Below are 69,135 nucleotides of genomic sequence, written 5' to 3'. Positions count from 1 at the left end.
GTGGGCACCCCGTGGGCAGCAGCTCCCGCAGATGCCCTGGTCCTGCGTGGGCTCCTCTCCATGGGCTGCAGCGTGGAGATCTGCTCCATGTGGGACCCATGGGCCTCTCCTCAGGCTGCAGGGGATCTGCTGCTGTGTGCCTGGAGCCCCTCCTGCCCTCCTGCTGCACTGACATTGGGGGCTGCAGGGCTGTTTCTGTCTGTTCCTCCTTCCTCTTCTCAGCTGCTGTTTTCAGCAGTTGTTCACAGTAGGTTTTTTTTAATTTTCTTTCTTTTCTGAAGTCTGTTCTCCCCCAGGCACAATCAGCATTGATGTTGTATAAACTCACTTTAGGATAGAATAAATCTTGTAGTTGAAAATGTAATGAGAACAAAATATTCGACATCTTGTTATGTGTCGAACTTCAGTTATGCTGAAACTTGAGCTAACTTGAGCCAACTTGGCATTCCTGCAGCTTGGAAAACAACTGATTCAGCCAACTTGGCATTCTTTAGTAAAAGATGAAAAGTACATCATGAGGAAGACCTACAGTCTAACTCCCAAATACCACTGCCCACGTCCCGAAGATCCCTGCCCACAATTCTTGGGAGGCTTTGTGTAAGCGCAAGGACTGATAAGCTAATTAGCATACGAAGTGAGAGTAGGCGGGTTTTGGTAATTAATATGTGTAGGCGTTAATTGAATATTCATTGTTTTGCTGTATAAATATGAGATAGTTTGTTACTTCGAACACGCACGTTAGGTGGAAGGATCCCCCATGCATCCAGCGCTGACAATAAAGGATACTTCGTCACTTAGAAATTTCGGCTTCGATCTTTGAATCAGCATCACTCAATTGGCAGCCACATACCAAACCTTGGCACATAAAGCCAACACACCAGCGTTACCCAAAGCCAGCTCCATGGTGGCAAGAGGTCCTGAAAGCTGCCGTGTGCAGGTTTCAGCTCAGCCCCGGCTTCCCCCAGGCTCCCCCCCTTGCTAAGCAATGGGAAGCAGCAGCTTCTCTGCCACGCACCGAGATGCTCGCTCTGACCGACGTGCCCACCCCGTGTGGACCGGGACCTTTGGCTTCCTGCCCGACGAGAGAAGTTCTGGCTCTAGGAAATATCTCCAGCCCAACCCGTTCCCAGGGACCTCACTAGGTACACTCTGCCTGTCCTCATGGCGCTGGGCAAGATGCGTTAAGGACATCGTCTCTCCTAGCATCCTCACAGACAAGCTGGCAAAGCAGGGGCTGGGAAGGGGGCAGTGGGGTGGGCGGAAAGCCAGCTGAGCAGCTGGGTTAGGAGCAGCAGCACAAAGTCCATCTGGAGGCCAGTCACTACCGGTGCTTCCCAGGGGTCGATACAGGGGCCAGTATTGTCCAACACTTACCTAAATGGAATTGCAGAGAAACAAAAGACTGCTAACAAAAGCTAAGCAAACACAAAGTGAATAAATAATTCAGACACTCAGTGGTACCGGGGCAACTGGGATCTGTGACAGAAGGCTGGAGATAAGCACACATGGCGCATGCCCCCTGGAGAAGCTACTGCCATCCGTGACCAACCAGATCTTGTTACCTTGGTTTTCACGTGGAGTACATCACCCTCACAAAGGGCAGCAAGGCCTCATCACCTGTCTGATTTGTGTTTGCCTCCCCTTGGCCAGCCCGGAGGTTTCCCACGTGCAGAACTACAAGGGCCCAGTTGCCTTTGCGGGAATACTTGGGGGTCGGGGGCACTGAAAGGCAAACTTTAGAAAGCCATAAAAGTGGGTGAATTATTAACCCTTACCCCGAAACAGCTGCAGTCTGGTAGAGCAGATGCTGCTCTCAAGTACCAGCAAAAAGATGAATATTGCACCGGCATCCTGATGGGATAGGAGCGTCTGGCCTAAAAAGCCTTTCAACATTTGCTAAGTCCATGAGTTACCTTGCTTTGTGCAACTGGCTGAGGCCATAGTGACCTCTGTGACCTCTCAGTTTAACGCTCCTTAAACGTGTTGAGATCTGAAGACTCAACCTGAGAGTATCTCACACTGTAGTTTCTTTTTCCTAGCAGGTAAAACCAGCCCCTCATCACTTCTGAGCTGAGGGGGGAACCCATGATGCTCAGAATCCAACCTCCACTTTTGATTTGAGCATGTATTTTTCTCATGCCTCCATCTTATTCAATTGCTTATGTTCAGTTGCTTTCTCGTGCCAGGTTAGATTGCGTTTGGAGGAAGGAAATATGGTTCTTGCTCTAGTTGATACAATAACCGGATGGGAGGAGCAGGAAAAACAACAAGGCATGGTTGAGGACCCTGATTCCTGCTGACTGCATGGAGTGAGCCCTTACCTTCCCCAGCCCTGTAGCATGGCAACACCCAAAGCCTGGCCTCCATGATGCCCCCTCAAAATAATACCTCATATTTTCCCTCCGGGCAGAAAAACCCATAAGAGAACAGAGCAGCTACTGTCAACACCCAGTGACAGCGGGAATTCTGCAGAGGGATTTGCATTTAAGCAAATAGCTTCAGAAGCACGCCAAGGTCGCTGCAGGTGTGGGTGCTGCTGCTGGTGGGGACAGTGGTCCTTGGAGATGCTGTCCCATCTGCAAAGGGCATCAGGGGTGGGCAGGGAGGACACAGAGCTGTGGATGTGGGGGAAAGCAGCCTGACCTCCCCTTCCAAAGCACGTTGAAATCATCTGCACACGGGGAGCGAGCAGTGGAGTGTGGCCTCACACACCAGAAGGAAGGGGTGGGTTAACGGCACACACAGCTGCATCCGCATTGAAACAATGAACTACTGAGAGAGACACTTGCAACTACTCTTAAAAGCCCTTCTCTCCCCCATGTCCTGGTTTTAAAGAGGAAAATAAAAGAGGAAGTTTGCATTTGGACCCTCTGGTTCTGCATTGTATAAAAAATAAAAATATAAAAAACAGGCAGAATTAATTAATTTATTTGCTGTTTATCACCAACACATTGGAGACTCAGACCTACTGAAGCTCAATGTTGGGGAGAAATTGGGTTGAGTCAGCCAAGTGTGAAACACCCCCAGTGTCTAGCAGGTGGGAACAGGATCCTTGATGTTGGGCAGGGACATTTCAAAGGACCTGGAGGACCTGCAGGGAAGAAATTTTTCACAGTCAGGGTGGTGAGGCACTGGAACAGGCTGCCCAGAGGAGCTGTGGGTGCCCCATCATTGGAGGAGTTCAAAGTTGGGTTGGACGGGGCTTTGAGCAACCTGATCTAGGGAGAGATGTCCGTGCCCATGGCAGGGGGATGGACGGGATGGTCTCTAATTGTCCCTTCCAACCCAAACCGTGCTGTAATCCCACATGCTGAACATCAGTGGAGCCAAAGGTCTGGTCCACCAGTCCAGACCTGCTCCACACCAGGCAGAGGTGTGAGCTGTGGGGGCCTCTCTTCTCACCCACCCCTGCATGGCCCCAAAACCCTACAAGACCCTACACATGGGTCTAACACTTGTTCCTCCAGCCCCAGATGATTTTCGCTGGGGCACGGAGATGCTGACTGAGGCTGTGATGAGCAGGACGGGCACTGGGGGCTTTACCCCAGGGCTAAGCCCCCATGCACCCACAGCACCACCAAAATCCAAAGGGCGTGGATGAAACCAGCAGGAATTAAGGCTTAAATCTTCAAGTTGAGGTCACGAGTGATGAATTTGTGGAGAGATTTGAGCAGGTGCTCAGGCACGGACCCCATTGGAGCATCCCACTCCAAATCCTGCGTAAAATCAGGGGCTGGGAGGGCAGAGCTGGGCTGCACCTTTCATGGGGTCTAGGACTTAAAACAAGGCATGGGATAATTTCCATATCTCGCTCTTTGCACTCCAGGACGGTGTGAATTTATACAGAAAAAGGCAAAGAAGGCTCTACCTTTCCTTTTCGGCACAGCTGGAGTCACATTCGTTCTGCCACCCCTGTGTGGTGTGATCTGCGAAAAGACAAGTCCGCTTGCGGGCACTGGGCAAAGCGCCTGCGGGGCACAGCGTTTTGGGGGACGGCACCTGGGGCTCAAACGGGGAAGGGAAACAGTCACCAGAGAGGCTGTGGGCTCTTCTCTAAAGCAGAAAGCTGAGTTGTGTGTAGTTCACACTGCTGCTAGACCGCAGAGGTAGAGAGGGAAGCGGAAGAGGGGGCACTTACAGCAGAGGAAGATGGCGAGGAGCGGAAGGGCTGACACTGCTGCCGTGCTCACCGCGAGGGCGGTCACGTCCACAAACGCCGTGCAGCCGTCCTCTGAGGTCAGACAGGTGAAAAAGCAGAAGAAAACTCGGTCAGAAGGAAAAGAGAAAGGCGGATTGACACTGTGAGAACGTGCGTATATATAAAAAAGTGAAATTGTCCTGAAAAATAAAAGCAATCTTTTGCATTTTCTTTGAGCGGCTCCAGCTCCAGATGGCCACGTGGAAGGGCTATTGCAGAGAAGCTTCTCACCGTGGCGATGGTGGATGTTCTTTATGTGGAAGCTGCTCGTCAGCACCACCAAGAGCACCCCGCCGGGAGCTGCGTAGCCCATCGTGCGCTGTGCTGGCCGTGAAAAAGAGGACACAGAGACGTCAGCGTGTGCTGCCAGAGGTGGACGAGGGCTCCGTTAGACCACAGTCTGCTGGGGACCCACCGGCATGAATTGGCACACGAAGGATGAGATTTTGCACAAAAGAACACCTCCCCACACCTGTTTTTTATTGATCTCCATCCCTGCCATGCTTGAACAGCTCACCTGTTGTGCTTTTGAGCTGGATGAGCTTGGTAGGCTGGAAGATCACGTTGGCGGCCACCAGGAAGGTGACCACAATCACGTACAGAAGGACAATCTCTGGCAATATGACGGCAATGGATGGGCCTGAAAGAAAACGTTTCAGGGCTGAGCATCACTTCTCCTGCAAGCAGCTCCTTGTCTGGCACAGCAAGGATTGCTCTTGCATGCTGCACCCTGCATGGGGGAAAGCAGAGGGGTCCGCGCCGCACCGCCCCCCAAAACGCCCCGTACCTTCTTCTCGCATCCAGAGGAGCCCGGCAGTGCCAGCCAGGATGGAGGAGACGCACACCAGCCCGCAGGTGTAGGCGCTGAGCCACCGCCACAGCTCCCCCCCTAGACACCCAGAGCAGTGCGAGGTGACATCCGTGTCCCCACGGGGGATCCCACGCCAGCCCCCAGCCCTCCCCTGGGTGGGACGCAGCATTGGGGGGTCCCTGCCGGGGGCATGGAGGGGTTGACCTGCTCCGGAGGCAGGGGTGCTGGGAGGGGCTCTGTGCCCACGGCACAGCGTGTGCTAAACACTATTAAAATGGAGCCTTCTCGTAAAAATAATGCTTTGAGATGCTTCATTTCTATGAGTGTCACTCAGTCGTTTCAATCCTCTGAGCAAAGATGCGTAGGAAATGCCAGGGTTTAACCTAGCCTGAAAACAGAGCAAAACAAGTTTTCTCCCTTAAAAACAAAATCCACCAAGGAAGGTTTCTCTCTTTACTCTTAAAAGACCTGCCAGACGAGGAGAAGGTGAGAAGTTCGGGCAGCTGGAAGGGGAATGAGCCAGTTACCGGCTCCTCTGGCAGCATCGCTCCTGGCTCTGCCCCGCTGGGTACGGGGACTGGGGGTTCGGCTGCCCCTCGCTGCAGACTCACTTATTCGCAGCTTTTCGGACTGGCAGACGGGAAAAACTAATCCCCATCCCGAGACAGCTGCAAAGACCACGGCGACCACTGCAATCCTCAGCACATCCTTCAGGGGAGGAGAGAGACCTGGAAACAAACAACCCACGGCTCTGGGAATGAGGCCACCGACAGGACCAGCACGGATGGCACTGCTGGGCCGTGGAGCTCCACCGTGGCTGCCATAGGTTTGCTTTGCCAGCTGGTGGATCAGAGCCTCTGCTAGAGGCCCTGCTCCATGAAACATCCGCGCCGGGCTGTGTGCTGCCCACAGGCACCCTGCCCACCGCCCTCTGCCCACATCCTGCCCACCATCGCCTTGGCCAAGGGCCTTGGGACCTCCTCCAAGAGGGAATGGCCAACCTCCTGCTGCCCGCCAAGAACTGGGACTTGGGGGCAGGCAGAGGTGTGAAGGGAGACGGGGAGTTGCTGCTGAGCATCGTACGATGGGGAGCTCCACTCAATGGCACGTGTCGGCCACCGCCTCACGGGATGGGGGCCAGGCCTTGGGGAATGGGGGAAGAAGAAGGGGCTGGGAGCACTCCGGGGTGCTGGGGATGGGTGGAGAGCAGGACGAGTGCTGGGAGCTGGGGAGCAGCATCTCCCCATTTCCCTGTGCCCATGGAAAGTGCCACTTGAGCCGCCGTTTTGGTGAGCACCTGCAACAGTGACGTTCAGGGAGGTCTCCTGCCAGCTTATCCCGTTGCTGGCGTTGCAGGAGTAGGAGCCGCAGTCCGACTTCTTCACCGCCCTCAGGTGCAAAATGCTGAGGCTGCCGGAGACGTGGAAACCTCTGCCCCGGGGAAGCGCCTGCCCGTCCTTCTTCCAGGTGATGGTGTCCACCCTGCCCTCCACCACCTCGCAGAGCACCTCACCGGTGGCCTTGGCCACCAGGCCACTGCTCCAGAGCTGAGGGCGAGACACGGGCTCTGGGAAGAGGACAGAAACACCAGCACTTCTCTCAGATATGAGCTGGAGCAGGTTTCCCCACTGCATCCTTCAGTCTGCAAGGATGCAATCACAGTTGCCCTTCTCCAGAAGGTCCTGCGCTGCTGGGAGCTGCTGTGCTTTCTGGTATTTATTAATTTTTCCTAGCTGAGTCATTGTAAGACAGTCCCCAGGCAGACTTCTGTGTAACAGAAAGGGAAAATGAATGGTGGGGAGCTGCGGTAGCATCATGACCACAGCCTTATTAGGAAGGAAATTGAGCACACGAGCAAATTAAGGGAATTGGCAGGAGCAGGACGAGCTTCTGTGTTGTTTACAATGTGCTCATCGCTCTGCAACGGCGGCTGGCGCCTGCAAATGGCAGACATCTGCTCAGCCAGTGTGGTTTGAGGGGGAGGTTTTTGGTGACTCCTCCGTAAAGAGCACCCTGCTGGGCTTCGCTCCATCAGTCCCACCAGAACCTTGCTAAAGATGCTGCAGAGCTAGCAATGGACACAATCCCACCGGTCCCTTCGTCCTTCCACTGAGAGCAGAGAACAGGGGATGGAAGGGACCTTCCAGGATGGGGGCCAGCCCTTTGTCACAGCTCCAGGAGGTCTCTCAGGGCAGCACCACCAGACCCGGTGGTCGCCCAGAGGTCTCCAGGAGGCTCTGCCCCAAGTTCCCCTTGCGATGTCTCCATCCGTGGCTGGTCCAAGCTCCTCATGATCAGCCAAGAAACATTCCTCCGCTTGTATCCATCACCCCGCTCCTCCCTCCCGTGCCCACCACTTACTGAGGACATCCAGCAAGACCTTCAGGCTCTCCCTTTCTGCCAGGTTGATGGTCACTTTGTAGATGCCGCTGTCGCTTTCCTGTAGGTCCTCCAGGAGGAGAGATCCATTGGGTGGATGGAAAAGGGCTCGTCCCACGTAGGGTGGGTGGATGGCCACGGAGTGCGACCCCTCATCGTACTGCACGACGGCGCGGGAGACGGAGCCATTGAGGAACTCCCAGCGCGCGGAGTGGATGTGCACAGCATCAGCTGGCCCAGCAAGCAGCACGGAGGATCCCACCACGACCACTCTTCTCTGCAGGGCTCCCTCTGCTTCCGCGGCCTGCTGCAAAGGCACCAGCAGCCCTGGATGGCAGAGGATGGAGAGAAGACAGGGCTGGGAGCTGGAGCAAGTCTTGGGAGAAGCTGTGCCAAGGGCACACAGGTGGCACCTGGACAGCTTGGTGATCACGTCTCACAAAGCACTGCCAGCGACCATCACGTCAGCAGGCAGTGAGGCATCCCAGCCTGAGCTGCTAGGGGTGGCTGAAGAAGCCTGGCTGCAGGGCTGAGACCTTTTCTGCTCGAGTTGTGTGGGGGTGGGGGTGGCCTCCCCTCCCCGTCTGTGCCTAGAAGGGGCTTCCCAAGCATCTCATCCCCAGCACCTGGTCTTGTTTGGAGCTGAAAACATCTACCTGTTAACACCTGAGCAGGATGGAGCTGCTTCCCCCAGGTGCCTGGCAGTTTATGGCTTTGTCATGGCTTGGGCTCTAAGTGATGCTCCAAGGACTGCAAGCGGTCACAGCGCCCAGCCCCGAGTGGAGAAAAAGAGTTTTTGGGAAAAGCCAGGCAAAAATCACTGCTAAAATCCCAGCCTAAACAGCGGATGCTTTAAAAACAAGCAAACAAAATTGATGATTGCAAAGAGCTTAGGAGGAACGATCTGGCTTAGGCAGAGGAAATGAAAGGAAGGGTAATTGTTTACTTAGAAATAAAAATAGCCATGAAATACGTAGCAGTTATCCACCCAGGCACGGATCCAATGAATTACAGTATCACAGAATCACAGAATCACAGAATTTCTAGGTTGGAAGAGACCTCAAGATCATCGAGTCCAACCTCTGACCTAACACTAACACGTCCTCCACTAAACCATATCCCTAAGCTCTACATCTAAACGTCTTTTAAAGACCTCCAGGGATGGTGACTCCACCACTTCCCTGGGCAGCCCATTCCAATGCCTCACAACCCTTTCGGTAAAGAATTTCTTCCTAACATCCACCCTAAAACTCCCCTGGCGCAACTTCAGCCCATTCCCCCTCGTCCTGTCACCAGGCACGTGGGAGAACAGACCAACCCCCACCTTGCTACAGCCTCCCTTGAGGTACCTGTAGAGAGCGATAAGGTCGCCCCTGAGCCTCCTCTTCTCCAGGCTGAACAAGCCCAGCTCCCTCAGCCGCTCCTCGTAGGACTTGTTCTCCAGGCCCCTCACCAGCTTCGTCGCCCTTCTCTGCACCCGCTCAAGCACCTCCATGTCCTTCTTGTAGCGAGGGGCCCAAAACTGAACACAGTACTCGAGGTGCGGCCTCACCAGAGCCGAGTACAGGGGGACGATCACGTCCCTAGCCCTGCTGGTCACACTGTTCCTGATACAAGCCAGGATGCCGTTGGCCTTCTTGGCCACCTGAGCACACTGCTGGCTCATATTCAGCCGACTATCCACCATCACTCCCAGGTCCTTCTCTGCCTGGCAGCTCTCCAAACACTCCTCTCCCAGCCTGTAGCTCTGCTTGGGGTTATTGCGCCCCAGGTGCAGGACCCGGCACTTGGCCTTGTTGAACTTCATGCAGTTGACCTCAGCCCATCGGTGCAGCCTATCCAGATCCTCCTGCAGAGCTTTCCTACCCTCAAGCAGATCGACACGCGCACCTAACTTGGTGTCATCTGCAAACTTACTGAGGGTGCACTCGATGCCCTCGTCCAGATCATCGATGAAGATATTAAAGAGGACCGGCCCCAGCACCGAGCCCTGGGGGACGCCACTAGTGACTGGCCTCCAACTGGACTTGGCTCCATTCACCACGACTCTTTGGGCCCGGCTATCCAGCCAGTTTCTAACCCAGCGAAGCGTGCGCCAGTCCAAGCCAAGAGCAGCCAGTTTCTTGAGGAGAATGCTGTGGGAGACGGTGTCAAAAGCCTTGCTGAAGTCAAGGTAGACCACATCCACAGCCTTTCCCTCGTCCACCCAGTGCGTCACTTTGTCATAGAAGGAGATCAGGTTCGTCAAGCAGGACCTGCCTTTCATAAACCCATGCTGACTGGGCCTGATCGCCTGCTTGCCCTGCAAGTGCTGCGTGATGACTCTCCGGAGGATCTGCTCCATGAGCTTCCCTGGCACTGAGGTCAAACTGACAGGCCTGTAGTTTCCCGGGTCTGCCCTCCGGCCCTTCTTGTAGATGGGCGTCACGTTTGCTAGCCGCCAGTCAACTGGGACCTCCCCCGATAGCCAGGACTGCTGATAAATGACAGTAAGCAGCTTGGCCAGCTCCTCTGCCAGTTCTCTCAGTACCCTTGGGTGGATCCCATCCGGCCCCATCGACTTGTGCACATCCAAGTGCCGTACCAAGTCACCAACCATTTCCTCCTGGATAGTGAGGGCCACATCCTGCTCCCCATCCCCTTCCACCAGCTCAGGGTACTGGGTATCCAGAGAACAACCGGTATTGCCGCTAAAGACTGAGGCAAAGAAGGCATTAAGCACCTCCACCTTTTCCTCATCTCTTGTAACGAAGTTTTCCCCCGCATCCAGTAAAGGATGGAGATTCTCCTTAGTCCCCCTTTTTGTGTTGATGTATTTATAAAAACATTTTTTGTTATCCTTAATGGCAGTAGCCAGATTGAGCTCCAGATGAGCTTTGGCCTTTCTAATTTTGTCCCTGCACTGCCTCACAACATCCTTATAGTCCTCCTCGGTGGCCTGCCCTTTTTTCCAAAGCTTATAAATCCTCTTTTTTCTCCTAAGCTCAAGCCACAACTCTTTGTTCAGCCAGTCTGGTCTTCTTCCCCGCCAGGTCATCTTTGGGCACATGGGGACAGACCGTTCCTGCGCCATTAAGATTTCCCTCTTGAAGAGCGCCCAGCCTTCCTGGACCCCTCTGCCCTTCAGAACCGCCTCCCAAGGGACTCTGCCAACCAGTGTCCTGAGCAGCTCAAAGTCAGCCCTCTGGAAGTCCAATATAGCAGTTTTACTGGTCCCCTTCCTGGCCTCCCCAAGAATAGAGAACTCCACCATTACGTGGTCACTCTGCCCAAGACAGCTCCCGACCACCACATCTCCCACCAGTCCTTCTCTGTTTGTGAAGAGAAGGTCTAGCGGGGCGCCACCCCTGGTAGGCTCACTAACCAGCTGCGAAATTGCCAGTGGCAATCCCAGCACCACAAGAGCTCCTGTCCTGTGCCTCTCCTGATGGAGACGCTGGGATTTCTGCCCGAGCTCCTCTCCCCTCGGGGCTGCCAGGCTGCCCCTGAGTATCCGGGCGAGATGCTCGGAGCAGGGCCAGCAGCAGGAGCCCCAGCCGGCAGCGCAGGCTCAGCATCCTCCCTTCTCGCAGCTGCTGGCGTGCCTCACACTGCCGCCTGCTGTCTGCAAAGCCCCTGGGAACTGGCCCCGGCCGGTAATCTCTCCCGGTGCTTTTGCAGCGCAAGGACAGGCATTAGGCGTAAGAATGCCAACAAACCAAGCCCTGCTGACGGCTCTGCACTTCTCAGGCTCGTGACCTCTAGGAACAGCCATCGGTTTTTATTTTTGTGCCCCCCAAACTGTGAGAGATGTGTGCGAGGAGAAGAAACAAGCTTATAATTGAAAATGCCTGTGCTCTAGAAGAGCACTCTTTACACGCTATTGTCAGCACAAAATAAGAGAAAATATTTCATTACAAGCATCTCTGTATGCCTGCAATACACAAAGCTCATCCTGTAGATGCTCAGCACTCCCTGACACCATGGCATCTGGCAAACAGTGCATATACCTGAATAGGTTTGGTTTCCATTTCAGCTGTTCACCCTGAAAAGCTTTGTACATTTGTGCTTCAAGCCGGCCGGTGCTTTGATAAAGACTGCAGTGAGATTATTTCCATATCTGCAATAAATTCTGTGTTGTTACATATCCTGGTCTCAGACAAACCTACCCGCAGAGGATGTTTATTCCCGGTTCCATGCTTCTGAGTTGCTTCTACCTCCTCTGCCTTTGGACAGTGGAGCAAAGATGCCCGTCCTTGCAGGACAAGCAATTTGTCCCATTTAAAAAGCCTAATCCACATGGACCAGTGCTACCCACGCACAATTGCAAAGCTCTGCTGAAACCTCTGCTGGTTTGCAGCAGGTGAGAATCCAGCCCCGGGCCTGCTGGGTGGCATCATCCCCTACTTTACCTGCCAGGAGCATCCAGCTGGTCCCCAGCAGCTCTATGGGACGGTGCAGCTGCATCTGCCAAGGAGAAAAGGCTCAAAAAATCCTGTGTTTTGAAAGTAATGATGATTGCAAGTCAGGTAGTTGCTTGCAGGGGGCTGGATTGCTGATGCTCAGGAGGGCAGTGCCGAGGGTGGGCTGGCGCCAGGCTCACCGTTTCCCTGCTGATGGCTCCTCTCCGTTCCTGCTGCCTCTTCTCCTCTTTCCTGGGAGGTTTTCTGCTGCCAGCAGCCGCTCCCGCCCCGGCGTGCCGCGAAGCCGCTGCTGTTCCTGTGGGGAGGAGTGGCACTGCGTTCCGAGGAGCCAGGCTGTAGCTGGGCAGAGCAGCGCTGCACCCCAGAAGCGGCCCCACCACAAGAAATGCAGTGCCTGCTGGCCAGGACAACCCAGGGAGAAGAACCCATCTGACTTCTTTCCTAGGAGGGGTTTCTTATGTCCATGCCGACAGTAATATAAATTGCAGGTGATGCTCAAGGTTGTTTCCATGCCCCGAGGCCAAAGATCCATCATCCCCATCCCTTTCTTGCAGCTGAAGCATCTTCCATCCTGCCCCTGGGAGAGGTCCTCAGCTGCCTAAGCCTGTTTCTGGTCCTCTAACCTGCTTCTAGCATTGGCGGGGGCTCGAAGACACTTATTCCACTGCCAGGGGCTTTCTCCTCCACCAAGACAGATGCAGAACGGGATTACCCATGTGCCACAAGCTTTCCACAAAGGGAATTTCATTGTAAGGGGGTTTGCACTGGAGGAGCACCTAAGGACCAAGTTTCATGCTCTAGGCTGAGGAGCAGAGAGATGAGAGGCTCGGGAAGGTTGGAGCTCTGCCCCAGAGCAGCAGGGAAAGCTTTCCTGCCCTGCTGAGTGTGACCACCAAAACTGGAGCAAGATGGAGCAAGACAGCTGTCTGTGCAGCCAGTCATTTCACAATTCTGTATTTTCATTTTTAAATGAACTTCTCTTTCTCCCTGTGGCTATCAAAGTGCAGGCTCTCTGTTCCCATCTTGGTTCCTCCACGTAAGGTCACAGCACAGGCCATGTGCATTCTGTCATAGTGAAGCACTGCTGCATCCTGTGAGCTTGGAGAGCTGCAAAACTAAAAGCAACTGATAGAAGTGTAAGGGTGCTGGTGCAAAACAGCAGCAGAAAAATGTGATTTGTCACAGAGAGCAGCAGCTCTGTCCCCCCCCGAAAGCAGCATATTGCTTGGATAGCCCCTTGCAGCTGCAACGGATGCATCAATGTGCGACAACAGCCATCAGGGTGACAATTCAGCTGAAGTTGCCTTCAAGAATATGTGACAGGATGAAGCTTTCTATCTCTGGGCAGATGTGTTACTTGTTTGCCGGAAGGATGAACTGTCGCAGATGAAGGTAGTCCACCCACCTGTCCCACCATGCCCCCATCATCCAGACCCACCGCTCCAAAGAGACATTTTTCTATATCAGGCTACTCTAGCATCATTCCTTCCACAACTTTTTGGAAGAAAACTTTAAAATCATGTTTTCCACTTAATCTTGGATGAACTGCAGGAAAAACGAGGCAAGCTAACTCATTTCACATGAACTTTTAAAAGCTTTTCTGGCACTTACTTTCTGGCATTTGTTGCACCTTGCACCTTTCAAGGGGATGGAAGAGATTAAACACCAAACACAGCAGCACAACCCTATAAATATTGTCTGTGAGGAAGACTTTCCACACATGCTGCTTTGGGGCAGTGCAGCTTATTGCGGTTGGAGAAAGATGAGCAGAGTGTCTGACCACCAGCAGATGTGAATCTCATGCCACAGCCTATCAAAAAGCACAGCACCAGGCCTCTCTCTCCCACTCACACGCTGCCGCAACCCAAATAGTTGTGAAGGGATGGTCATTGTTTTCTGCTAGAAAACAGAAATGCCTGAGTGAAAAAGATAATTACATTTGCTGGTCGATCTCAGCGTCTCTGCAGCAGTGTTTTGAGGACCTTGGCCTTTGCCAAGGAGGTGCTTAGCTGAGTGTTCACACAGAACACTCCTAAATTCTCCATCTAGGGTTAAATGAGAGGGGAAAACAAACAAACAAACAAACAAACAAACAAAAACAGTAAAGAGACTCCTCTACCTGATCAGTCCTGGTGAAGCCCTGGGACACCCTTTCCCTCTGAGCAAACAGCACCAGAGTCCAAGAAAGGCAGAAGAGTGTGGGTCTGCAGGCACCTCTGGAGGTCATCTAGTCTACACCTTGCTCATGCAGGGTCTCCTAGAGCTGGTTGCCCACCTCCATGTCCTGTTGGGTTTTGAACGTCTGGGCCTGGCTGTTTACCCAGTTTCCAGCCCCACCAGACTGATAAATTCACTTATCAAACCCATACTTTGTCAGCTTCTCTGTGAGGATGCTGTGGTGCCATCTCTATGGGAGATGGTGTCAAAAGCATTACTGACATCGAGGTAGGTGACATCCCCTGCTCTCCCTTCGTCCATCAATCAGCCCCTTCATTGCAGAAGGCTATTGGGTTGGTTACACGGGATTTCTCATTCCTAAATCCACACTACCTCCTTCCAATCACCTTCTTGCCCATCATGTGCTGGGAAACGCTGCCCAGGAATTGAGGTGAATCTGTCCGTCCTGTATTTCCCTCATGTCCTCCTTGCCCCTTTCTGAAGGTAGGGGTGACATTTGCTTTCCACCAGCCTTCAGAAACCTCTCCACAGCCTCCCAGAGATGATCAGCAGTGGCCTGTCACTGCCATCAGCCAGCTCCCTCAGAGTTTGTGGGTGCATCCTTTCAGGCCCCATGGGCTTATATATGCCCAGTTGGCTTCAGTGCTCGCTGATCTGGTCCCCTCCCACCAAGAACACACCTTCCTTGCTCCAGACCTTCTCCAGGCCCTTGGATTGCTGAACACAAGTACTGGTGAAGACCGAGGTGAAGAAGGCACTGGGTACCTTGGCATTTTCCACCCCTCTTGTTACCAGGCCCCCTGCCCCACTCATTGTCAGCCCCAGAAGATGGCTTTCAGACACATGGGATGGACTTCCGATCCCTAATATTGTGATTCTGTGACTAAACCATGGAAGAATAAACTAGGATGAGCGGCAAGGCCACGGAGAGGACCGGTGCACTACCTGAATCGTTAATTCAAAGGTCGCGTGTATCCAGCAGAGGAAGCTGCTCTGAGGTGTAGCTAGCGACTGTCTGAGAAGCACCTGCAAGACCTGCAAGCACCGAGCCGTCTGCAGCCACAAAGAAACCCACACTGACCTTTAAGAGCTGCAAAGAGCAAGCAAAGGAGGGGCCTGGGAGATAGAGGCCTGCGAGGAAGCCGCTCAGAGAAGGAAATGAAACGGCAGAGGCAGCTGGCGGGGCTGCAGCGTGGGGGCTAGAGGCAGAGACAGGCGGTGTGGGTGAGAACAAAAGGCCTTTGGTGGTGGGAGCTCGGGGCAAGCAGGGGGGAGAGTCAGGCAGGGACAGGGAAGCACGCAAAGCACCACGTAGCCTGTGTGGCCGTCCAGCCCCCTTCTGCTCGTTTCTTTTTCCCTTTGGTTTCTGCAGTTCCCTCTGTGCTCTGCACGCAGCGTGGGTCACGAGAGGAGCTGTGGGCTCGCTGTGAGGTCTGCCTGCACTGTGCTGCTGTGTGAGGCACACATGGGGCCTGCTTTCCCCTCCCCTGGCCTACACGTGTAGCCCCCCAAAAAGTGTGGAGTTTCAACCTCATCACGCCACAAATGCAGGGATCCCCTCTGCATATGGCCCACCCTGGAGGGCAGGTCTCAGCAGGCCTCGCGAGCACAAAACTGGGCCAAATCAGTGCCAATGCAGCACCAGCAGACACTGGCCTTTCTCTCGAGATGCATGGACCAAACGCTTCCCAAAACCTCCAGAACTGGGCACTGCAGTTCCTCTGGCACCCCAAGTCCTGCAGCCCCTTCTGCATGGCACCGGTCCAGCAGGGCAAACTCACCTGCCTGAGACCAAGGACGGCAGAAAGAGAATTTTAGTTCAAAAGCAAGTGAGTTGCCAAGAAGAAAGCACAACGTGCCTCAATGCTACCAAAGAGCAGGAGAATAAGACAAAAGTCTGGGAACTCTTGCAAAACTTTATTTTAGCTGAGAAAACCCGTGGAAGCAGAAGGGGCACTTTGCTCCCTGTGCCTTAGCTGACCATGGGTGCAGCAGGACATCACCTCCTGCAAGGGCTCCCTGGTGTCCCCCCAAGGCCCTGGTCCCACAGGGAGGATTTAATCCCCCCTGCCTTGCAGGTCTTCTTTGCAGATGACGTTTCAGGGACCGGGCTCTCCAAAGGTGTCTTCTCCAAGAAGAAGCTGCTCTGGGACACACAAGGCTCGTAAAGGGGTGGTTGTGTTTTCTGGGTGTCCAAATTCAGACCTCGGTCTTCATTTTGCTGCAGGTTATTTTGTGCTCTAGCAGGCACTGGGGAGGTCAAGAGGTTTTTCTGCTGGGGGTGGGCTCCACTCACCGCTGTGGAGGAGCAGATCTCAGCAGTCCTCCCTTGTCCTGCCATGCTCTCCGGGGGTGTTTCCAAATCCTTCAGCAGGGGTCAAGAACAACATGAGGTCTGCTGAGAGGACAACCAGTGACCACATATGGCTGAGGACTGATAGTCACATTTCCTGTGCAATTATCTTCTACTGCTTCACTTTTTTTAGTACTTTCTTCTCTCCTGCTACTTAAGGCTTCACGGTAACCACTGCAAAAGCTTTGTGCATACCCAAGGCGACTTTTCAGCTTTTGCGGTTTTATTGAGTCACAAGGAGCTTCTATTTTCTGGAGAAAAAAAAACTCTGCTGTCATGAAGGTTAGCAGGGTTTTCCAAGAGCAGAGCAGCCACGTCCTTCACCTGGAGCCAGGGGAGGGGCTGCTGATGCTGGGGGCTTGGACCACCACTGTCATCATCATTGTCCCTCTTGAACATCATCCCAGCCGACACAGGAGCACACAAAGAGAAAGGCAGCAGCAGCAGTTTCCGTACCCTCTCTGGGTCAGGCTGTGGTCGGGAGATGCCTAGCACTCTTGTCCTGTCCTAGCATCCGTTTATTACTGATGGGGCCCCACGTTTCGGTATGTTCTCTCTTGTTTTCCATGAAGCCCGGAGCAAAACCAAAACAATTTATGCCCTTACTGCATTTTAAAAAAGCTGGTGCTGCTAGGGGAGATGTGACCTTTAATTTTAAAACAGAGTTAGGCATCTCAGCTTTCTTCCACCTGTACAAACAGTTTTAAAGGAACGTAACCATGTGCCAGGAACTCCATTGCACAGAAAGCCCCAACTCCTTGCCCTTCAAGGGGACTTTTCAAATGATCAGCAGAGGAACCATTTGCCCTGGGATCCCAAGGCCAAGCAGGTTTCATGGCAGGAAGGGTCTGCTCTCCAGTGACTTGGCATACTGTCCAAAAATATGGACAGCTTTCCAGGTCAAAAGGCCTTCTTCATGCATTCTTTCAGTATGACAAGACAATTGGTAAGTGACCCTGGAGCACAGGACTGAAATACATCCAGTGCTCTCCGTTAGCCCTCAGATTAAGGTGAGTCAGTGGAATCAGGCTTCCCACGGATGCACTGCTGATTTGCCTTTACCTTGGGCCCCTTTCTCTGGTCAGTGACAAAATCACCAGCCACCTTTGTGGCAGGGCTCTCTCCTGCAAAGTTCAGAGCTCTGCAGGCAGCTCCCGCAGCCAAAGCAGGAGCTGGTGGTGCCCAGTCCTGTCCTCAGGAATTGAGGGAGGTTATGGATGAGTAGATGACCTGTGGTGATTCTCTCAGCCCTGGATGTTCAAAGCTGTCTCCGACTCTGGAATAAATGGTTGTTATTTCCCCCGCTGCAGTGTTATCCTCGGGGGGCTCCTGAGAAGCACAGAGAAAACACCCAGGGTGAGAGAGAGCCTTCTCCAGAGGATGTCGGGATCAGGAGGGGTCCTGGAGCTGCTAACTGCAAGCCAGGAGGACTCAGCAGGAGCAGGAGCTATGTAAAGCCCAGGTGGCTTTGCCCATGGGAGGGTCGGGGTTGATCCTGGCTGTCTGCACGGCCCACAGAGACCCCTCAAGTAGTGCCCCGACAGAAACCCGTGAGGCTGCCAGGCAGGGAAGGGTGATCATCTGCACATTGCTCTGCATTTAACCATTCTGCACCCTCCTTGCTGCCGTCAGCCAAAGCTGTCCCTAGGCTTCTCAGCCATGAAGGTAAAATCAGGTCCTTTTGGGGTCAGGGAGGGAGGCAAAGGGGAAAGGTGCAGCTGGGGGAAAGCAGTACCCCAGGGTCACTTACCACTTTGCAGCTTGCCCTTACAACACGGAATTAACATCCTAATTTTAAATTCAGCAACCAATTCTTGTAGCTCAGTGCATCTTATTCAAGCCAGCAGTTAGCATTTACCCAAAGAACGTTCAATTTTTTTTTTTTTTTTTCCCTACCTGCTGTTGTTTAACGATTCTCATCTTCTTCTGCTGCACTGCACCTCGGAAAAAGAAGGCTTTGTTACTGACAGGTTGCACCCTCCCCATCCTAGCCCTGGAGGACCAGAGATAATATACTGGTACTTTCACCAGGGGTTTGCTGAGGATTTTGCCATCAAGACGGAGAGTTCTGTGGCTGCTCCAGCCAAGCACGGGTGAAATCTCCCCCTTGGAAACAAATGAACTTGTCTCCTGACAAAGGCATCCTCGGGGGTGAAGGCTTTGATGGGAGCCATGGAGATAGGCACCTTGCTGGTTTATTTTCCAGAAGGTATGGGCTCTCCAGAAAAGCTTTGCAACAGCCCCGTGCTGTGCTTCTGCTTCGTTCAGCTGCATCACAAACTAGAAACTGTGACTCTTTACAGATGGAAGGAGGTGGTATGCTGAAGGGGACCTCACAGGAAAGGAATAATTCTGGTGTGAAGAGCAGAACCTCTCCAGAGCCCCCCCACTGCCTTTATCCCCAGGGAATATGCCCGAAGGAACCAGAGGTGAAACCTCAAAGTTTGCAATGCAGGAGCAGAGCCACCTACCCCAGCGCCAAACGCAGAAGACCAGGAACAGCAGAAGGAGGAAGATTAATGAGCAAGCTCCAATTATGTAGTTACGTATGTGGTCTTGATTGCTGATGCCTGGCATTTGGAAGACAACAGGTGCTGTAAGTGCTTCCTAAAGGAAAGCAGTGGCAGCAGGTACTGCCGTGGTGATAGTTTCATGGACGTTGCATGTAGGGCTGCACCAGAGTGGTGGGAGAGCATTTGGTGCATTTTTTTCTCAGCCTCTGTGGCCGCTGATTTACCCCCAAGTGCCCTATTCTCCCCAGGAAATATTTGCCCCAGTACATAATATATTTGCCCAGTCCATAAACAATTTCCCCAGTACAGGACCCAGACCTGGTGCTTGGGTTCCTGAACCCACCTCTCCCGTTCATTCTCTGCAGCCATTCCTTTCAGCTACGGGCAACGCTCTTGTGGAGCCTTTCTCTTACAGAGACAAGCGGCTGTGCAAGAGGCACTCACTCGTACTTCTAGCTAACGGTGGCAGAGGGAGGAACGCTGGGTTCCAGCTACAACTGGAGGAGCACAACCAGCAGCACCTAGGACACCCCTGGAAATCCTCTCTTCGCTGCAGTGGCTTGGCCCCGTGGAAGGAGGGACCGAAATTCTGTCTGTGCCCGATGCTTCCCATGGCTGGGGCGGTGCAGGAGGTGCCTGTGCCCAGCACAGGGACACTTACCTTCGCTGGTAGGATCTGTGGGGACAGGCTGCTGGAGCACGGTCAGGGTGATGTGCCTGCTTTGTCTTTGCTCTTGGAAGCTGACGGTGTACACCCCGCTGTCACTGAGCCGCAGGTCCTGCAGCAGCAGGGATGCGTTCTCGGGGAAGAGCTCAACACGGCCGGAATGTGTAAGATTGGTGAAACAGTTTGTGGAGCAGTTCTTGGGAGCCCCCCCATCATCCAGGGAGCAGTTCTGCAGAGCACAGGTGATGATTACTTGTGAGGGGTGACCAAATGTCCACTTAATAGACGTCGGGAAGTGAGGGGTGCTGTTGAATCTGTAGGAGACGGGCAGGAGCACGGACTGTCCCACGGTGCCAGTGACTGCATCCTGTGGGATTTCCACGAGGAAGCCCAGGTTTCGCCCTGCAGAGGGGAAGAGGCAGCTCAGCAGCTCAGCAGGGCAGCAGCAGATTCTCCCCCCTTGGAGCACAGCGCTCAGCCCACCCTGCCCCACCGCCCCCTGACAGGAGCCTCACGCCCAGACCTCAGCGCGGTGCCCTTGATTTTGGGGACCCCACTGGACGCAGCCGCCCCAGGGTGGGCTCCGCACCACCTGCACCCCCAGCCTCCTCCCCGCTGTCTTCTCCAGCCGCAGTGGCCCCGTCCCCAGCTCACCGAGCAGCAGCAGCAGCAGCAGGAGGGAGCCGAGGCCCCAGCAGCGCCGGCCGGGACACATCGCCTGCGGCTGCTGCGCTCGCCTGGGCCAGGAGGAAGTCGGAGGCTCTCGCTCAGCCCCTCGGCGCCGTGGGGTTCGCTGCGGGCGGGCGGGCGAGCCCCGGCTCCTTCCTGTGCCACCTGCACGCTTTGGGGCTGCGGGGACAGAGGGGGCTGTGGGGTGTCCCCTGTGCCCCCACTGCGGCCGTTGCTTCTGCCCCAGCACCTTCCACGCTCACAGCAGGGAGCTGCCAGAAAATGCGTCCATTGCATCCCCATTTTTGGGGGATTTTCCATGGGATGCAGCTCAATCGATTGGAGGATGTTCCTGAAGCTGTCACCCTTTGGCCTCAGCAGCCGCCCAGCCCCTGCCCCACAAAAGCAGCCTTTGGAGTCTCCTGGGGCTGGCCAGAAGCTTTGGGAATCTCTCCCGGCTCTCGCTTTGCTGCTGGAACTGCTTCAGGTGGTGCTGCAGCCCCATGCCAGGCACTCTGGAGACAGGGATGCCAGAGGAAAGGTGTTTATTTGGTGTTTTATTTGGGAGCAGGAATTTCACAGCAGGGGTATGTGAGCGTGGGGAGTGGTTGTGCACTGGGGACAAGCAGGGGCCGGGAGCCCGGTTTGCCCAGCAGAGGGGCAGGTGCCAGAGGGAAAAGCAGCCCCGAGGCAGCAGCTGAGCGCCTTCCTTGTGCCCGGGCACTGTGGGCACTTCATTCTGCCCCGGCCCTGGCTGCTCCCGCACGCTGGCTCCCTTCTCCCCAGCAGCAGCCGCAGGCTTCCCCACGGCTGCCCCGCAGCCAGCACAGGTGGAAGAGCAGCTGCAGGAGCAGCAGGATGAAGCAGTAGCAGCCTCCGAGGATGTAGCAAGGGATGCGTGTGGCTATTCTTCCTGCTGTTTGAGAAGTGCCTGCGGTAGGAGAGAGGAGATGTGGCATCGGGAGGCTGCCACCTCCCCAGGACACCTCTGCAGGGGTCCCGTGCTGTCCCCATCAGGAGGGACAGGAATGCTGCCAGGGCAGCACGAGGGACACTTACTGTTGCTGGAAGGTTCTGTGGGGACAGGTTGCTGGAGCACGGTCAGGGTGATGTGCCTGCTTTGTCTTTGCAGTACAAAGCTGACGGTGTACACCCCGCTGTCACTGAGCCGCAGGTCCCGCAGCAGCAGGGATGCGTTCTCGGGGAAGAGCTCAACACGGCCTGAATGTGTAAGATTGGTGAAACAGTTTGTGGAGCAGTTCTTGGGAGCCCCCCCATCATCCAGGGAGCAGTTCTGCACTGTGCAGGCGATGATTACTTGTAAGGTGTGACCAAACAGCCACTTAATAAACATAAGACAGTGAGGGGTGCTGTTGCATCTGTAGGAGATGGGCAGGAGCACGGACTGCCCCACGGTGCCAGTGACTGCATCCTGTGGGATTTCCACGAGGAAGCCCAGGTTTCGCCCCGCAGAGGGGAAGAGGCAGCTCAGCAGCTCAGCAGGGCAGCGGCAGATTCTCCCCCCTTGGAGCACAGCACTCAGCCCACCCTGCCCCGTGTGCTGGTTTTACCGTGCTAGGCAGCTGAACACCACAACCTCTCTCTCACTCCCCCTCCTTAGAAGAGGAGGGGAAGAAGTAAAGGAAAGAACAACTCACGGGTTGAGATAAAGATCATTTTATTAAAGGGAGAAAATAATTATGAAGGAAAGATTATCATTAATTGAACCATTCAGCTAAAGGGAAAAAAAGGAAAGGGGAAAAGGGAGGGGGAAAGGGAAAAAACAAAGCCAAACAAAACTCGTAAAGTCGATGTTGAAGTGCAGAGGAAAGAAATTACTCTCTACTTCCCACAAGTGAGCGGTGCTTGACCACGTCCTTGCAGCAGAGCCTCAGCGCACGTAGCCAGTGTTCAAGAGGACCGACGTTTTCGCAACAAGAGCCCAGACCTCCCATCTTCCTCCTTTTTCCACCCGATATTGCTGAGTGTGCCATCAGGTGGTACGGAGTATCCCTTTGGTTGGTTTAGGGCAGCTGCCCTGGGGATGTTCCTTTTTCCCTTTTTGCCCACCCCCAGGAGGGTGAGAGAGAGCCCTGGTGCCGTGCCAGCTCTGCTCAGCAGCAGACACAACGCTGGGCTGATCCCACTGCTGTTCCAGCTGCAAGTGCAGAGCCCAGCACTGTGTGGGCTGCTGCAGGGAAAGCTAACATCCCAGCCAGACGCAGCACAGCACACCGCCCCCTGACAGGAGCCTCACGCCCAGACCTCAGCGCAGTGCCCTTGATTTTGGGGACCCCACTGGATGCAGCCACCCCAGGGTGGGCTCCGCACCACCTGCACCCCCAGCCTCCTCCCCGCTGTCTTCTCCAGCCGCAGTGGCCCCGTCCCCAGCTCACCGAGCAGCAGCAGCAGCAGCAGGAGGGAGCCGAGGCCCCAGCAGCGCCGGCCGGGACACATCGCCTGCGGCTGCTGCGCTCGCCTGGGCCAGGAGGAAGTCGGAGGCTCTCGCTCAGCCCCTCGGCGCCGTGGGGTTCGCTGCGGGCGGGCGGGCGAGCCCCGGCTCCTTCCTGTGCCACCTGCACGCTTTGGGCTGCGGGGACAGAGGGGGCTGTGGGGTGTCCCCTGTGCCCCCCCTCGGGGCACTTCATTCTGCCCCGGCCCTGGCTGCTCCCGCACGCTGGCTCCCTTCTCCCCAGCAGCAGCCGCAGGCTTCCCCACGGCTGCCCCGCAGCCAGCACAGGTGGAAGAGCAGCTGCAGGAGCAGCAGGATGAAGCAGTAGCAGCCTCCGAGGATGCAGCAAGGGATGCGTGTGGCTATTCTTCCTGCTGTTTGAGAAGTGCCTGCGGCAGGAGAGAGGAGATGTGGCATCGGGAGGCTGCCACCTCCCCAGGACACCTCTGCAGGGGTCCCGTGCTGTCCCCATCAGGAGGGGCAGGAATGCTGCCAGGGCAGCACAGGGACACTTACTGTTGCTGGAAGGTTCTGTGAGGACAGGCTGCTCGAGCACAGTCAGGGTGATGTTTCTGATTTGTATTTGGTGCTGTAGGAATCTGACGGTGTACACCCCGCTGTCACTGAGCCGCAGGTCCCGCAGCAGCAGGGATGCGTTCTCGGGGAAGAGCTCAACACGGCCCCAATGTACAGGATTGGGGAAATATTTTGTGGAGCAGTTCTTGGGAGCCCCCCCATCATCCAGGGAGCAGTCCTGCACAGCACAAGCGCTGATTTTTTGTGAGGGGTGACCAAATGTCCACTTAATAGACATCGGGAAGTGAGGGGTGCTGTTGAATCTGTAGGAGATGGGTAGGAGCACGGACTGCCCCACGGTGCCAGTGACTGCATCCTGTGGGATTTCCAGGACGAAGCCCAGGTTTCGCCCTGCAGAGGGGTCAGCAGGTCAGTGGCAGATTCTCCCCCCTTGGAGCACAGCACTCGCAGCCCACCCTGCCCCATCACCACTTCCTCACGCACCTCCTCTGGCTCTCAGCAAAATGCATCCCTTCCATCCCCGGTGGTGGGATGCCCACAGGATGCAGCTCTCCAGCTGGCACGGCCATCCTGCAGGTATCCCCCCGCACGGGCCACCCAGGGAGCAGCAGCACTTGCACAGCAGCACGAGCAGGGAGCAGGAGCTCCATGAACATCTGTGCTGGGTCCAGCCCTCGGCCGATGTTTGGGAATGAGCACAGCAACCCCGTCATCTTTCCCCTAATGTCCCTAGCCATCTGTGCTTGAGGTGAGCACTCCACAGTCACCACCAGCATCTTTCTTTCCTTTAAATCAGCTCAAGCTTACCCCACCCGCAGCTCCCACAGCACCCAAGGTGCTTCCCACTCGCCCCATCCCAACTTACCCACCAGCATCAGGCTGAGGCAGACAACGGCGCAGCTCTGCGGAGACATCCCGTCCCCTTGGCTGCACGCAGGGTGTCTCCGTGACAAGCTGAGCATCTGTGCTGACCTCAGAATTTGCATGCAGACCGTCTCAGGGAGGAGGTCAGTCTGCCAACAGGTTGGTAAGGGTGGTGCTCTGAAACAAGCCTCTTGCACGGGAGCCCAGCCCTGGCTGTTGGTGTAAAAACATTCGGTGCCATTCGGTCCTTGGGCTTCCCAAGAGAGCAGCTTCCTCCCACGGTGAGGAGCTGTACCTCCCTCTTGGAAATGTTTATTGCCAGATATTGGAATATAAATATAACATATTTATTGGAATATAAACATAGTGGGTATTGAAATGGAGAAAGGAAGGGCTCCTGACAGGGATGCACGGGCAAACTGTGCGCAGGCAGAGAGACAGAAGCTTCCCGTGGATCTTTCTTCTTTGCCAACTGACAGGCAGAGATGTGCAACGCTCCCCACAACTGCTACAAGAAGGGCAGCTGGAAGGGAAGCACTGGTGGCAGCAAAGGACCTGAAAGCAGCCCAGATATCGCAGGGGCACTGAGGATGCCAGGGAGCCGTCTCTCCAGAAGCCTGGCAGAGGGCACAGACCTGCTGGTTTGTGAGCATGGACCACGTGGGATGAGCTCTCCCTCACCTTTACCATGTCTCTCTTTGCTTTTCTACCTCCTGCTGCAGTTCACCCTCAGATGCCGCAGACCTCAAGGACTCTGGCAGGCACTGACCACCTTTGGGGTAGCAGGGAGCTCTGCAAAACACCAAGAGCTTCAAAGGTCCCCCAAACCTGCACCTTCAAGAGCAGTGCTCTGCTGATGGTGAGAGATTTCACACTATCCTTCCTCTTCCTCTTCCTTCCTGTTGCACTGAGCACGCTTGCAGTGGGTAGGATAGGATATGGTTGATGGTCAAAGGGGCTGGGAGCTCAGCTGGGAGCTGCAAGCAAAGCATGCTGGTGGCAGCTTGCAGGCTGGGGCAGCAGAAGTGTGCCGAGAAGTTTAGGAGGATTTTAGGAAGCTCTGAACTGGACAAAGAGCAAGGAGCTGGAAGAATTAGAACTATTATCGTTCTTAATATTAATTCATTCGCAAACAGATCATTGCTGAGATCTTGGCTTGGAGTCCTGGCTTCCTTGGTCAGGACCACAGGATTTGGGCCACCATCCTTCTCCATTTCTTGTGCCCCGTGCATTCCTTCCACAATTCAGCCTTCACAGCAGACGAAAGAGATGCACGGCCATCCCACCTCCGGCGCACGGTACCCATTGCACATCTCTTCTCCCATTCCCAGTGCTCAGCACCGGGCTCTGGTTTTCACTTGGTCAGACAGCTCACCTGGGAGGGAAGAGTGGCTGACTGCTGTGGGGGACTTCAAAGCCGCAGCACCCACAGCTCGAACAACAAAGCTTCAGCACCAACCAGAAAATTCACACCCCTCCATACTTGGCTGTAACTCAGCCCTTTGCTCACAGACGGTCGAGGTGGTTTTCAGACCTTCCTCCCGCAGGTCAGCCTGCAGCTGTGACGTGTGATCTCCACGGCTTTGGGTGGTAGGCTCGGGGTGCTGGGTTCAGCCGTGCCACCTTTGCCCAGCTCCATCGCCACCCTCGCAGCGCGTGGGTGGGGTGTTTCCAACCACAGCTTTTGCACGACTAAAATCACACCATAGGTCTGGGCTGCAGCAGGACCCTTGCTCTAAGACCTGTTCAGTTCAGTGATGAGAGGCTTGGCATCGTTCTTTGTGCAGAATTCTCCCTGCTTTCCCAAATCACTCCACAGGGCCGTTTTATGTTTTATATTTTTATACAAAGGGCCCATTGGATAGAGACTGCTCACGCTGCTGCTGTGAAGTACCAACTCAGACATCCGCATCACCATGGATCATTTAAGAATCTGCAGAGCATCTGTAAAATGGGAGGTGAAAGGAAGAGGACCAGCTGGTTCCTGCCATGGTTACTGCATGGTGTGCACGTCACTTGTAGCATTTCCCATACTATAAGCAGCAGTCCGCCCTCCCCAAGCATCTGAGTTTCATCACAAGGAATTGCTCCTGACCCATCCGTCTTTTCTCAAAATCGTGATACTTTCCAAATATTCCAGACTTGCTCCCACCTCATTTCTTCTGTGACTTTGTATCACCCCACGAAGCAATATGAAAGCCCCATGAAATCCCTCCGTGTCTGCGTGATCCTGACAGTTCTGGTTTGAACTAAAGTGTTTTAATTATGTTAATAATTAACTCCATGTAATATTTTTTCCAGTTTGCTTAGATAAAGGAGCCCGTTAAAATAGCTTCTATGTTTTCAAGTAGTAAAATGGTAAATGGCTTTCAGCTAAGTGAAGAAGGATGGTAAGCACAAAACTGAAAGATGTTTTCCAGGGGGAGGCTTTGCTTTCACTGAGAGTTTGCTCTAGGGAGCACCAAAAGCTGAACAATGCCAAGGGGACAAGACACCAAAGAAAGACGTGGGTGTCACTGCAGGCCAAAAGGAGGTGTCCAGAAGGGACCAGAGGGCAAGCAGAGGCAACTGAAGGTGTGTATGCAGTGAGGGAATGAGTTCAGGTGCACGTGTTTAGGGAGAGATGGACCCTGTGGCAAACTGCAGGTCCTCGGACATGCACGGGTGGGAAATTTACCTGTACTGATCCATGTGGCTGTTCCTTCCCAGGTGCAGGACTCTACACTTGCTCTCCTTAAACCTCATTTGGTTTCTTCCTGCCCATCTCTCCAGCCGGTCCAGGTCTCGCTGAATGGCAGCACAGCCTCCTGGTGTGTCAGCCACTCCTCCCAGCTTTGTGTCAGTGGTGGACTTGCTGAGGGCAGACACTATTCCCTCATCAAGGTTGTCGATGAAGATGTTGAACAAGACCGGACCCAGCACCAACCCCTGGGGAACACCACTAGTCACAGGCCTCCAGCCGGACTCTGATCCTCCGATCACCACCCTGTGAGCTCGGTCAGTCAGCCAGTTCTCAGCCCACCTTACTGTCCACTCCTCTATCCCACACTTCCTCAGCTTTGCTATCAGGATGTCATGGGAGACAGTATCGAAAGCCTTGCTAAAGTCAAGGTAGATGACATCCACTGCTCTCCCCCCATCTACCCAGCTGGTGATGCCATCATAGAAGGCAACGAGGTTGGTCGAGCACGACTTCCCCTTGGTGAATCCATGCTGACTACTCCTCATAACCTTCTTCTCTTCCAACTGCTTGGAGATGGCATCCAGAACAAGCTGCTCCAACACCTTTCCAGGGACAGAGGTGAGACTGACTGGCCTGTAGTTTGTAGTTCCTCCTCCTTGCCCTTCTTGGAGACACGAGTGACCCTGGCTCTCCCCCAATCTTCAGGCACCTCTCCTGCTCTCCAGGACCTTTCAAAGATGATAAGAGAGCGGTTTGGCGATCACCTCTGCCAACTCCCTTAGCACAGGTGGATGCATCCCATTGGGACCCATGGATTTCTGTGTGCTGAGCCCACTCGACACTCCCAAACCACTCCCTTGTCAACAACGGGGGAGCTCTCCACTTCCCAGACCCTTTCTCCTCTGTACAGGGTCCAGGAATCCTGGGGGGAGTCCTTAAAGCAAAGACTGAAGCACAGAAAGCATTCAGTATCTCCGCCTTCTTGGCATCTCCCGTTACCACGACATCCCCTTGTTCAGCAAGGGACCCACATTATCCCTAGTCTTCCTTTTACTGTTTACGTACTTAAAAAACCCTTCTTATTATCCTTTATCTTTTGCAAGAAACAGACGATGCTTCAGGCCTAGAGTCACAGGTGGACGTGACGTGTCACTCAGTTTTTATTACTCATTTTTACACTGTTCCTTGCCTCTTCTGCCATCATGTGGCCAGTGAAGAGAATGAACACAGAGAAGCCCTTGGAGACGCATTGATTTACCCCTCTCAGATTTATTTCACCTTTGATGGGTAATACAGACTTCAAGATTGCTTGAAATATAGGTCTTGTTAACCTGACCACTATATAACTCATTTAGTAAAATACATCACCACTTACTCCATTTCTTACCTTTGAAAAATGTCTTAAAAACACATACAGTGGTACCCCAGTGCACGGGGAGGGAGAAGGAAGCAGTTCGTCATTTATTGGCTGAAAGGACTGAAAGAGCTGGATTATAAAAACTGATCCGATCTCATTACAGCAAACAACCAGTTCTGCAACAGATATCCACATCAGACTGCAATTGCCCAGAACTCCTGTTTCTACAAGTAAAGCTTTGCTGCTCACAAGATGCTTAGGAAGAACTTAGTCCACTTGGGAAGCGGGGAAGAGGGGGAAGGTAACACTAAAGAAAGCTCTCTCCCCTCCCCATTTTATTATTGAAGTGGCTAAATTAAGCTGAACACCTATGAGAAAATGTGTGTCTGCTACATTCACGGTGGATAATTTTCCCCCAAACGCATGACACAATCACCTTGAGGACTGTGCTGGCTTGGAGGTGGCTCAGAAGAGGAGTCTGGTTGCTGAAGACCACAGCTCTTGGCAGCCCCACACCGCTCAGCGGGAGGCAGATACCATAACCACGTTCCTCACCAAAGGCACAGGTATCGCTACAATTGTCAACACGGTTTGGTCAGTTCTCCCTTGTGCTAGCCTTGTCCTGCATGCTCCACCTCGGGGCAGCAGCGGATTTTTGGCTTGCAGCTGATAAAAACGGAGATCCCCTGCACAGAGGAAGGTAAAGCTGGTCTCAGTGACTAAGGGATGGGTTCCACATGAACCCAAGTGTTTTTCCCTCTTATTCTCAGGGAGCACAGGGAGACAAGAGCCACTCAGGAACCCTCAACAGGTTTTGAAATACTGATCAGGCTCTTTTGTCCCCTCCTGTGTCATTTAACAGAGGCTGATTTTGTCACGACCTCTCCTCACATGCTCCAGGCCTTGGCTTCACCCAGAAGTACAAGGTGGAACCACCCTGGAGCATCTGAGATGGGTTGTGCGAGAAGTGTACGTAACCACAGGGGGCTGCTACTTCAACGAGATTAATGAAGACTTTCAAAACTTCATACTCGAGTTACGCTGGCATAACTGGCATCTAGAGAAGCTATAAATCAAGTGTTTGGCAAAGAAAATAACAGAAGTAATGTATACTGGAGGCTGCTTGAGGAACCCAGTGGTTCAGCCTAGAGGAAAACTCAAGCTCCTGCCCATGCCATCCGCAGCCCTTGTGAGAACAGGACCTGACAGAAGCCAGCTCGCTCTGTGCCTGCTGCCACATGGCCCAGGTTTCACTTCCTTACGTGTCCTCTGATCAACAGCTTCCTGAGCCTTGGCTCTGAAACCCCTTTCATCTCCTGATGGCTCACTGCAGGCAGGGCGTGCTGCAGAAGACAGCACAAGGTAGCTCAGTCCACAAGAACAGAAGCTTTTAAGAGTGCCTCCTAGCACTAGGATCTATACATTCAGTATTTAGATTCAATGAGGGCAGCAGGTTTAGCACACGTGCATCTGCACTGCACTTGTACCTTAGGCATGACAGCATTTTGCTTGCACAGGAAAGCCAGGAGGGAACAGGACCAGCCCTGTTTTCAGGTCCAGTCAGAGCAGAGTGGATATCCCCAAAGATAAGGAAGAACAGAAGAATAAAACCTGAAGTCCCATCTTGGTTTTACAGCTTCCATTTTTCTAGTAATATGGGATTTACTTTTGTTCCTTACACTATGGTTTTTCAGTGTGCCAAACTCTCCAATTTATCCTCCCTACCACCACGAGTTGAAAGGCACCTCTGTGTTTATTACCTTCATACGTAGAAAAATCTGGTGAAAAAGAGTCAGCCTCATCCAGCAGCCAGTGTAAAGATGCCCTAAGACAAATTCCTCCTTCAGAAAAGATGAAAGAGTAGGCACAGTGGGAAATGTCAGTAAACACTGCAGCTGTTGAGCCTTGACTCTCAATATAAGCATGGTGCAACAGGCAGAAAGAATACCAGACAGCATTACATCACTGAGGTCAAGAAAACATTAGAAACACACCCCTCATCCAACACACCTCTCCTTCCCAACATGCAGATTTTACTACTTCCCCTTTTCCTTCTACCGTAAGCCTTTTCAGAAATACCCTAAGTACAAGAGCTTCTCTTTCCAGGCCACCCCTCAAGCAGCACGGATTGTATCAGTGCCTGTTATAAGGGTACGCAGTATGTTTAAGAGGAAAGAATTCACTGATACATGCCAACAGCCCTCAGTTTGAGTAGTGGCACTTCCATCAAAATAAGGAATTTTTTTCCCCCCTTGAGAAAAAAATTTCTCTAGAAGGTGTAAAGTCCTGACTTTACATTTTCTCTAGAAGTTGTGAAGTCCAGCCTGGGGTGAGACGAGACCCCAGGTATATCCATTCTGCTCTGCTATGCCAAACAAAAAAAACAAAACATAGAAATGACAGGAAAGGCTGAACAACAGAGAGAAACAGATTTCAGATCCTGAAGGCACTTGATTAGAGGAGCACTTCACATCAACAGGTGCCGGGAGCACTTCTCACAGCGTGCTTAACCCCGATTCACTGCAGCTGAGACAAACTGGCTGGCTGCACAGACAGCACGAGCTGACCCTGCTCGGACAAAGGCAGAACGCGGTCCCAGAAAGCTCCCATAACCTTGGGCTTCCACCTGCTCCCTCTCCCGGGCAGGCAGAGAGAACTGCTCTGAGAGGGCGGAGGTGCCTGAGGTACGTGCAACGCCTTCCTCGTGGTGACACAGCAGCACGGAGCTCTGCCTCCCCGCGGCGGGTGGCCGGCGCTAGGCCTGCAGTCCCAGCAGGCGCGCGGTGTTCAGCACGTCGTCTCTCGTCAGGTAGCAGCCACAGAGCTGGCGGTACCCCGTGAACGCTTCCCGCCCGTGCAGGACGCGCCAGTTGTCTATGAAGAGTGCCTGCAAGGGAAGAGGAGAGGTGGTCGGGATGAGGGGGAGCACCGCAGCTGAGCCAGGACCCGCTGACACCACGGGTCCTGGAGCTGGAGCTGTAACCTTCCCATTCAGCATGAAACCGTACGCAGATGGCTGATCTGATCTAGCACAGCTGTAGTACCTGAAGCCAGCAGCTCGGCTCCGCTGCTAACCACAGGTTAAAACGGGTCAGCTAGCAAAGTATTTCTGGGTCATTGCTTTGCTTTTGTGCTGCAGAGGTTGGGCAACAGCGCACCAACAACAGAAACTGGCCATCTTCAGCCTCCAACGTGTCACTTTTCCCCAGGCATCCTTGAGAACAGAGAGCTGTAGGGGCTCTTTGATGTGAGCATCTTCATTCTTTCATACCTGGGGCCCTAGGCTCACACTGAATCTAGACCCATCTAGGCCCTGTAGGAATAAAAACCCTTTCAAGCAGGCACAGCTGGTGGAAGAAGCCTCTAAGTCTGTGAATGAAGCTCTAGCCCTTCAAGCTCTTCCAAAACCGCACCCAGCATCGGCCTTTCAAACCCAGGACAGAGCTTTTCCCTTTTAGTCCCAAGACGTGCTAAGATATTTCTGGGACAGTGAGGAGAGCTCAGGTCTCCTGTGATTCGCTGGCAATGTAGGGATTCAGATATAAGCTCAGAATAGGAGTAAATTCAGCTTTCCACATTCCCTTTACTTTTCAATTAAAAGAAGATTTTCTGCTTCTGGAACAAGTCAGAGGCCAAACAGTGCATGCTTCCAAGGGTCCTCGTTCAGTGACTGAAAATACCTTCCTCCTCTCCCCTGGTCTGAGCTAACTGTATATTCTTTCACAAAAGTAGGAATATACATGCAACAGATGCCATCACTGGAATACAAGGCACCTTAAAGCAGCTGTGAAGAGGAAAATTTCAGCACAGGGTTTGCCTGAAGCATTCACCTTTGCGGCAACATCCAGAAGAGCACCCTGCCTCCCTGCCCGTACCAAACACGGGTGAGCCTCCGAGTCCTACCTTGCCTGGCTTCAGTTTGACCCACAGCTCATTTTCTGGTCTCCTGAGCTCGGCGGTGAGTGTGCGGTGAGCGGTGTACCAGCGATGCACCACATCGTAAGGCACCGTGTTGATGACTGCACGATCGTAGTTATTGTATCTGGAGGTAAAGGCGACAGAAAAAAGACTGCTTATGGGGCCCCAAGAGCAGCCAGGTGTTCCCAGAGGGAGCCTCCGAAGATCTGAAGACACAGATGAGCCAGCATTTAAGGGAGGCTGTGAGATGTGTGGGCAGGTTATGCTGCAGGACTCTGGGGAGACTACACAGCATTTGGATCAAGGGAGAGTTTGCTGCCAACTGTACCACAGGTTTTGCTGTTTCTCATGGAAGGCTGCCCCATGCAATCTTGGTGGTGGGAAAGGAAAAGTGGGAATGAAAGAAAAGCCCATCAGCAGCGAGGTATATTGAAAACTTCTTTCCCCAGTGGAAATGAAGCCCACACAACCTAGCAGCTTGCTGTCTGGTCAGCCAGAAGCTCCAAGCTATTGAGGAAAGGCCAGGCTCTAAACAGAGGCAGGCTGCTCACGTGGATAAGGGGGCACTAGTGCCAGCAACTCGCTCTAGCTGGTGCTACAGACACAGCAAAGGATGAGACTCAGTGTGTTTTTTAGCACAGAAGTGCAAAATAGCTGGATGACCTCCTGTGCTAAGCCAAGATGGAATTTCAAAAAGCAGCTCTCAAATGAAGTAACGTGAGATTGGACACTTCACATGGGGCAGGATCAGGGTCACCCCAGTGAGGCTCTAACGACCGGCAGTAGGATGGGCATTTGCTCATACCCAGATCTAACGGTGCTGCTCCTACATAACACACACAGTGGCAAAAATGTCTGAAGCCAAGCCCTTGAACTAGCCCTCAGTGGGGGCAAGGGCACGGAGCTAAAGGTAACAGGAGCTAAAAGCAAAGCTCAGCAGCGATGCCCCTCTTTGCATCAGTGGTTCTGACACTTCCTCAAAGGCAGCATTACAAAACCCAGGAGGAAACACACGGTGTTTTTGTGGTTTCACTCCCTCCATCAAGCATACATTGGTTTTCTGTCTGAATTTTCTTCTGCAAACCACTACATTTTGACAGAACCCTATCCCTGTATGCACAAGGCCTCCCTCCCTCTCACTGATCTTACCTGATCAGATAAAGTTCGTTGTTCCAGGGATAGACGTTGAGGACTGGCCCAACTCCGATCATGTGGTTGTGACAGTCGCCCACGTTCTCGACGTACTCGTGCTTCAGGGGCACCTTGCTTAGCAGCTCAAATTGATCGGGGGCTTGCCGGAGAACCTGCTCCGCCGCGTAGAAGCCGTCCACCAGCAGCGTGCGCCCGCCCGTCCCCTCGTGCTTGAGGCAGTGAAACACCTGGATGCTGCAGGGGGGAGAGGATGCAGAGCACAAGAGAAAAGACCTCAGATGTCTGTCCTGTGGAGAGAATGTGCTTCCCCAGACCCAGACAATGCATACTGATGTATCTGCCAGTTACGACAGGCTTATCTGTTGTCTCCTTCATTTCACTAACACCTGCTAAGGAATGGAGACTGCCCAGCAAGCAGCAGCTCTGCTTGATGTTTCTTCAGCTCTCATGCGTTTTGACTTCTGAGAAGAGGTCTACTGCTTACACCATCTCCCAGACGAAACTATGCGAGCTGGGAGACTTGAAGTGGTGCAGGCATGTGTTTGTACCACAAGGTCCATCTGGGCTGCAGGATGGAGAGGTTCAAAAGCACCAAACTAACTTCCCCAGAACAAGGGGGCAGCTGAAGACATGCTGGTGGTACTGCTGAGGTCTCCAGCAAGTACAAGGGGAGCTCAGGGTGACTCTCACACAAAGGTACATAAATCAGGGTCTCTCACAGGTAATCAGGAGCCCCCTGAGTTGACTTGTTAAAGACCCCTTAGGAAGCCTGGAGCAGGGGAGTCCCAAATGAGAACCCTACCTACAGGGGCACTGCCTCCCTAGCAGGAAGCTGTCCAACTCAGCTAAACAGCTTTTGCTTTTTTACTTTTCTGAAGATTCGTTCTTTCCCTTCCTTCATCCAAGCCTGTTAGACCTCGCATTCTCAGAAACAAACGCCCAGGAGCTGCCTTGAGCCACGCACTGCCAGTTTTCATGGTGTACCAACTTCACCTGTCAGAAGACAAACACAACCTTTTGGGGTTTCATCTCCTGATCTCCTTTGAGGCCTCTTAACCCAGTCTCATTGCAAATGATGTGGCACAAGCTCCCAGTTCCAGCCTCACCGGCACCTTTTCACCTTGGTTCAATGAACCCTTAAAACCACAGAAGATTTAGAATAATTTCAGTCAGTCCACAAGGATGGGAGCTCAGGATGCTCAAGCCCTTGTGGCTCTGCTCCTTGAAGGCACCTTGTCGTGCAGCTTGGGGCACTGAGAAAGTCTCTTTTGAAGGCAGGCTCTTTGCTGCCCACTGAGTGAGACAATGCCGCAGTCTTTCCCATGCCTTGAGGAGTTCCTCTCCTCTACCCTTTACAAAAAGGTAACTCGAGACTTGTCAGATTTAGCTGATTTCACCCAAAGCGGTAGGGAAAGCAGACATTCAAATGAAAAAATCTTTCTTGAAAAAAACATCACCTTTCCTCTGGAAGCAGGTCAAAGACAGTTTAAACTGTTTCTGAAGCAGTCTGAGCAGAAGGGATTTCTGGCAGATAGGGGCTCAGGAAAGCAAGAAATTCATGTTCTTCCTGCACAGCTAAGGTTTTGCAGGATTGCAAGCATTAATGGTTAGCCCTACTAGCCTGGTCCACAGTGTCACTGTTTACTGCAGCTGAGAATATACCTACCTGAAAGAAAGGGAACTTTTCCAAGTAGAAAACAAAGGTATGAAAATAGCTGATGAGCTCTGTAGTTCTCACACTGAGCAGCTTAATCAAAGCGTATCTGTAGGCTGAAGCTCTGATTACTGGTTACTTCAGCGTTTGACTTTGGGGGAGATTTGGTGAGCTCCTAAAACAAGTCAGGCAAGCAGGTAACTGCACAGGCCATGAAAGCACATGGGTTCTACAGTCAGCTGTTCACCAAAAACACAGAAGCCAACTAGATCAGTCTTGAAAGATGCGTCTGGATTTAAATTTTATTTATCTACTTCTAGCACACTAAAAACTGCATACCTTGCTTCTGAGACCTCATTGCTTCAGAGCAAAAGCTACCACCCAAAAGCTTTGGGCTAGGTTAGGCATGGGCAACCAGGGTGTCTCCTTGGCTGGCAGGATCCTTCCTGGTCTGAAGGACTGCTCTGAAACCCATAGGCAGGCAGTAGATCCCACCCCTTGGCCCTCCTCTACTTTTCCAGCTCTGCCTCACAGCCCCTTCCCATTAAGATGCTTAGCAACTTAACGGCCTCACTTGGGAAGAGCTAATCCTGCCCTAGGGCAGGAGGTGTAGACTAGATGGCTTCTCCTAGCCTTTGTAGTGCTACTTCCATATGAAGTCACAGTCCTTCCATCAGTTCTCCCCCAGGGCCATTTCATTGATTCTTTTCTTCATTGAGATGAAAGCAGACAAAAAAAGAGAATGAAGGTAGAAATTAAACCTCCTGCACTTCAGTGGGAATCATGCTCCCGGCTGCTGCCTTTCTTTCTCCAACCAGGTACAAAACTTGCAGCCCAGAGGCTATATTGGAAAAGCAGTTTGCAAAACAGCATTTGGGAAACAACTGTAGCTACAAACTTTTTTTTTTTTAAAAGCAACAGACAGGTGTGAACTTTGAAGGGCTGGAGAAGCCTGGTTTCTGACTACCTCCAGGGCTGCACCATTGCCAAAATGCAAATCCCAACCAGTTTGAAGGAGAGCAACTGCACAGGGCATACGTGAGGACAGCACGTATGTCTGGTACCACTCACGCAGCTTGGGAGGGCAGAGACATTTGCTGCAGGCTGTGCAGAGGTGAGCTGCTCCCTCCTTCCCCATAGGCTACCACTGAAGCTAACAGCCAACTCCTTCACTGCCTGCATTCTGGAGGACCTTGGAGTTTGAAGCACAGGAAAGACTACAGACTACCCCACTCCAGAGGAATCAGGCAGGATCCAGAATTACTGTGTGACTAGTACCACTAAATCCCATCAGCAGAGCTGGAAAACACTGAACTGCATCAGCGTGAATGACGCCTGCCTTCTGCGCTGTGTGTGGAGCAGCAGCAGCAGCACGTACCCGCAGGGCTCCTGGAAATAGGTCGTGTCGGTGTGCCGATCCAGAGCCAGCTTGGTGTAGGCGGTGTCTCCCCGGGAGAAGTCGGAGGTGAAGTACCACATTCTGCCATAAATGGTCTCCCTGCAAGAGAGGTGGGCAGTTATCAGAGCGCTGCAGGGGTCAGCACTGAAGTAAAACAGATCCCCTCTCTTCCTCTTGAGGTTGCTCCCCTTTATCTTACACATGGCACGTACAGAGTGAATTCAAACAGCAAATCATCCCGAGTAACAAGATTCATGCTGTCAAAGAGATGGTGCTTCTAATGCCTCCTCCTAGTATTCAATTTATTTCCTCCTTGAGAAGACCACTGGCAACAAGTCTTCTCCTCCACAAATACACAACTTCACTCTGAAGATCAGCCTGCCAAATCAAGGAAACACTGAGCAATGTTAGGAGTTACCAGAGCCCAGGTTTGTACCTTGTTGTACGGGTCTGTGCCTTTGCTTGTACCCACCCTGAGTACAACCCCCATCTCTGTTCTTCAGATACTCCGTTTTCACCCACCTCCCCCTGCAATGTGCATGGCAGGAAGGCAAGGACCCAGCAGCAACAAACAGTACTCAGGGGCTACAGGAGGAGGGTAAGAATCTAGAGAAAAACGTTGGTTGGATATTCCTCGAGACCTTTATTTCTCTTTGGAGTGGCTATTCATCAATAGAAATCCCTCCTCTCCTAAAGGACCATGGCAAGTTTAGCCGTTTGTGCAGCTTGGATAAAACTCGCTCAAACCCAGGCTTGCCATGCTGTTGTTGTGTTTTAAACACAGAAGAAAAGTTTCCCAGTATTTTTCTTTGGTGAGAGCTACAAATTGTTTTTGATCTCCCTGGCTCCCAGGGCCAGGGCTGACCTCCTAACCTTTCAAGTCATAACAGGAAATGTCTCTCCTTGCAAAGCTCAAGTCTTCCCAGACTGGCTCCTTCCCTCAGTCACTCCTCTCTGTGCACAGTCCCACTATCACAAAAGTCACCGCGTGCTCCTGAGGCAGCTCTGTAACCTACTGACTCCAGGCCTCCCCCCAAAAAGAGGCCAGATCCCACAGTGCTGTACCGCATCTCTGTTCACGGGGACTGCCCAGGGACTGCAGATGACCTGGACCCTTCATCTGCAAACCAGGCCACGCTGCACAACGCGTAGGATATGAGGGCAGCACCTTTCCAAAGAAAAAGGAAGCAACAGCCTCCCATTCATGGCTCCTCTACAAAGCTGCCCGTGGCCTTCCTGGGGCAGCCCCCGTTACCTGATTAAGCTGATCCTTTCTGCTAAGATTTGCGTGTCCTCTTTGGTGGGGGTGACGTTCTCAACAAAAGCGATCCCATACAACAGGAAGTTTTGCAGGAACTCCTTCAGCCCCTCGTCTGTCTCCAGGAAGCTCCGGCAGTCGACGGACGGGACCTGGGCCTGGCGGTAGATTTCGGCGTTCCAGAGGATCCGCGGGTGCATGACCCGCTGCTTCTGCCCCTCGTAGCTGTTCTTCACCAGCCACTCCAGCCCGTACCGCGTAACGTGCCCGTCCGGCCCTGTGGCAAACGAGCAGGGTCACGGTCACTGCAATCGCACTGAACAGACCGAGAGAGATCACAGCCACTGCAACCATCAGTCTAGGACAATCCCCTAATTTTGCCTAATGACAGACTCTTTAGAACCTTGCTGAAAGCTTAAAGTATTACCTGGTTCAGGCCGCAAGTCCTACAAGTATTGTCAACAACCCCAAATCCAGGCCTAAGCGTTTCTACTTCAGCGGTTTTGTTTTCTAGTGACAGGACACTGAAGAAGCACTGATGACAGCCCCATAAATGAGGGTACCATAAACGAAAATTCTTTGTTCTGCTGCGATTTAAGCAGCCGGGAAGCAGAGGAGAAAGGACACAAGATGTGAATTCTAATCAGAGACACCAGTTCAAATAGGACAGAGCAAGGATAAGATAGTCAACCATTTCTTGACTGATCTCTTCACTATCTGCACGGCTCCCACGTTCAAACAAACCAATAAACTACCCAGACACTGGAGATGCACTCAAGAGGGGAGGGAGAAAGTAAGGGGGAGAAGAAAACCAAACATAAATAAGGCTGAGTTGTGTTTACAGCAACAGCCCTGCTCAGAAGAGCAGTGTTTAAGATGTGCTTAGAGCTACATCTCCTCCCAAAACAGCTCCTGATTTAGAGATAAGGTTTGCTAGGAGAGGGCAGCCTTCAGAGCAGGATCTATCCACCAGCCTCCTTCCAAACAGGGCTGGTGGGTCCATGAAAGATGAGTGTTTTGATACTCACACGTGAGGAAGAGCGTGGTCTCATCCACTCGGACGGCCTTGGGCTTGATTCCCAGGTCCACGCTAGCCGTGTCCAAGCTGCGCTGGTTCGTCTTGGCGTTGTAGCAGGAAGCTGAGCGGCAGTGGTCCCGCAGCCAGACGAAATCGAAGCGCATCAGCGTGTTTGCATACCTGAGCTCTGCAAAGAGACGGGTACAGAAGACGCACCGGTGTGAACAGTGAGAGAAATACAACAGGAAAACCCCACAAGTTATGATCCCACTTCCAGGGGACACCAAGGCTGTTAGACTTGCACCTCTCGGTGCAAGTGAAGCTAGCTTCTCACTTGAAGACCATCCACAGGCAGCCTCATCCTGCAACAGGGAGAAGGAGCATGGCTAACACACACACTGCTCATTTATTTATGTCTATCTTCTCTCTTCAAGAAGTAAATTTGGATCTGCCCAGCAGCTGCTGCACACAACAAGGTTCCCTCTCTCCCTCCCATGTAGGAGCAGACCCCAACACACCAATACAGATCGGAATCAACCAACTAATCACATCGACATGCAAACCAAACACGAGACAACACCATGACCTCCGTTTATCATTACTACGAAGCCTCACCTTCTTGTTCCCTCCTGGGACAGCCCAAAGGCCTTCAGAGAGGGGTCAGAGCCAGGATGGGCAACAGGAGAGCCCCTCCTGCTCTACTGCTGCTCACCTTTGAGATCTAAGTATCCGAGGGATGAAACAACAACATCCTTTTTCAGGGGGCCACTATGCTCGATAAAACACTCAGCAATCCCCTTTAGAGAGATGCTCACAAGGGATTCCACAGTACCAGGCCTTCTAACCAGCCTCAGCAGACATCACCAGGCTGATGCTGGGTATCTGAAGGTACCAAACAAAGCAGACCATGGAGAAACGTGCTTTGGTTGCTAAGTTTTCTCAAAAAAAACAGAGGACAAAGCAGCATTAGACTGAATTTGTAACTGGCTTGCTTTCAGCAAGGAAGGTGTGCCTTAACTTTTCCTTAAGCTGTCTCGCAGTGAGGGATGACTGGCATCAAAAAGCCTTCTGTGCTCGTGCCATCCAGCCACACTAAAAGGCTGCTTACAAACCTGCTCTAACTACTGTGTTTCAACATGTTGTTTTAAGCAAAATCTGCAAGCGGGGGCAAGGCAGAGAGCTGGGGACACACTGAGCCAGCCACCCCAGCTGCAAGTCAGAGCCCCAAACATCACACAGTGAACAACTGATGGACGGGGCAAGGTTCAGATGCAGTCAGAGTTCAGGATTTCTCAGTTAGCATCGCTTCATTTCTCATAAGGGACTTATGAGAGGCCAGGAAAACCTCGCTCCTCTCCCCAGTAAGCTCAGAAACAGGCCCAAAACCACACACCTACCCAGGTGATCGCCGTGCAGCTGCCAGGCACAGCTCAGGGACTCCGGGGCTGTGTGGTGGCAGCGAGCTGCAGCAGTGGGGACGGTCCTTGTGCTGTGGGGCAGCCCCAGTGAGCCGTGCCCAGCACGTCGGCTCTGCCAGCATGGCAGGCCCAGCAGGCACGCCAGCCTCCGGCACCACATCCTGAGGACGAGAAGGAGAACAAGGTGAGACAGCTGTGCTGCTGTTACTGGTGGAATCACAGAGCCTACACGGTGATCTCTGCAAGATTTTGGTTAGCAGCAGCGGGTACTTCTGTAGAAAACACCAACACGCAGAAGGGCCACGAAGCTGGCAAGGGAAAACGGGCTGCCCTTAAAAACTGGGCGTAATGGCAGCAGCAAGGAATTAATCATCAGGGGAGTGATGACTTCTGTAAAACAAGCTAATCCAATCCAAGCACACCAGGTGGAAACGGAGGAGAGAGCGGGGAATCTGGCTTGTTTTGTGACCACCATAATCCCCAGCAGAAAAATAGTCCTGAGAAGTAAATGAGATCTCAGGATTTATCACTTCCAGAAGAGACAGCTGTGGTGTTCAATGCTCTTTACAAAACACTGGCAAAACCTCACCTGCTGCAAGTCTTTCCCCCTCTTTGGCCTCCCCAATACGAATTTCCCCTTCCTGGACAGAGCTGACCAGGGAAGCAGAGAAGATCAACCTTGGTTACAGAAGCAAGATCTAGAGGAATCCAGTAATTAGGGCAGTTCTAGAAAAAGTATGCAAAACAATGAGGAGGAGGAGGAGAAACATCTCTCTTTCTGCCAAAGGGCACAGCCAGAATGGAAGAGTAACCAGCCACAGTTAACTTTTGACCAGAGATGAGAAGGTGACTTCCCACAGGCTGGTTTGTAACGCTTCAATGCGATCAAAGGCAGAAACCCTGCAAGTTTTAAGATGTGAAACCACACTAAATGCTCTGTCACGTGTTCATTAAGTTACAGAGGACAGGTCTAAACCCAGCAGGATTTCAACAACGCTTTGATCTGGAGCACGTAGGAATTCAGTATCGCTGGACAGCACACAGGCACAGGAAGAATTTCTTATCCCAGTTTTCTGACTGCCCTTCACTTTCTATCTGGAGAGCACAGACTGGTGCCTCAGCTGCCCGACCTGCTTCTCCCCTTCATAGCTGACTTACTACAGAGATCTCAAAAGTTAGTAAGAACGTAGTGGGAACAGTAAAATCGGTACAGACGTGGCACACTCATGGAAAACAATTTGCTGTTTCAATTTGCTGAAACAATTTTGAAGAGACTGAGAACTCTAGGAAAAAAAAAGCAGAAATCAAGATAATGCAGTTTGAGAGTAAGATGCAAACCACTGTGTTCTGCAAGGTGCTCAGCCACAATCGGCACGAGCCACCAACAGCTTGAGAGCTGCAGAAAGAAGGTTCTGATTCCTGGGGCTGCTGAAGTGCAATATTCCCACCTAAGCAGACTGCTGAGAACCAAGCCACAGGTTACCACTCACAAAGCTCAAGACCATGCTTTCTGAAAGAAAAACACGAGGGCAGACTCGCTCCTTTTCACCTTTTGGATCTCAAGAATACCCGCTAACTCAGAGGGGATAAAAAGAAGCAGGCGTGTGCAAATAAGCTTCCTATCTCCTCACACAGCACCGCGCAGGACACAAAGCTGATAGGAAAAGCACATCTATAAATCCATTTAGAAAGTGGCCTCTGCCTGGGGCAGCTCCAGCCGTAGTTATCTTTCTGCACATGTTCTTTTTATCTCTGTCTTCTTCCAGTATCAAAACTTACCAGAGGATAAACACAGGTAATGGTAAGTGACCCAGATATTTAATCTAATCAATGAGACCTCTCGCTCCTCTGCTGGTCTTGCTGGAAGCAGACACCACAAACAGCTCAGAGAAGCCATAAATTAAATCTTTCCAAAAGACACTAAAAGTAACAGGAGCTGAAGACACACACACACAAATCTACGTGATTAGAGAGAATTTCCATTTTGTCTTTGAGCTTGTTTAACTGAAGCTAACAGCTCTCTCCTGGCTGAGATCAGTTATGTGAACAGCTCACTCTTTCTCCCACTCCTCCTGTTCACCTCATGTCTACCCTTCTGATCTTTCTGTTGTCCACATCACACACACCTCACCTGGACACCACTGAAATGCACCAGCTGCGAGGTTTCAAGACCAAATTTCCCTTGAAATCCATAAAGAACACTCAGAAGGAAGGAGACAGCAATCTATGTAAAGGCAAACTGACTTTCAGAAGGGTGAGATCTTCAGTTTCCAACTCTGCCCCTCTGTCAGAGCAAGACGAGGTCCTGTGCAGACACTGTACAGAGCGTCTTGCTTGCCTGATCTCATCCAAGAGCCCACCACCTGGTGAATGAATAGAGGTGACAGGCTGAGCAGGAAGCACAGAGATGCAGGAAAGGCAGAAAACTCGAATATATTGTGCTTTGAAGAACACTGTGAGGCTCCTGAGAGCGTGAAGACAAGAGACATGCTGTGAGAGGAGGAAGGAAGAGCCTCACAAGGGGCTTGTTTGTCCAGGAGACTTTCCTCCCGGTCCCTCAGTGGTCTGCTCACTGCCAATGCAAGAAGCAATCGGAGTAACCAATCGTGCTGCTTAAAGCTCTTGGAGAAAAAAAAGCCACAATTCCCATTCTGAGAAATAAAAACATACCAAGTTGAACAAAATTAGTAACCAAGTATTTTCCATCTATCTATCTATATATATGGAAGGAGGAACAACTCTACTCTGTGGACTTCATCCAGCCTTTAGCAAAAACTTCCCAGAGCATCGTGAGAGCGCCCTGCTGGTGTTCAGCAAGCTGCTCTGCTGCTGGAGCTGTGAACGGACCTGTTCCATCACTCCGTGACAGCATGCCCAGCCTGTTTTTCAAGCTTATTTGGCATCTGAAAAAAAAAAAAAAATCTATTTTCCATCAAGCATTTCAAAAGGTCCAGTCTCTCAGTCTAAAGCAAAGCTTTCTGGTCTATAAGAAACGCACAGATTTCAATAGCAAAAAAAAAAAAACCCTTACTCACTTGGCTGGGTTTTTAATCTTTTGTTTCTAGAAGCTTTGGAGGAGGCACCCAAACACCACACAGTGCCAATGCCTGAGCGATGGCAGCCTTCAAAAAGAGGATACCGACAAGAGGGGGGCTGCTGCCCCAGAACCAGCCTAGGGACACGACCTAACCTAAGAGATGAACCCCTGCGGTGGGTCAAGTCCCCTGGAACAGGAGTCTCGCACACACAGACGCTTCTTTGTCAGCAGAGCTTACGGTTTAACAGCCCAGGCTGGCCCAGCTTACCTATTAATTACAAAAGAAACAAAAGGCAGAGCGGCTGTCCCCTGCTGAGAAAGGCCTGCGCTGCTGTGGCAGACAGCTCTATTAGATCTCAGCTGTCAGGTATCAGATTCCCCTTCCAGCCCTTCCCAGCAACAGAAAATTTTCAATTAAATTAAGCAGCCTAATGAAGACATCACAGACACTGCCAGCTTCGCAGCTCCTTCATTTTCCTAGAAGTTAAAAAAAAAAAAAAAAAATCAATTACCCGCTCCCCCCAGGTTCGGCACCAACCGCCAGACTCCAGACCCCTTCCTCACTGCACCACCTTCACCTACCTCGAAGGCAAAGCCTCCCAACTGGACTCTAAAAAGCTCTTCTGCAGCATGGGCAGCCAGCCCCAGCGGCGTGACCCCAATAGGGACGCACGTTTACTGGGGTGAACTGCTATTAAATCACCCCCTTTAACCTTCTGTGTGCCCTAAGAGGTGCCAAGCAGCGTTCCCAGGCAGGGAGAAGATGCAACTGGGGAGGGAAAGGGTTTAAAGGAGCTGTGGTGTGAGGCACAGCCAGCTGCCAGCATCCTTACCTGGGCCTGGGGGAGCTACAGGAGGGCGCAGAGCCGGGGCCCGGTGTCCGAGGGGCCGTGGGGGCCGTGCCGGGGGGTGTCCCCGGGGGGCATCGCTCCTCCGCTGCGGGGCTGGGCCTGCTGCCTTGCTGGGGGGACAGAAAGGAGGAAATTAAACCAAAAGCGCCATGCCCGAATCACACCAAAAAAACCCCAAGAAATGTCGGAGTTGAGCCAAAGCACCCGGCTGAAATCGCACCAAAAATATAAGTAAATATTGAAATGAAAGCAAAGCACGCTGCCGAAATTACACCGAAAGCCTGCTGGAATTAAACCCAACAGACCTACAGAAATTAAACAAAACAAAAAAAAAGAAACCCTACTGAAATTAAACCCAAACCCGGCTAAAATTAAACCAAAACGCCCTGCTGAAATTAAACCTTAACCCGGCTAGAGTTATACCAAAAATACCTACTGGAATTAAGCCGAAGCACCCTGCAGATATTAAAACAAAAAGCCGGCCGAAATTAAACCCCAAACCCTGCTGAAATTAAACCAAAACGCCCTGCTGCAGTCAAACCTAAAACTTGCTGAAATCACCCCAAAAACCCTCCTGAAATTGAACCAAAACAGCTTGCCGAAATGAAACCACGACACCCCGCTGAAAACAAACGCAAACCCTGCCTAAACCAAACCCCAAAACACCCTCCCGAAGCCAAACCCAAACCCTGCTGAAATTACCCCAAAACTCCCCCGCCGAAATCAACCCCAAACCCTGCGAAATCAACCCCAAACCTTGCCGGAATCACACCGAACCCCCCCCGCCGGAACCAACCCCAAACCCTGTCGGAACCACACCGCAGCACCGGAGCGGAGCGAGCCCCAAATCCCGCAGAAATTCCCCCAAAACGCCCCCGCCCCGCACCCGCCGCCAGGCGCCGCCCCCCGCTGCCCAGGCGGGGCCACAGAGAAGGGTGGAGGCCGCGGCTAGAGCGCCGCCCACCATAGAGACGTGGGAGGTCTTAGAGCGCCGTCATAGAGACGGGCGGACGGCTATAGAGAGGGCATAGAGCTGGCGGAAGAAGGGCAGGGCGCCCACAGAGACCATAGAGAGGAGCGAGGAGGCGGGCAGCGCATGCGCACAGCGCCGGCTCGCGGCCGCCATCTTATGGGGAGCCCGGGCGGTGCGGGAGGGGCTGTGCGCGGCGTTTTGGGGCGAAACCTCGAGGTTTTGGGCAAAGGAGCCCCCGGGGCTGCGCGTGGAGCTATCATAGACATAGGGGTGCCAGGGAGAGGAGCAGGGGGGCTCGCTTCATGGCGTTAGAAAATAGATGGTGCTGAGTGTCTTTGCTTGCTGCTGTGCAAATGAACCGAAACGAGGAGTCTCGGGGCCCCTCACAGAGGACGTTTCCTGACAAAACCGGGGAACCGGTCTCAAAACAGCAGCTGAGACCGACCCTGTGGTTTGGGCAAGAGCCGAGGAGCAGCTGGGGGGGTCAGCTGGTGGTGATGACGAGGAGTTATCGGCCTTCGTCCCCACGACCCCCCGAAGACCACCACCAGGAGAGGAGACAGTGCGCAAGTGCAGACAGGAGGAGCTCATGGAAATGACTCCTTGGAGCTCATTTTAATACGGAGCGGGGACAGGTTATGCGTGCGTATAGACGCGTTGTGGAACTTCGTGCACGTGTAACTTTGTGCTGCACAGAACCCAGGTGAGTTGCTGCGTTAGGGCACACATGCCTTTGGGAGCTATCCTGCATGTACCTGGCGCTGAAATAAACCAAATACCTACTTTATAACTCTGCTTTGAGTCGTGTAGTTCTTCCACGAAGCACAAGTACAGGTGTGGTTCTGTAACCCCTCACATACAGGTATTACAGACGTGGTGGTGCTGTAACCCATCACAGACACACGGAGGTGTAGGCAGGAGGTGGTCCTCCCCCTGCTCACCCCATCAGCAATTATTTATCCCCCTAATCCTCTTCCTGCAGGTGCTCTGGGATGCTCAGCCAGGGTGTCCAGGACATCTCTGAGCTGGGGACAACCTGCGGTGGCAGCGGTGCTGATGGCAGAACCTCCCCTGTGCCAGCAAGCCCTGCTGTAAAGGATTGCGTCCTGAAGGTGCTGATCCCAGGTGTTGCTCTGCCATGATTTCCGTGTGTGGTTTCCCCAAAAAATTCACGCCTCCCCAGTCCTCGATGTCCCCGTGCTGCCACTGAGCGGGCGCGTGTCGCCACAGCTCTTGTTTTCCAAGCGCGGCTGTTCAGGAAAGGGGTGGGGGAGGCGCCTGGAACAGGCAGAGGAGCTGGCGGGGATCCGCTGCTTCCCAAAAGCTTGGTGCAGCTCCCAGAGGAGATAAACAAGTTAGTCACTCGGTGAGCTCACGGCACAGGCATCTCGGCCTCCATGAGAATTTGTCGCCGGCCCTTCCTGGGCTGCCGTGTGCCCGGAGGAGGGGGAGAGGTCGGGGATTCGGGTGGTGGCCGCACTCAGGATCGGGATCTCACAGGGGAGTTTCTTTCCTAAAGGAATGAGCACGATCTGGGGCTCACCAGGCTTCGTGGTCCCACCTGAGGACATTCCCCGGGCGCGGAGGGTCTCGGGTGCTGGGGAAAAAAAAAAAAAAACACCGTGGAGCTTTCTGGGGATTTCCCAACCAGAGTCGGGAGCTGGGAATTTTCTCTCCCTCTCTGCTCCTCCTGGGGTCACGAGCGGGTTTTAAAAAAAGCAGCAGCCCACACAATGCTCTTCCCTTCCCCGGCTGGGTGCTGCTGACGAGATAACGTATCCGGCCCCGAGGGGACAGAATTAGCCCTGCGCATGGGAAAGGCCCTGCCAGCGCCGGGGTCAGCAGCGCGTTGCTGCCCCGCATCCTACAGATGTGTCCTCCGCTGGGCTCGCTTGCTCCCCTCGGGTGGCTTCGTGCTCGCGGGGTTTCTCAGGGGTCAGGGTGCCGGTGCCGATGCCGAGCGGTGTTTTCCTCAGGGTGCAGGACGTGGGGAGGGTTTGTCGCTGCGCGTGGCCTGGCACCGGTGAAATCTGGGGGATGCTTCCGCAGGTCAGCACAGGGAATTCGCGGGTTTGCAGGAAACGCGGCAGTTTCCACGTGAGCTGCAGGAACAAAGGGTGGCTGAGCAGATAGGGGATGTTCCTGGAAGTGGCTTTGAGGACAAAAATACTGAAAAAATGCCACGGTGGGTGTAGGAACTGGTTAATTCTGATGCACAGCCGCCCAGCCTGAATGTCACCGTCCTGCCCAGGTCAACCCAGTAGCACTAAAAGAGTTCAGATCAATGTGGTGCAGCCCAGCCCACCTCAACCCAACCCCAAATGAGTGACCCAACGCAGCCCAATGACCCAACACAATCCAAATTGAATGACCCAACACAACCCAAAATGAATGACCCAACCCAACCCAACCCAACCCAACCCAACACAGCTCAACCCAACTCAACCCAACCCAACCCAACCCAACCCAACCCAACCCAACAAAAAGCACCACAGCACAGCAAGGTCCAGGGAAGCCCAGAGGACCTTATAGAAAGGTTGAGGAGAGCCAGGTCCGTGGGCTGTTGCCGCAAAACCTCAGTGAGACCAAACCAGCCTCTACCCACCAGGACTTCCCTTCCGAGCCGTCTGGGAGCGGGGGGACAGTGGGCTGTGCTCGGGGTGCAGGAGTCCTTGTGGTGGACCTTGTGGTGCCTGCGGGGGCCGTCTGCCCCCCAGTCCATCCTGGCTTCTCCCCCAGGCCAAGCTCCCACTCCCCAAGAACACACCACATCCCGACAGAAAACCCAAACGCTTATTTATTCGACATGATCCTCATTTTTATCCCATTTATTTATTTATTTAAAGTCAATTTCATTCCCTCCCCCACCCGTTTTTTTTTTCTTTTTTTTTTTTCTTTTTTTTTTTGGGGGGGGGAGGGTTTATTCGCGGGAGGGAAGGAAGGAAGGAAGGAAGCCCAGGCTCGGCTGTTTGTTTGTTCTCCCCTGGCCGATGTTCCCTTGGTCGTGCTCCAGCGGCCGATCAACTGGCAAGGGAGTGCAGAGCACGGCGGGGCCTGGGAAAGGCCGGGACCCCGCTTCCCCTGCCCCGACGTCACGGTCGCTCCCCGATGAGCTCGGCCCGGGGCTGCCAGCTGCCTTTGCTCCCTCGGCTCCTCTGCGCTCCTTGTCACCACGGTCCCGTGGTGGGGGACCGGGGCCGGGCCTCGAGGATGCAGCTGGGGTGCCCGGGGCTGGCGGGGATGGAGCGGGAAGTGCTGGGACCCCACAAGTGCTCCTGGGGCCTTTTTTGGGGTGATGTCTGTGAGGACAGCATTTCCCCACTGTCCCAGACTTGCCTCTGAGCCCTGTGGTACAGCAGGGCCCCATGCTTCATCCCGATTTGGGACTGCGATGGGGAGAACCCCCAAGGGATCGAGCACCGAGGTACCCAGAGCCCGATGTGTGGGTTATCTCTTCCTGGTGTCCTTGTGCAGGAGAAAAGAGGGACTCGAACCTTCTCCCAGCAAAGCCAACCTCCCAAACCTCCCCATGGTCCCCAGCAGCCACCCCAAGCCCCGCGACCTCCTGCAGCGATGGGCACCGGGGTCTTTCTGGGGGTGCTCGGCCATGCCCTGGGGGTCCTCTACACCTCCCATAGCAGGGGAGCGGGATGGATCCTTCCCGGATGGCTGCAGGCCAAAAATAAGTGATCACACCCGGCAGAAGGGGTAAACTGAGTCAGGAGGCAAAATGTTTTTAAGACATGGGGCAGAATTTCGGTGCCCCTCTGCTTTGAGGGAGGAAGGCAGGGAGGTGAGAGAAGGTCAGCAAAGTTTTTGCCTGGCCCAAAAGCGCTTAGGCAGGAGGGTTCGAGCCTCCAGATAACCACTGTTATTTAATTTATTTTTTCTAAATTAAAAAAAAAAAAAAAAGAAAAAAGGAAGGAAGTTAATAAATAATGTAAAGTGGAGAATGCATTAATGAAAGAGAGAGCGAGGGAGAGAGAGGAAAAGAGAGGAAGGGACAGGGCAGAGTGAGAGCGCGGGAGGAGGGAGAGATATTCCTGCCTGTATCGATTGGATATGATTACATTAGACCTATCAAATATTCATACTACATTCCACAAGAGGTCATTGTGTGTGTTTTTCCAATTTAGCTCTGCCTTGGCGCAGGGAGCAGGCTCCGGGTGGGAAAAGGGCTGCGCCGACGTCTCCAGCCCCGCGGCCCCGGGGCTGCACCCGCCGAGGTGGCAGCAAAGCCCCTGGGGTGTCACCGATGTCCCGGGGTGGTGGCGGGGGATTTGGGGTGGTGTTTGGTGAGGGGGATGCTGAAGGGGGTGCTGAGCCCGTTGATGGTGCGGAACAAAGCCCAGGAGGGCTGTGGGCTCTTGTGCCCATCTCCTGGTGCCCCAACTCCTCCTACGAGCATCCACACAGCCCTCCTTGCCTGGCCTGTCCCTCACTGTGGGGTTTTCCTTGGGGTGTCCCTTCCCTGGCCGGGATCCTCGTGGAGGTGGTGTCTGCACCACGTGGAGCGTCACACCGTGTCCCCGGGGAGGGACACAAGGGAGAGGGGCCTGCAGCATCGGTGCTTCTATCTCAGGTGGCTTTCAAGGACACGGCTCTCCGGTGGCTGACGGGCACGTCCCCACCCGTGCCTCAGTTTCCCTGCGAGTGACTCCCAGCTCGGTACATCCTGGAGCTGCAGAGCTGCAGGGAAGTGTCCCCCGTCCCCGAGGGCGCATGGCATCAGGACAGGGGCATGGCACGAGTGGGACGTGTTGCCCAGGGTGGCAGGAGGCAGCCCAGGGCCAGCCCCGTCCCCAGACCCCATCCTTCCCCAGGCAGCGATGCCGGAGGTGGCAGGGTGGGGCCGTGATGCTCCGGCAGGGCTGGGAACCTAAATTTTAACGTGACCCCAGCCTGATCTCTGTTGACCTCCGTGTGTGTCCCTGGGGGACGCCCAGCACCCTCCTGACCACCCCTAGGGCACCGTCCCCACGTCCCCCAACCCCAGCTCCTCCACTGAGGTCCTCGCTGCCCCCCGCCCTGGCAGCACTGCGTTTCTCTCCTTACATTAATAAAAAAAAAATAAAAAAAAATTACAGCACGGTGGCAGGAAATGCATTTTCGGTTCATCTGCTGCAGCTATTAGATTACCAGGAAATGGCTGGCTGGCCGGCGGCCAGGGGCTCTGAGGGGCCGGCGCGCACCCAGCGCGAGGCAGCGGGCGAGCGCGTCGTCCCCGTCCCGATGACACCGTCCCCGCTGTCCCCACGGCACGCCGGCTTGTCCCCCCCTCCCAGCCAGCTCTGCCCCAGTGCCAGTGGTGCACAGGATGCTTGGAGAGGGCAGGGGTGGAGCTGTTCCCCGATTTGGGAGAGTGGAGGAGGCGCTGAGCATCCTTCGACAAAGCTTTTCTCCATCCTAAGAGCAGGGAGAGCCCGGCGTGGCTGGTCATGCTACGGACAGAGAAATGGGGAGTCTTTGGGGCTGGGATGTGCCTGGGGCAGTGAAGAGCTTGGTTGTTCCAAATCGAAGTTTTTTTTGGACCGCCAGGGTGGGCTGAGTCAAGAGGAGCATCAGAAGGAGTTAAATTCACGTTTTCTTTAGAAAAGCGGGGTCATCTCGGCTATAGACGGCTCCAACTACCTGCGAGGTGGCGGTGCTAATGAAGGGAGGGAATTGCCAGCAGCCCCCGGAGGGACAAGGGCCAGCAGCAGTGGGACGGGGGGGGACAGACACAATTTGTAGTCGATGCACCTCTTAGAGGTGTCCTGGGCTGCCCGACCACAAGCAAAGCGAGGTCCTGCTGAGGCATTGCTCTTCCCTTGGTGGCCCTGGAGCTCCTGCACCCTCCTGGGGTGGCCCCTGCTTGGGGATGCTCCGGCGAGCACCTGGGGTGGGCTCCCCATGGGTGGGAGACGGGAGAGGGCACCCGGGTGGTGGGAAGCGAGGGATGGGGCAAAGGGATGGATGCCGGGCGGGAGCGGGGCGAGCAAGGGAGCAAAGTGTGGGGAGAAAGCAAGGTCTGAGCCTTGCTGGGGTTTATTAAAGTTTAACAGAACAGAAACCCTGGTTTGCGTGGAGGGGACCGGCTATTTTTAGCCGTGGGTAGGATGTCAGCTCTGAAAATAGCCCCGCTACCAGATCCTAATGAAATCCCTCTCCCTTTGGCTCTCACCCGGAGCGAGTTTGGAGGGGGAGGATCGCTGTCACACCCGCAGCTGAGGAGCTCCTGACATTCACAATGACTCGCCTTTTTGCTTTTTTTTTTTTTTTTTGCTTTTCCCCCCCCTCTTATTCTTCACCGACTCTGCCTTACGCCGAGCAGAGGAGTCACCAGCCAAAAAAGTGAATGCGGGGGTGGTGCTGCTTAGCTACGGCCAAATCCCAGGCAACATGTGACCAGATTGGCAATTTAATACCGAGCCTTTCTCCCCTCTACACACGCGCTCAAGTTAAAGTGACATTGAAACCGGAGCTCAAAGGGATGAAGGAAAAGAAACCGGGGGGAGCCGCCCCCTGTCCCATCCCTGGGGGATGAGTTTTGCTCGTTGGGTTGGGTTTGGAGCGGGAAGGTGGTGCCCGGGCGCAGGAGGATGCTCGGGTTGGGTGCCTGGGCTGGGAGGGGAAGGAGAGGTGGAAGATGTCCTGGGTGCACGGGGCTGCGGAGAGCTGGGGACAGCAGGAGGGCTTCCTGAAAGCCTTGGTGGAGCTTCATCTGGCACCTCTGGGAAGCCAGGAGGCCCAAAGCTGGAGAAGATCAGGGTGGGGGAGAAGCCACGGAGGGAGCACAAGGCGCAGGAGCCAGGGAGAGAGGTGGCCCTGAGGGACACGTGCCCATGAGCCCCGTGGAGCAGGGCGTGTGCCCAGGTCTCCATGTCGCACATCCTCTTGCTTCTCCAGTGCTCTGAGCTCTGCACCGTGGTTTCTCAGCTGGGAGGGCAACGTGGATGTTGGTGGGGGAACTTCATGGTCCCAAACACGTGGGTTTTTTTGTAGAAGAAGAGCACGTGGAGCTTGTCGATGCTGGTCCTCAGCCCCAGCACCAGCTTGGGCCAACGCTTGCTGCTCGCTAGCTGCAACGGGACGTGGGGAGAGGCTTCTGTGCCCACCATGTGGTGGGGATCAGGTGCTGGATGCTCCCCCCGAGATGCCACCTCCTGCCTCGCCGCCGCCGCGTGGGGACCGCGCCATCTGCACCCGTGAGTCAGCAGGACCCACTCAGCACGTCTCCAGCAGGATCCGGGCAGCTTCTGCTCCCTCGGCGTGTTCCAGCCTCAGCTCATTAAAGGGACGCATCCTGAGCTCTCCCTTGGTGTTCGGCGCTGCCTGGCTCCATCTTCAGAGAAAAAGCTCTCACTGCACTCAAGGGCTGCGCCTCTGCCGTGCCGCAGGCTGAGCCAGGGGCGCAGGATCCGGCCCGTGGGGCTCAGCCCTGCCTGCTCCCGAGCCACACCAGCTCAAGCAGGGTTAGCAGAGCGAGGTTTGACTCCAAAGCAACCCAGAGATGTCTCCGGGCCGGCAGCCTTGCACGGCGTTTTCTTTCCAGGGATTAGGAAAGGTTCGGAAGGAAGGGCTTGCTTTTCTCCCTACTGCCTGCTGAGCAGAGGAACTGCGTGGCACGGAAGGGAAATTATGTTTTCCCCCTCCCTGTGCTGCCATCTGTTTGTTTCAAGCCCGGTGGGGTGGCTGTACCTGGTTCCTCCTCACCGAGGCACGTTTTTGGAGCCAGCTGCCCCTGCACCCTGGGAGAGCTGCCACCTCTCGGTGCCTTTCCCTGCGCTGGCTGTTGCTTCCGAAGAGCGGGTGGCACTGTCTGGCTTCAAGTGGCTTTCACATAATACAGACTGTCAGGCTAGATGAACATCACCGTCCCTTCTGGCCCTAAAATCTGTGAATCTAAAAATTAGAGGGCACCAGCACTTCTTTGTTTCTGGCTGATTTAATCAGGGGAATCGCGTGTTCTCTTTCCCCCCCCCCCCACCTTGTTTTCCTCCCCCCCGCATCATCTTCAGCTGAAGATGAATTTTCCCTCCCCCGGTGCCCAAGCTTGGCTACCAGCATCAGAAGAGCTCAGACATCTTCAGCCTTGCCCTGGGACGTTCCCCTCTCCCGACTGGTTCCTGGCAGTGAATTGTCCCAGCGCCTGCACGGGGTGAGCGGGGTGCTGAAGCCTGGAAGCACCGGGCTCTCCTGGTCACATTAAAATCCCAGCCGAGTACTTCAGGCTCCAGATTTACCCCTTTTGCCTTCATTAAAATGTGCACGTGTTTCTGTACATCTCCAAAAAAAAACAAAACAAAACACTTTTTAAAATTTTCTTTTTTCTCCTGTTGAGGAAGGGAAAATGGGTAACTCCCCACTTCTTTTACTTTCAGCTGTCCCGGGAGGAGATGCTCCAAAATAAGAGCAGAGAACAGGACTCAGGGGAGCTGCTTCTCCTCCCCACCCCTTAGCACAGGACCCCAAGGGCATTTGAGGGGTTAAAAGGCGGCGGATTCAAGCTGGGAGGAGTGACGCCAACCCAGCGGGGGAGCCTGGATCGGGCTTGGCTGGCTGTGGCAGGTAGCTTGGGGACACGGGCACAGCGCTGCGGGAGGGATGCTAAATCCTCCGCTTGCCTCCACTCCTGGGGAGAGATTATCCTAGAGCCAAGGGGGTCTCGCATCATCCTCTGATACGCTTTATGTTGTGGCACTGCACGGCCAGGGGTCCGCATCCCCATCCCTAGGGCGCAAATCCCTCCTAAAACCTGCTGGAGGCTCGGTCCCGCACCCTTCCTTCGGGAGCATCCCTCAACTTTCCTCCTCTGCGCGTTCCCTCCGGTTCCCAGCCCTCCTCTTCGGAGAGGCTGCGGTCAATAACTCCCCAGGAGGCTGCTATTCTCCCTCCGCTTCCCACCCTCCCACTTGTCTCGGCATCTCCGCATCGATGCCTCTCGGCCCTCCCTCGGCAGCCGGCGAGGAATAAAGCGGCGCGGGCTGAGCACCACGCGGGCTGCGCCAGGGATGCTGCGAGCCGGCGGGGGGAAAAAGCCTGAATCACCGCGCGCCTCGAGGTGGGAGTGAGAGATTGGGGCTGGGAGAAAGGGAGGACAGGACGCACGCGTGCTGTTCGGAGGCAGGCGCTGGCAGCCAGCCGGCGGCCGCTGGGATTTGATTTGGGCACCTCGTTCCTTTCGGTGCCTCCGAAGCCCGAGCTGGGAGTGATGTGGAGAAGAGGAGGGGCCGGTCGGAGCGTGGAGATGTGGTGTTAAGGCTCTGCCCGGAGCCCACGGTGAGGGATGCTCTCAGGGCTGCCTTCACCCCTCCCCGAGGAGCACCTCTGGAGGCGTCCCGTGTAGGTGGAGAAATGCTCAGCATCAAAATGAGCCTGGAAGGGCTCAGCTGGGTGCCACCGGAGGGCAGAGACCCCCGTCACTGCTGGCCTTCTGCTGGTGTGAACTGGGAGGGAGCCACTGAGGGCAGTGGGATCCTCCTGGTTAGTGCCTCTGTGCTGTGCCCAATTCTGCCCCCCCAGCCCGTCCCGCTGCCACGCACCTGGACCTGCCCTGCCCTGGGGAGCGGGTTCTGTGCTGGCTTCATCCCAGCCCCACAGAGATGGGTCCTCAGCATCCCCCGAGCTGCTGATGTTGTTTGCCAGGCCGACAAACACCACCAGGAAAGGATTCGGGAGGGCTCGAGGGGAACAAAGTGAGGCTGGGAGCTCCAGCAGGGTCCGTAGCCCCCGTCCGACGTGCAGAGGTCTTGTGTCTTCAGAGCTGCTGATCCCCGTCCAGTTACCTCTGCATGGGGCCGAGGGGTCCTCAGTGCCCAGAAAGAGGGAGGGCGCAGTGTTTGGGACAGAAAGTCCCCATCCCATAAGGACCTTGAGGCTGAGGTGTGTTTCTGGGAGAACGGGGAGCTGGGGGCTGGTGTGGAGGAGCCAAAGCCCCTTCCCAGCCTCAGAGCTTCCATCACAGGAGCTAATTCGGGCATCAGCCTGGATTTTTTAGTCGAATAAGGGGTGGACAGCACCCAGGCTCCACTGATGCTCCCGAGATGCCCAGAAGAGGTGACTGGGCCGGGGTTGAGTGGGCAGAAGGCGACGGTGCCCATCGCCTGCCCAGATCCGTGTCGAGCTGAGGGTGTGGGTCGATCCCCGTGGCCAAACCCAACCCAACTGGGCCACGGTGCCCGATTGGGGGGCTCGCACTGGGATCTGCCACCCGCAGCCCCCCGGGGACCAGGGCCGGGGAGAGCGGGGCCGTGCCGGAGCCCGAGAGGAGACGGAAATGTTTAAATAGCGCCTGCTGCATCCCGCAGCTCTCGGCTCTGTTGCAGTCATTATCTGGGGAGCGGATGCACAGGGCTCTGTGGGGACCGCTAATGGGCCGATTCAATTTCAGCTGGATGACGCCACTTAGGTAAGCATTAAGAGCTCCAGCTCCGGGAAGGCGAGCGGCAGAGAGAGAGAGAGAGAGAGAGAGAGAGAAAAGAGAGAGGGAGAGCGAGAGATGCTAACGGGCAGCAATAAATCCCTCCCTCCCTCCCATCCTCCACGCTGCCCCCATTCACAAGGAGCTCCGGGGAGCTGCCTGCATTCACAAACCCGGCCCGGGCAGCCCTCCCGGGCTCTCCCTCGCTGCCCCCGGCTGCGGGGCCGGGGGGGCGGCCGGTGCCCCCCGCCCATGCCCGCCGCCCGCCCCTAGGGCAGCCCCGCGGCGGGGGCTGGCGGCGGCCGGGCACGGCGGATGGAGCGGCGGCGGGGTGAGTGGGGCACGGGGCGGGGGGGGACACGCGTGGGGGGACGGGGGTGGCCGTGGGGGGACGAGGGGGAGAGGGAAAGAAGGGAAAATCTAGGGAAAACCGGGTGCCGGGCGCCAGCGCGGGGTGCGTGGGCTCGGGGTGTCCCGCGTGGGGTGCGTGTGGGGATGGGCAGCGGGGTGCGGGGGGAGCCCGGCCACGCGTGGGCACCCTGGGGAGAGTGGGTGAAGCCCCCTTCCTCCCCCTCCCCATTTCTTCTCCCACCTGGGAGCTCGGCGAGGCAGCCGCCTCCAAGCGCCTGTAAATCATTTGCTTTTACGATCCCCTCCTCTGGCCCATTATCACACGAACTTTATATGTTTGGGGCTGCTGGCGGCCATAAAGCTCGCCCGGTTTCCGGGGCTGGCATGCCCGCTTGGCAGGCAGGGTGTGAGGAGGAGGAGGAGGAGGAGGAGGAGGAGGCTGGGGACACGCTGCCCCGGTCCCCCCCACCCCGGCCGGGCAGGTAGGCAGGGATCGGGGACACTGCTTTGGGGACAGGGCAGGGACCTGCTGCAGGACCCCCAGCCCGGCTGCTTTCCGTCTGGAGCAGCGATTGGGGTCCCCACCCCGCTCACCCAGCCCCTCTTTCCCCATCCCGCTGTACCAGGGGACCCACAGCTCCTCCACCCCCATTTCATGTCCCCTCAGGTCCCAGAAGGGGACCCCTCTGCCCAACCCCTGCATCTGGGGATTGTAGGTCCAGGAGCATCCGGACCCTGCTGTGAGTCCTCCTTGCCCTGGGTGCTGCATCCAAGGCCAGGACCCACACCCCAAGCGTCCCGGCTGCAGTGCTCTGTGCCAGCTCCCCTCTGTCTGCTGTCCCCCCCCACCTTGCAGGGTCCCCCGCACTGCTCCTCCTGCCCAAGCGTGGCTCTCGTGCCTCCTGAGCTCTGCTTCTTGCCTGGAGGATTGGGCATAGCTGTGCTGGGTCTGCCCTTTGCCTGCTCTCAGTCTCCCAGTTCCACTCTTTCCATCCCCGTTGGTCCCTCCACTGTCCCCGGTCTCTCCCTTTGGCTCACACCTTACTCAAAGCCCCCCATGGGAACCTGCCCAGAGCCCCCCTGTCTGCCTTGTTGGAGTCCTAAAGCCCAAATCCCACCAAATCCCAGCACCCAGGATGAGCGGGACGGACACCCAGATGCGAGGAGCCCCTCCTGCACTGGGTGTAAATCGTTGCGATCCCCCCTGAGATGGGATCTGGGGGACACAGGACCCCACCGAGGTGGCTCTGCTCCCTCCTGCCCGGTCCTATCCGCAGGCTGGGACGTGCCACATCCCCGCAGGGCTCCGGAGGGCTCCAGCTCCTCAACAAGAGCCTCGGGGTGATGTGCTCAGTGGCAGCAGGTAACAGCAGACAGGAGGCTGTTTCCCATCCTGGAAGCATGTTTACAAAAATTGTCTGGGCCAGCCGTGCCCTCTCAGCTCACCTTGCTACAGAAATCGGCACCAAACCAGCTGTGGGCAGCCAGGGAGAGCGACCCCCTCGCTGCCCGCATTGCCCTGGATGGGGCGAGCATCTCGCTCCAGGCGGCTTGGGGATGGGCTCCTTGCAAAGGAAAAAAAACAACAAATCTAAGCAGATTTGTTGCCTTTTCTTTCCGGGAAGGGGGATGGGAGAGGGCAGATCTTGCTTTAACAGTCGAAGTAAGTTGCCTTTGCTTTTCCCTGCTCTTCAAGGTCAGCCTAGCTAATGAAAATCAATCTTCCCTCTGCCTCTCTCTGCTGCATGAGCAGATTCTACCTGTGGCCCCTCACCTACTTGAAAGCCACCGCCTGGCCTGCTGGCCACGGGGAGCTTCCTATCGAAACGCAGCCTTCCTGTGGGCACCGTGACAATATCGGTGTCACCCACAGATCACACGTTTGATCTGCCAGAGGATGGCTTTGTCCCAGGGAAGCTGGCTGCACACGGAAAGCACGTATCCGACGTCGAAGTCTGGACTTGATTTTGTTGGGGGAAAAGCTTCTGGATGGGTACTGGCATGCAGTGAAGGGCATCCCTGCTGCTGCTCCATTTTTTTTTTTTTGCATGGCAGGTTCGGTGCAGGAGCAAGACAAGCTGCTAAATCAGCTTTGCCAGCTTCACCCAGTGTTTGTGGTGGGGTTAAGGAGAAACTCGCCCTTCCTTGGTGTTCTGGATGGGGATACAAGTGGGAAACCTGGACACTGCAGTGGGAGATGCCAGGACTTGGGGAGTCCCAGTCCCTGGCCAAGCACATGTCGTATTAGTGGTGATTTGTTGCTGTTGCTTGCTTGAAATTAAATGTGTTTGGTTCCCCTCCTTCCCTGTGCCCCTGGCTCATGACAGTCTCCTGATCTGGAGGAGACGGCTGTTCCCAGCCCTGGACAAGCCTCAGCTCCACATTTCCCCTCCTCTAGGGAGGAAGGACAGCGCCCGTCAGTGCTGGCAGGAGGACGGGGAACCTCCTCGGGAAGGACACGGAAAGCACAGGGAGATGCTGCACCCCCCTTTGTCAAGGGACAGCTCTCACAGTCCCACTTTTTGGAAATGTCCGGGCCAAAGTCTCCCCAGGCTCAGGAGTACTTTGAGGCTTGCTGTGGGAATAACTTCGTCAGGAGCTCTGCTCAGTCTTTGCTTCCAGGGCTGTAGGGACGGGCTCGTTATGAAACGTAACGCAAATGTTTTCCTCTGTCTTCCTGCCCCGTTTTAGGATTTTTAGATGTGCCCTGATGCCGCAGGGTCTCTTTGCTCCTGGCAATGCAGCTCTCTTCCAGTGTGGCTGAGCTCAGCTGCGACGAGACCATGGACCCACCCGCCGAGGACTTCCAGCAGGTCCTGTCCATTGACCAAATCCGCTCCATCCGTGCCAGCAACAACTACGTGGAGAGGCCGGCTGCCTGCTTCCAGCAAGCCCGCTCCAACCCGTCCCTATCGCAGCCACCGCACAAGCAGGAGTGGCCTCAGGACCGCCTGGTGTCTTCCACCTTCCCGGACCTGCACCGCAGCCACAGCCAGCAGCACCAGATGCCACCCCTGCAGCAACCCATGAGCCATTCCAGCACGGCCAGCTCCGTGTCCCAAAGCACCACCGCCTCCGAACAGCGCCTCCTGAGCAGCCTGACGCCGTCCCACTCGGGCCACTCGCTCATCCGGACGCAGCCCCGGGCCGGCGAGCTGAAGCCGGAGGAGTCTTCTCCGCTGAAGGGGGCGGTGGAGAAGCCCAGCCTGCACGCCGGCCACCTCTTCATCTGCGAGGAGTGTGGGCGCTGCAAGTGCGCCCGCTGCACGGCCGCCCGCAGCCTGCCCTCCTGCTGGCTCTGCAACCAGCGCTGCCTCTGCTCCCCCGAGAGCCTCCTCGACTACGGGACTTGCCTCTGCTGCGTCAAGGGTCTCTTCTACCACTGCTCCACCGACGACGAGGACACCTGCGCCGACGACCCCTGCTCCTGCGGGCCGGGGTCCTGCTGCGCCCGCTGGGCTGCCATGAGCTTCCTCTCCCTCCTCATGCCCTGCCTCTGCTGCTACTTTCCCACCTTGGGGTGCCTCAAACTTTGCCAGCGGGGTTACGACGGCCTGAAACGCCCCGGCTGCCGCTGCCAGACCCACACCAACACGGTGTGCAGAAAGATCTCCTCCTCCAGCGGCACGCCTTTCCCCAAGACGCTGGATAAGCCGGTATGACCCTCCCGGGGAGGAGAAGCAGGCTTGATTCCTCTTCCTCCTCCTCTCCCCTTCACCCCTCTCCTCTTCTGGCTCCCTCCGCTCTGCTGCGCTCCCCCTGCCCACCGCCTCCTCTTGGGAACGAGACTCTCAGGGTCCCCCGGCCACCAGGAGCACGCAGGCTGTGGCTCTTCCCACGGGAGGAAGAGGTGGCTCCACGCATCCCAAGCAGGAGTCCTCCAGGAGCCTGGACTCGTTTTCTCCTCCTCTCCTTCCAGCACTTTTCATGGGTGGTCTCCACCTTCTCCCCCTGCCCCCAGCCCCCTTCCCCAGGTGCTGCAGGGCTCCCCCAGGCAGCAGCAGCTTTCCCTGCCTGCTTGGAAGCCACCGGGAGATGCCAGCCAGCTCTGCCATGAGATGGCATCTCGTTTTGTGCTGCCTCCAAGAGGAAGGGAAGGTGTGGGAAGCTTTCGAAACCTTTTGGCTCCCGCCCAGCCGCAGCGAGGGGAAGGTCCCCCTGGGATTTGGTGGAGAGCGAGATGCTGGTTTGAAATAGCCATTCATTCCTCCAGGCCTGGAGGTGCAGTGCTGGAGGGGCTGCCTCCAAAATGCGAACCTGCTGGGCTGGGAGCGAGGATGGTGCTCCCCCCAAGCTCTGTCCCATCACTGAGCAGATGCTGCAGCTCCCCTTCTACCCTCACAGGCTTGTCCTTGGGGGTAGGGTGAAGTAGCCATGGGGATAGGAGCTTTGTCCCACCATCCTGTTCCCTAGATCTGCCTTCTGCCTGTCTGGTACCTTCCACCAGCACTGAATTCACTTTAAAAAGAGTCCCTAAACCCAACTATCAACAGCCAGCGCTGCTCTCCCTGCCACTTAGCACTGATGTGGGGGAACTCCCCGGGGGGGGGTGGGACGACCCTGCTTTGGGTTAGGGAAAATGGAGAGCAGACGGGATGTCCAAGGATGGGAACCTGACCTTCCCTCCCTGCAGAGGTTGCGTTTGAGTCCTCGCCCTGCTTTCCTTTGCCATCAGTGTGCCACGCCACCACCAGCGTCACTGCTGAGGGCATTCTGCGTTGGCAAACTGGAAATGGGGCTGAACCGAGCCCCTGGGCTGGGCCATCTGCAGACCAGAAGGAAACCTGAGACAGGGTCAGTGCTCCACGATTTATGTGCTATGATATAACATCAATCCCATTGCTGCAGCTGGGGGGAGATCCTCCTGGACCTGGACCCCCATCTCCGCTTGCATCGGCCATGGGGTGGGGGAGTTTGGAGCTGGGATGTTGTCCCAGTGCTCAGCTCTGCCCTCCTGTCCCTCCCTCGAGTCGTGTGTGTGCGGAGGGAAGCGAATGGTTCCCCTGCAGAAATATATGCAACGTCTCCCTTGGCTTCCTCCGAGACCCTGCCGTCCAGGGCTTGCCCATTGCATTCACTCAGCCACCTCTTTCCGTAGAGTTCTGTGGATCTATTTTTGTATATATAAATATAACGTTAGGATGGCTAGGACTATTACTAATAATATCCATGATACTGCTGTGAATGGTGCCAGATGCAAGGTTTGGCTTCCTGGTACACTTGCACATGCTGGAAGATGATTTCCAAGTCTGTTTATTGCTAATCCTAGACCTTTAGTTCCTGGGTAGTCGGGAGAGGGGGACAGGGAGGTTTGCAGGCTGCAGAGAGGGGGTAGGATTTAGTGCTGGCTTGCAGCGAGCCAGGAGGTAGGCTTTGACGATGGGATTCATCTTCCCATACATTTGCTATCTAAAATCCGCGTCTGATCCAAGCTCCCTCTGCTGCAGAGAAAAGCAGCTCCAGGGAGTGATTCATCCCCCTTGAAAACATTAATTAAATCGTGCTCTGGCGGTGCCCGACTCCCTTGACTCTAAGGGGCCCAGATGTTGAACTTGTGGCAGGGGAGGTGGATCCCATCCCTGGCGTGAAGCTTGTGCCTGGGGCGCGTGTTACGGGCACGACCGTGATCCTGACCCTCGTCACACCTGGAGCCTGAGGGGTGCTGATGGAAGATGTTTCCTCTAGCCAGAGACGGAGAGCTCACCTCCGTGAGTGGTAGGGAATTCAGGGTGGTGCTGGGGCTTGCAGCGAGCATCTCCTGGTGTTCAGAAGGTAGAAGACGATGCCCGTGCAGTTTGCAGGTCCTCCATGGCCAGCCATTCGGGTTTTAAGGCAATAACCTTCTCAGAGAATAGCCTGTAGGTGTCTGTTCCACCACAGGACAAGTCCATCTCGGTGGCATCGGTTGTAAAATATTTTGCAAATGTATTTTTCCATATACCAACAGTTGCTTGGCTCCCTATTTCCAAGCAGTGTTTCGGGGAGAGACTTCTACCAAGAGGCCCCCTTCCTTTTCAACACTCCTTTCACTTCTCTGTCGGTGCTGATTAAACTTATTCCTCCTAGAAAGTGTAAATCTTTTTAGGGTAAAAACCTCTTCCCCCCCCCCCTTTTTTTTTCCCATTGAGGATTTGAACCGTCTCACTTCAATGAGAATGTGAAATAGTTCATTGAAACTTTTAGAAGAAAACTAATGAACAGAATTTTCCAACTTGCTCTACTTTGATATTTTTTTTTTCCTCCTCCTTTTTAAATGGAGCCGTCTTGTAAATTTAGTTACCACCTCTGTATCTTTGCAATTCATTGCTTCCTCTCCTGATGGTGGAATGACTCAACATGTGAAGCTTCATCATTTTCACGGCCTCCCAAGTCATGCAAGCACGGGGTGACCTCCCCCAGGTGCTGGAGCTGCCGGATGAGGAGATGGCTGTCCAGATACCAGCTCCTCAGCGCCAGTTCAGCTTGGCACCAGCCTGGCGAGGTGGAGCCATGCACTACAACTGCAGCAAATTTGCCTTCTGGGATTGATAAGAGGCCAGGATGCCTTCTGCTTAATGGGCTTTTTTCTGGGTAGGTGCGGAAGTCCCATTTCCCATAGGGAACCATGCCACAGCCTGGGCACAGGGCTAGGGAGTCCGGCCAGGTCTCTTGGATGTCTGATCTGCAAGAAACGCCAAGTCTGTGAGATATATCGTATGGAATATGGGCACGCAGATGGGCAATGACAGGAAGGGAGCCCCGGGTGGGCACGGAGGGCTGTCAGGCCATGCAGGGCTCGGTTTGGCTGTGTTGAGGGTAAAATGCAGAGCCACGTCCAGGTCTTATAGTTGCATGGGCTGGAGATGTTCAGGGCTGTCTGGTCCTACCCTGTTCATGGAGGCTTCGTGCGGGGTTACTGCTTCAAGCTCATCTGGAGGGGCCTCGAGGAGCTCCCACTACTTCACCCCAGCAGAAAAGACAGGTTGGGATTTGCCAAAAGCTCTCAGAGGAGGGCAGGCAGCTCTGGGTCTTTGAGCTCTTCTGGTGTCAGGAAGGCTGTGGGCAGCCTCTGATCATTTTTTTTTTTTTTTCCTCCTGAGCGTTTCCTAATGTCTTCAGACCAGATCCATCCTGCTCCTTCTCCATCTCTGGCTGCCAGATAGTTTGGTTTCCCTTTTCGAGAGGACTCCAATTTTGGTTGGAATTGTGAGCCCCTTTCCTGCCCCACCCTGTAATGAGTCAGATAACATCTGCTCCAGATGTTTGTTTGCAGCTGCTTGTCCTGACAGTTTGGGTTTCTCTCTGTCCCAACGTGTCTTTTCTGGTTTTCTTTTGGGGGAATCACATGTCAAGTCCTCTGTTTCCCCTGCACCCCTGTGGCCCGACAAGGATGGATCTGCTTCGTAAGAGAGCGTTTCTCCACTCCGTGTGTCTGTGCTGGTCGTGGGATCCTTTTCCAAGAAACATGTTAGGGCGAATTTAAGGAAAGAGAGACTCAGGTGCCAAAGGAGCAAGAGGCAGGGCAGGAGCTGCTGAGCAGGACCTGAGCTCCCCCTGCTCTGCTCTTCCCATCCGGATCTCCAAAGACTCCTGATGGTGCTTGCTCTGTGCCATTCCCCCAGCCCCGCTCCCCTCCTTCAGTACTGGTAAATGTATGGACACTGTTGAGGAGAGGTCACTGGGGACCGGGGTGAAGACTCCATCCCATGCCAGCTCCTCCAGCCCTCCTGGTGGAAGGGCAGAGGTGCTCCTTGGGCTGTTGCTCAGGTTGCCACCTACCCCTGAGAAACCTCGGTGCCTCGCATCAAAGCAGCAGCTGGCAGCCAAGGATCATCCCTCAAAAAAAAAAAAAAAAAAAATTGTAGAGTTGGGTTTGGGGGGGAAGCTCTTTGGGATTGTGTTCTTGTATCCCTATAAAATCCTGTTGAGTTGGCTCTTCCCCATCCTCAAGTATGATCCCAAAGACCGGTGGGGAAGTGTCACCGGCCGAAAGATGCCAAAGCACAAAATTACGGTTTGCGGACAGCTGCTTTAGTGCAATAAAGAGGGGTGAGCAGCAGGGTGAGAGGAGCTGCTGTAGGGTTTGTGTGAGTGAGCTGGCCCGAGGGGGAGCGCGCCATGCCCCAGCCTTGTTTCCAGCATCTGCTCTGTTAGATCGCTCTCTCTGGTCCGTGGGTGTTTTGAGGCTGCATAGGATATTGGAAGGTCCATTTTTTTTGTGTGATCAGCATGTGAGGAAAGTAGAGAAGGATGTACACCCTACTCCCCACCCCAAAGCCCATTCGTGGTCTTTAGTAGGCTCCGGGTGAGGCTAGCCTCCTTTTGGGGAGCCCACGGAGCCCACTCCTGCAGGATGCTCGCAGCAGCTGTGCATTGCTGGTTGGGATCTGAACCAGAGCTGCACTCTATTTTGGGCTCGGCATGCTTTGGGGTACTCCTCAGTGAGCATCGGGATCTCTTGCAAGCTCTGTCTCCTTCTAGTAACCGCTCCTTGCCCCCAGAGTGGGAACCTGCCCAGGCGAGGCTTGGTCTTCCTGGGGTGCTTGTCGCAGAAGAATCCCCTGAGGGCATAGTCCAGGGTGCTGAAAGGTGCCCCACAAGGACCTGCAGGCTGGAGAGGTGTTGGATGGACGGGAAGAGAACAAATACTCCTTAGGGGCAAGGTGAATGTCCCAGTGCTGAGCCAGGGGAAGCACCGGGCTGCAGGGGCAGAGGGATCACACTGGGTCTCCATCCTGCTGCACCTTCCTGCAGCACCCAAAGGGCCTCAGCAGGACCAAACCCTCCCTGGTGTTGTGGCCCCCCTGGAGCTGGCAGGGCTGGTCCCTTCCTTCCCTGCCTGGAGCCCCTTTCCCCCTTCCCCTCCCCTTCTCCTCTGCCCATCTCCTCCCAAGGGCTCCCCCAGGGCTTCGTGATGCTCGGTGGACAGGCAGCCCCCTGCCTCCCCAGGGGTCCTCAGCACAAAGTTCTCCCCAGAAGACGGGTCCCCTTGGCTTCAAAGGAAGGCCTCGTACCAAGAACCGAAGCCTCTCCTTCTCCGTTTAATTGGTACAAAGGCATTCTGTACAGTGTATAAAGAGGTCCCTCCCCGGCTGCCTTTATTCGGGTTCCTTTCTATAAGGTATAATACATGTTTATAACCTGATGGCTGTTTTTTGACAATACTCTTGTACCTTTTAAGGGGAAAAAAAAATAAAATTAAAAAAAAAAAAAACACAAAGTATTTATTTCAAAAGTTTATTTTAAAGATAAGAAAAAATAACCTATTTATTTTAATGCACCCCCTTCTGTTTGGTTTTCTTCTCTTGCAAAGCTAATAACTGTTACTGAACCACTGCTGAGATGAAAGAAGTAATTCTATGGGTGGCTTCACAAGCCCACTTAGAGCAAATATTCAATAAAAATATATATTAATTTTGAACGTGTCTTCTTGTCTTCATGGCGGCCAGGGCATGACTCAGGCTTTGGAAGAGCTCTTAACAGGTGCTGGCTCTGCATGGGCACTGCTGGCATGGGATGGGTGGTGGTGGGGATCAGTCTGGGCTTTCCAACATCTCCCCTGGGAACCCTTCTGCTGCTTAAAAAAACCTCATGAATCTCAGTGAGTGCTTCCTTGCTGTGAATGGCCCAGATCCTTGAGGCAGGGTGGGTTCCTGGGCAGCAAAAGGAGGGAGTGAGGTAAGAAATCACTGAGATCTGGGGGATTTTGGTCACCACGACACATCTCTAAAGCCTCTTCTGCTGCCAGGAGAGATGGGGTGGTGCCACAGAGCAGTGGACATCAGCAGGAGGAACTGTGGCTTGTCCATAGCTGTCTCTCCCCACCGGCTGCAGAAGGCACCTCAGTGATGTGTTTGGCCTTAGAGGGACAAATCTGTGCCACAGCACCAGCAGCTGCTGGAGCAGACGTGTGCCCGGATCTGCCTGCACACTACAGGCCAGTGTTAAATGCATCTGCATGTGCAGAGCCCAGTAACAACTTATTGGCTCAAGGGTATCTTCTGTTCGCCTGGAGTTCCCCTGCCACACAGATGCTGGGTCTTTATTCAGGCACTCCCAGAACATGAGGTCCTTTCTTGTAGATTCAGTGGCCAATGAAGCCCACAGATAGTGGCACTTCCCTTAGCCCTGTCTGAACTCCATGGCTTCAGCACCCAGCCCTTGACCCTGTCTCTTTCACAGGATGGTTTTGCTGTGCTCAAGACCCCTCTCAACCTTTGTGCTTCACTAAAAGCTTGCATTCTCCAAGCCTCACACCATAAAGCCTTTTCTCAGTCTGTTTCATTGGTTTTGGAGTCCTCTTTGTACCATCTCTGGTGCCAGAGTGTGCTTTCCAAAACATGTGCCAAGGCCTCAGCCACAGCATTTGGGATTTGCTTCAGGGCTTTGGAGAACAGATCTGAGTCCAATCCCTGCTGTGACTCACTCTTCCCCTGCTTCTAAAACAAAAGATGACTTTGGGCCATTTGTCACCCATTGCCTCATTTCATTGACAGAGTCCCTCATTCTTAGACACAGCCAACCAGTTTTGTTCCTAGATGCATATCTTTTTAAAAAAAATATGCTGTAGCTTTTTTGGTTTGTGTAGTTCCACCTTCCCAAGCCTAATCTGTCCCTATCAGTTCACGCCACCAATCCTACTGGCATCTACAGATCTTTCTGATCTGTAAATCAGAGAGGAAAGCTGAAGGAAAGCTCAGGACCTGAGCCCTAATGCCAGATTAACAGAGAAGCACAGGTCCACAGACTATATGAAAAAGCTTGTAATCGCTTACTTAAGACACTTCCCTTCCCTTGCACAGAGAAATTCATGATAGTCCCAGGAATCTCAGAGTCATGGCAATCTTTTGCACTGCAGTCCTTGGTGCTTCGCACCCCTGTGCAGACCAAGGCCCCACAGGCCCAAGTGCACCATGGCACACGCTGCCGGGCCCAGCGCCATGGGCCGGCTGGTGGGGCTGTGTGGGTCATGGACACGTAGCTGTGCCACCAGGGGGGCTGAGTCACTCTTGTTGGCTTAGCTGAGAATAATGAACCACATTCTCTTGGCTAACACAGCCAGATGGCGTCCAGACCTGAGCGGGCCCGTGCCATGCAGTCCTATGCCCATGAAGTCCTCCCCTGGAGGCAGAACAGGAGTGGGTTTCCACCCTTTTGGCGTTAAAATCTTCCCTCGTCGTCTGAGGGAGCAAAGCTGGCCCAATCTCAAATCTCTCCTGGATATCCAGGCATGACCCAATGCTCTGCTTGAACTGGAAACCCACCAGAAGCCAGCAGCCCTCCCCAGCCTGGAGAGCAAGGGTAGGTGTCTGCAGGCGAGAGGTTGGCTGTCTAGACAGCGGAAAGAAACAAGCCCTCTTAAGGACTCATTCATCTCTTCCTAAGATGGCTAAATAGGTCAGATGACTCATGCCCTGAAAGTGCCTATTTCTCTTCACTGACTACAAAAGGGGAAGGAGCTCTCAACAGCCCTCCGCGACGGACGTCTGGAGGTAGCGGATCTGAGCCTGGCTGCTGCTCCCGTGGGTCGGCAGGGGAATTCGGCTGCACCTGCGGATCCTAAACGCTGCCGGTGACTTCATCTGTCAGGGTGAGGAGGAGAGAAAGGGGTCCTTGAATGCCAGCTCTTTTTAACTCTCATGCTGAAGGTGATATGCATTTAGGAACCTGGGCATACAGAGCTGGATAGGGTGAGGTGGAAGGTCAAATCTAGTTCCCGGCTGTCATCATGAGCTGTAGGGACCACACAGTAGAAGCTTAGGCTGGAGGAATTTGCAGAATGGCTTCTCCACAGTCACAAACGCCTCCTAGGTCTTCCATAGTCATCCTCCACGTAGGGCTGAGGGCAGCTTATTGCTCTGTAGACCCTTGGCCACTGCTCTGGCCTGAAGAAGAAAACGCTGGTTGGGTCCGAGCAGATATGAGAGCACAATCTGACAACACCCCCAGGTCTGCTTTGCCTACAACTGCTCAGTAAACTCTGGGATATGGGGCCCTGGGGAGATCATGGGGCTGGGATTCACCTAGAGCAGTGAGGGGCAGCTGGGAACGTCTGAAATAGCCCAAACAAGAGATAACACCTGCAAAATACTCTCCCGTGCTGAGACTGCAGCCCTGAAGATGCAGAAGGGCTTGCTCCCTACAAGCAAGAGGGTCTCCATGTCCCCAGAGATGGCAATGTGCCACGGTCCTTTTGCAAAATGGCCAGTTTGCTTATGAGCACCCCAAAATGCCTGCAGTTTATGGCACTGTCCTAATATTACAGACCCATAGTTTGGCCCTGCAAAACATCACGAGGTTGGCTTAAAAAAATCAAGATGCAGCTCACAGCAGATTCTTGTTTTTCGCTGCTGCTTTTGGAGGCTGACTGAGTCATGCTCACAAGCCTCTTTTGCCAGACACCAGGGCTAGCAGCTTCACTGAAATAATTAAATGAGCACGGAGGTTCTCATAGGAGCCTCGGAGATGGCGGTTCAGCTGGTGTCCCAGATGTGACAGCCCGGGGATAAGAAGTGGGACTAGACACCCCAGACACAGGTCAAAGAGCTCAGGAAACTGCAGTGTGTGGGAAGGACCCCACATTGGGGGTTGCTGCATGAGTAGCAGTCTTAAGCCCTGGCTCATCAGCCAATGCTACTGTGAAGTTCCCCACTGGGGTCTGAAGAAGCAATGCTTTCTCCAGGCCAGTGGACACTCCTGTGGCCTCCTCTCTCTCCATGTTTCAGATGCTCGGGAGATTGAGGATATTTCTTCCAGGCATGTTCAGGGCAAAACTGTCTTCCCGAAATGAACCTCAAACTGTAAATTCTCCTGGGCAGATTCTTAAAGGATTTATTTCCTGTACCCACTTCCCCTGTGTCTTGCTGTTATTCGTAAGGACATTTGCATGAAACAGTAGGATCTCTGTCTTTTGATGTGCAATTATCATCTGCAGAAATGACTAATCAATTAAGGACAGTCACTACCAGGCTTTCTATTTATTTCTTTCTCATTGAAACCAGAGTGAATGTGCCCTTTTTCACAAGGAAAATGCTGTTTTTTTCCAGCCATCGCTGCTGAAAACTCCCCGACGGATCTGAAAATTACATCATGCCCTTCTTGGTCCCTGCTGCTGTCACCATCAGCGCTGAGCTGGCCATGCTGCTGACAGTGAGCAGGCAGACGAGCAGCCCATGCCACCAGCCCTGCCAGCTCAGCGGTGCCAGAGGGAGTGGGGACATGCCAGGGATGGCTCAGATCATGCTCAGAGAGCAGCATTGGCAGGTAAAAAGGTGCCCAGTGCTGTAACCAAGCACAAGGGTATTTCATGGTGGTCCACCGTGAGAACCCGCCATGGGTTCAGCTGGAGGAGCAACTAGACCTAAACTCCAGGTCTGGACTTCCCCTGTCATCTGGGAATTTGGATTTGGAGGGCTTTGATCACAAAGCTCTGTGTCAGAAAGCAGGAAGAATCTGTGGCTCGAGGGAGACCGGCTGGCTTGGCTCTTCCAGACACATCTGGAATGGCATTGGCATTTCCTCCTGCCAGGAGTGTCCCCATTCCTCTGCATGGCGCCGTCTGTCCCAGCAGTTGTCCCCACCTTGTTTCATGGAGCTAGGGCTGGGGTGGGCACAGATGGACGGACATCTGTGCTGGGCTGTAGAGGGACGAGAAGCTGGAG

The 69,135-nt window shown here is 54.3% G+C and overlaps 2 protein-coding genes across 9 annotated transcripts; one reads left to right on the top strand and one right to left on the bottom strand.

Annotated features, from left to right (window-relative positions):
* Positions 1–27,956: 27,956 nt before the first annotated feature.
* Positions 27,957–44,692, bottom strand: TMLHE (trimethyllysine hydroxylase, epsilon). 7 transcript variants are annotated; one of them, XM_084294099.1, is made up of 9 exons: positions 44,656–44,692; positions 43,752–43,879; positions 39,861–40,042; positions 38,474–38,650; positions 37,443–37,722; positions 36,167–36,286; positions 33,132–33,368; positions 31,968–32,106; positions 27,957–30,951 (listed from the first exon to the last, which is right to left on the bottom strand). In XM_084294099.1, exons 3-9 carry the CDS (start codon positions 40,039–40,041, stop codon positions 30,820–30,822), a joined length of 1,266 nt encoding a protein of 421 aa, XP_084150225.1. In that variant the 5' UTR covers position 40,042; positions 43,752–43,879; positions 44,656–44,692; the 3' UTR covers positions 27,957–30,819. The 7 variants fall into 7 exon arrangements, with proteins under 7 accessions (XP_084150225.1, XP_084150228.1, XP_084150227.1 ...); XM_084294102.1 differs by having other exon boundaries at positions 43,752–43,875; positions 44,656–44,675; XM_084294101.1 differs by lacking the exon at positions 44,656–44,692 and adding an exon at positions 44,589–44,647.
* Positions 44,693–55,048: 10,356 nt separating this feature from the next.
* SPRY3 (sprouty RTK signaling antagonist 3) lies at positions 55,049–64,872 on the top strand. Of its 2 annotated transcripts, none has more exons than XM_084294119.1 (2): positions 55,049–55,132; positions 58,187–64,872. In XM_084294119.1, the coding sequence occupies exon 2, from the start codon at positions 58,234–58,236 to the stop codon at positions 59,155–59,157; it is 924 nt and encodes a 307-aa protein (XP_084150245.1). In that variant the 5' UTR covers positions 55,049–55,132; positions 58,187–58,233; the 3' UTR covers positions 59,158–64,872. The 2 variants fall into 2 exon arrangements, with proteins under 2 accessions (XP_084150245.1, XP_084150244.1); XM_084294118.1 differs by lacking the exon at positions 55,049–55,132 and adding an exon at positions 55,185–55,475.
* Positions 64,873–69,135: the final 4,263 nt, after the last annotated feature.

Source organism: Netta rufina, assembly GCF_964035555.1.
Source record: "Netta rufina genome assembly, chromosome: 12".
NCBI lineage: Eukaryota > Metazoa > Chordata > Aves > Anseriformes > Anatidae > Netta > Netta rufina.
Note: the sequence above shows the minus strand (reverse complement) of the source record. Positions and strands in the feature narration are given on the sequence as shown.

Excerpts from the sequence above, each read along its gene's own strand:
- TMLHE (XM_084294099.1), bottom strand. The coding sequence starts at position 40,041 with ATGTGGTGCCGGAGGCTGGCGTGCCTGCTGGGCCTGCCATGCTGGCAG. Across the intron at positions 32,107-33,131 it reads AACGAACTTTATCTGATCAG|ATACAATAACTACGATCGTG; the intron begins GTAAGATCAGTG and ends CTTTACCTCCAG. Across the intron at positions 30,952-31,967 it reads TCAAACTGAAGCCAGGCAAG|GCACTCTTCATAGACAACTG; the intron begins GTAGGACTCGGA and ends CTTCCCTTGCAG.
- SPRY3 (XM_084294119.1), top strand. The coding sequence starts at position 58,234 with ATGCAGCTCTCTTCCAGTGTGGCTGAGCTCAGCTGCGACGAGACCATG.